Source organism: Lycium ferocissimum, chromosome 4 (genome assembly GCF_029784015.1).
Source record: "Lycium ferocissimum isolate CSIRO_LF1 chromosome 4, AGI_CSIRO_Lferr_CH_V1, whole genome shotgun sequence".
Lineage (NCBI taxonomy): Eukaryota > Viridiplantae > Streptophyta > Magnoliopsida > Solanales > Solanaceae > Lycium > Lycium ferocissimum.
This window is the reverse complement of record NC_081345.1, coordinates 2,092,586-2,164,674: the sequence shown is the minus strand read 5'-3', so window position 1 is coordinate 2,164,674 and position 72,089 is coordinate 2,092,586. Positions and strand designations below refer to the sequence as shown.

Sequence of the window (72,089 nt, the reverse complement as noted above, 5' to 3'; positions counted from 1 at the left end):
TTTTGACCGGATTTCATTCTTGTAGCACGGAAATTACTTCATAACTCATTCCATTGTTTTGCTTTCTTCTTCTTCTTCTTCGTCCGCCATTGTTGCTCAAGAAAGAAAAAAGCTCGTGACCACCCGATTTTGCAATTTTTTGACCGAATTTTGTTGGTGTAGCACTGGCAATTACTTCATAAGTGTTTTCCGCTCATTTGGTAAGTACAACAACGTTGTTTTATTTCAATTTTTCACCTGGGTATAAATCTACTGATTTTTCAACAACTTACGATGTTGTTGTAGTTGTTGCAACATATAATATGGTTGTTGCAACTTCTACAACAGATTATGAAGTTGTTGTAATTGTTAAATAAATAACCTCCAACAATCGAGTGAGTTGTTGCAACGGGTATTCCACTTGTTGCAACAACTCAACGATGTAGTCGACTTCGATTTTGTCCAAAACTTATAGCCGCTTCTCAACTCGATTATTGACTTGTTGCAAGTTGTATAGTTGTTGCAACGGTATACCACTTGTTGCAACAACTCAACTATATGTTGGAGTCGCTTCGATTTTGTGCGAAACAGAACCCAAAAGCGAAGCTTAAATTATTGACTTCTTGCAACAAGTTGTATAGTTGTTGCAACGGGTGTTCCACTTGTTGCAACAACTCAACGATCTGTTGGAGTCAGCTTCAGTTTTTGTACGAAACGAACCCAAAAAACTGAAGCCGCTTCCAACAAATTATTGACTTGTTTGCAACAAGTTGTATAGTTGTTGCAACAGGTGTTCCACTTGTTGCAACAACTCAACTATCTGTTGGAGTCGGCTTGATTTTTGTCCGAAACTCGAGAACCCAAAAAATCAAGTCGCTTCCAACAGTTATTGACTTTTGCAACAATTTGTATAGTTGTTGCAACAGGTGTTCCACTTGTTGCAACAACTCAACTATCTGTTGGAGTCAGCTTCAGTTTTTGTCTGAAACAGAACCCAAAAAACTGAAGCTGCTTCCAACAGATTATTGACTTGCTTTACTGCAACAAGTTGTATAGTTGTTGCAACGGGTGTTCCACTTGTTGCAACAACTCAACTATCTGTTGAGTCGGCTTCGATTTTTGTGCAAACGCGAACCCAAAAAGCTGAAGCTTTCCAACAAATTATTGACTTCTTGCAACAAGTTGTATAGTTGTTGCACAAGGTGTTCCACTTGTTGCAACAACTCAACTATATCTGTTGGAGTCGGCTTCAATTTTTGTTTGAAACGAAACCCAAAAAGCTCAAGCGACTCCAACATTAGTGACTTGTTGCAACAATTTTATTACTTGTTGCAACAAGTAGTCCACTTGTTCCAACAAGTCAATAATGCTGTTGGAACAAGCTACTTTGTACTTGTTTCATTTTGTTATAGATTGATATGTACTCTCATGACCAATTTTTTGTTAAAAAAAAATATCTTCGGTACCTCGAACACCACTAATGGGGGACTCGATAACAATAGGGGTTGATTGCCATGGTGAATGGATCGAGAAGAACAATCGATATATTTGGCGATGGAAGGGTAGTGACACATTAGAGACGATAGCGATGGCTTGTCCAAAGAGATGTTATGTTCGATGATTTTGTGAACCTAATCATCACCTATTGCGAATTAACTTGTGAACCAAAAGATCTTGCCATCACTTACATGCACAGCTTTTTTGAAAATCAGAGGGTCTTGCCATTTAAGATAACTGATCAGGTTCGTTTGCGTGCTTATTTGAATGATGTAGCTAGGCCCATTTTAAGGGTATACGTTGTTGGAAGCCCGATAGAGAACCACAATTTATCTCAAGACCAACAAGATGTGTTAAATGATGAATTAGATGGGGTGGATGTGCATATCCCAGATAATGGAAGTGGGGCTGACCCGATTCCTATACCCGAAGTTGCGAGCAATACATTGGGCACTACACAATCAATACAATCTAGCCATGTTCAAGATGATGAAACAGGTTTTTATAAAGGAATGTCATTCAAGAACAAGGAAGAACTAGCCACTTGGTTGAAACTTGCTTGCTTGAAGAAAGATTTTAGAATCAAGAAGGTGATTAATTCGCGTACTGTGTATTGCTTCAGATGTGTACATCCGGAGTGCAAGTGGTGGCTTAGGGCTGTGAAGCTTTTAAGTTCTGACAGATTTTGTATCAGAACTTACATAAAGCATCACACATGTGGTTCTGAGCACATTACGAGCCATAATCCACACGCTACTGCGAAAGTCATTGGTGAATACTTCAAAGATAAGTTTCCTTACGGTAAAGGCCCATCTACAAAAGATATGAGTCAATCAATCCGTACAGATTTGGGTTGTAAGGTAAGTTATTGGAAGGTCTGGAAGGGCATGGAGATTGCAAAGGCTTTGACAAGGGGGACACATGAGCACGGGTATGCAGTGCTTGATGCGTACCGTTATATGCTTCGTTCTGCAAATCCAGGAAGTAAGACGGCATTGAAAGTTGATGAAAATGGGAAGTTCAAGTACTTTTTTGTAGCCTATAAGGCTTGGATGCTTGGTTTTGCGCAAATGAAAAAAGTCATAGGCATCGATGGGACATTCTTGAGGAGCAAGTACGAAGGAGTGTTGTTGTCAGCAGTTGCACAAGATGCGGAGAATCATATTTTTCCAGTGGCATTTTGTGTGGTGGACAAGGAGTGTGATGCTTCGTACAAATATTTTTTTGAACAAATGAGAAGCTATATAGAGGATACCCCTGAGTTGTGCATAATTTCTGATAGACATCCAAGTATCAAAAAGGCGGTTTCAATTGTCTTCCCTACATGTCATTATGGTTTTTGCATGAGGCACCTAGGGGAAAATCTGAGAACCACCTTTCACAATGGGGCGGTCGTATCTCAATTTTATAAAGCTGCAAAAGCGTACAATATTGATGTCTTCAATGACCATTTCAATCAAATGTAGAGATTTGGTTCTGGGGCCGCCGAACATCTTGAACGTCTTTGGATTCCACGGATGGAGCGGGGCATTACGCCGGAAATAGGTATTTTCACATTTCGTTTCCAACAAGTAACGTATCTGCTTTGCCAACTAATAGGTAACTTGTTGCGGCGGATATTGTACTTGTTGTGATTTTTGACACGGTGAGCCTCGACCACATGTTCTAACACTAATATGTTTGTTTTGTCGGTATGATTTTATGACGACAAACGGCTAGCCGAGTCGATAAACTCAATGTTCAATGTTGAAAGAGAATTTCCCATTCTTTTGCTCTATTTGATTCCATAAACGGGAGGTTTGCGAGAAATTTCATGAGAGGCGTATGGAGTTCATCGACTCACCAACCATCTTTGTTCCCTTAATGGAAAAAAAAATATCAAAATTTATCAACTTGGGTAATAAGTTATTGGCCCATCAAATTGCTAACTACAAGTTCGGCGTCATCGGCCACGGTTCGGTTGCAACGGTCGATCGCAAAGAAGATCTTGTACTTGTAGAGTTTTTGACACAGGACAAAATACCTTGCCCACATGCTATGGCGCGCTTCGAGTCCAATATGGTGAAGATTTTGGAAGGCGGATTTATGACTACTCATCTCCATATTATAGGGTGGAGAATTACATAATTGCATACCGTGAGGAAATGAATCTGTGCCTTCTGAAGAATCTTGGGAAGTTCCTATGGAGATTTTAGAGAGAGAAATACCTCCTCCACATGTTGATCCGAGCAAACCGGGAAGAAGACGGACAAAGAGGAGGCGTGGAATCGGGGAATCACTTGCAACGAGGAAAAACAAATGCTCCATATGTAAAACAACTGGCCATAAAAAAACTACATGCCCGAACCGAATTGTTCCCTAGTTGTTAAATTTGCAATGTCTTGTAATAATAATTACTATTTTTTGTGTTTGTGAAATTAGACTTTATGACATTTTTATGTCGTTTCTGTTAGTAAAATTGGTTTAAATGATATGTTGATCTTGCTCAAATCACCAATGTATGTTACGTGGTTTTGAAATTTACGAGCAGTTTTCACCAAGTAAAAATTACATTTGCAACGCAATTTGTGTAACTTGTTGGGATTTTGCTAACCAGATTATGTACTTGTTGCAGCAACTAACTTAATTTGGTTTTCCAACAAGTGACATGACTTGTTCCAACAAGTGACATGACTTGTTACAGTAGAATGAGTTGTTTCATCCAACAAGTGATATGACTTGTTCAACAGCTATGTTTTCTGCTTTACGCGGATTATATACTTGTTGCAACGGGTTAAATAATTCTTTACTGCACAGATTATGTACTTGTTGCAACGGGTTATGCAAGCTGTACTTTAGACAGATTATGCAATTGCTGCAGCAGATTATGTACTTGTTGCAACAGATTATGCAATTGCTGCAACAGATTATGTAATTGCTGCAACAGATCATGAAATTGCTGCAACAACTAGGATATAAGTCACATATGTTTAGTGATTAACAGAGGGAACCAATGATATTTAGTGTTAAACAAAGGGATTCAATGATATTTAGTGATCAATATATTTATCTACTAACATCCTTAATGGATTAGACGGTAATTTCATTGATTTGATGGGAAATTCTAAGCGTATACTTCCCAAATCGAGCGATCGTTGGTGTAATTTGATAAGAACTACTTGATTCACCCATATTTAGGTGTAAACAACGAAAACCAATGATATTGATTGTTTACTAAATGTTCCTAACCAATTTGATGGTATCTGAGTCAGGACATATGATCAACTAAGCGTATACTTCCCAAATCGAGCGATCGTTGGTGTAATTTGATGAGAACTACTTGATTCACCCATATTTAGGTGTAAACAACGAAAACCAATGATATTGATTGTTTACTAAATGTTCCTAACCAATTTGATGGTATCTGAGTCGGGACATATGATCAACTAAGCGTATATTCCCAAATCGAGCGATCGTTGGTGTAATTTGATGAGAACTAATTGATTCACTCATATTTAGGTGTAAACATCGAAAATCCAATGATATTTATTATTTATTAAATGTTCCTAACCAATTTGATGGTATTCGAGTCAGGACATATGATCAACTAAGCGTATACTTCCCAAATCGAGCGATCGTTGGTGTAATTTGATGAGAACTACTTGATTCACCCATATTTAGGTGTAAACAACGAAAACCAATGATACTTATTGTTTACTAAATGTGAAACTTTTAAACAGGTTACTCATCCGTTACAACAGATAATGCACTTGTTGCAACATATTAGTAACTTGTTGCAACAACTAACCAATCTGTTGCAACATATTAGTAACTTGTTGCAACAACTAACCAATGCATGTTGCAACGATTAAAAACTTGTTGCAACGGATGGGTTAGTTGTTGCAATTTCTTCAACAATTGATAGATTTATTGCAACAATCGACTCATCTGGTTGTAACGACTCATCTTCAACATCGGTTAGATTTGTCAACATATTAGTAACCCATATGTTGCAACAACTCTTGACATTGTTGTAACAACTTACTAACCAATAGATTTGTCGCAAGGATTATCAAACTTGTTGCACCCAACATATGTTGCAACAATGAACCATCTTTGCAACAATTTACAAACTTGTTGCAACAACTTACTCATCTGTTGCAACGGATGACAAACTTGTTGCAACAGTTATCAACTTGTTGCAACTTCTTCAACATCGATTAGATTTGTCGCAACGATCGACCCGTATGTTGCAACAAGCTTACAACCATCTGTTGCAACAATTTACAAACTTGTTGCAACAACTTACTCATCTGTTGCAACGGATGACAAACTTGTTGCACAGACATCAACTTGTTGCAACTTATCAACTTGTTGATTTGTCAACTTATGTCAACATCCATCTTTGCAACAATTTACAAACTTGTTGCAACAACTTTCATCTTTGCAACGGATGACAAACTTGTCGATCAACTTGTTGCAACTTCTTCAACATCAGTTAGATCTGTTGCAACAGATGGGTCAGTCGTTGCAGCTTCTTCAACAGCTGTTAGATTTTGTGACTTGTTTAAAACTACTGAAACCACTGAACATAATGTATTGAACACAACTTAAATAATGAACACCTAATATATACTTAACAAAATGTCTTAGAAAAGTACGACCACCTAATATATACTTAAATTACATAATGTCATAAAAAAACTCCTAATATATACTTAAATTGTTCAACAGGCCACATTTTGGCTCCAAAAAATGCAAAATCAATGAACTGTTTATCAACCCATCTTAGGGCTCCAACACCTTTTCAATGACACCTAATGCCCATCTCCATTGCATCCTCCCTACAGAGTTGTCGCTGATTAGACTTTCGGGTTTTGTCACAGTTGTGCCGGTAAGCAAAGCCTCCATAAAAGCAATTGACCACGAACCACATGCCTTACCAGTGACATTGCGGGGGAGATTCTGTAGCCTATTGAATTCCCAAGATTCATTGAGTAACTTTGCAGGCAAGTGTGCGAACATTCCACTCTGTTGCAATAACTTGGGCCACAATTCCATTACCGGCTCCATGAAACAAAAGAAATTAGATTCTTCATCAGACGGGAACGTTGCAGTCATACACATTTACCACTCCTCTTCAATCATGAACTCGAGAGTGACAAAATGTGTGGCATTAATATTCATCCTTTGTTAAAACCCTCTTTGCACCAGCCCAAGCGACCTCCGGGTAGGGTCGACACCCCTACAATAATCGACCATATCATCATCCCACTTGAATTCACAAGTCTAACCTTCGAGAGACACGGCATTTGGGCTGTATGCTCTCTTTTGTCAATTCTGCGTACCTCTTGGACATGTTGTTATAAAAGTTGAGGTCCGGGATTATGTCGGTAGAATCATAGTACTCGGGGAAATTGATTTGCCTCATACGCATTAGAAGCGAGGACTTCATCTACATACTAAAGTAAAAGTAGTAAAACGATTAGTTACTTGGTGCAACGATTCAATAAAATAAAGGAAGGCTATTTTGCAAATGCTAGTTAACTTGTTGCAACGATTATCTACTTGTTGCAACACTAGTTAACTTGTTGCAACGGATTATCTACTTGTTGCAACGGCTAATTAACTTGTTGCAACAGATTATCTACTTGTTGCACCAACTAGTTAACTTGGTGTATCGGATTGACAAAATAAAGGAGCAGTTATCTACTTTTTGCAACAACATACTTGAATTAGATAGATATATACAAGTGTTGAAACTTACCCAATCCTCCCACCATATTTCCATGCTTGTCGAGCCTTGAAGTCTCTTTTTGCTCCAAATTCATGCATTGAGTACATGGTTCTCCCACTCTTTTTGGACTTGATTGCAGTCTCAACCTTTTTCTTTCTTTGGGCATGTACAGGCTTGAAAATGTCCACCTTTTTTAGCACTTTTGGCCCAACATCAAGAAGAGGAGTCTCAATTGACTTACTAGGAGTAGCAACGATCTTCTTGATCTAAGCGATGCAAGTGCCTTGGCAATTGCTTTGCCCTCCTCCGAGCATGAACAGGAGTATAAGGTGAGGAAAGATTCTTTGATGGTTTGATACCCTCTTGGATATCAACCTGCGTATAGAAGTGTTTGTGGCTTCTTGGGCTGCACGAATTCCTCCACCTTTCTAATCAAATTATCCATTGTGTCCTTGCAAGTGGTGCACTCACAAGCACATGAAGGGACCTTAGAAGTACCGACACCAACATCAACAAATCTTCTACCACTCAATCCACCACTACTAAAATTACCACCAAGGAAAAATCACTCAATCCGGGGTAAAATCCACCAATATTAGCATCATCATCTCTTAATTTTTCCCCGTGAATACTTGCTGGGACATCATCACCACCACCACCACCAACAACATCAACAACACCACCACCAACAAATCAACACCACAACAAGATCAACAAGAACATCACCACCAAGCGCCAACAACAACATCACCACCGGCACAACATCACCACCACCACCGGTATAACATTATCAACCCTAGTGATGGCTGTCACTCCGGCCAATTCCCTTTGAACCCATTAATCAATGCATCGAGGTTGCACTGGTGCTGTGGGCACAAAGGTGACAAGGCATGGCATCTCCAACTCTCTTATTGTTGGAACAAGCCATGGGTTCACAACCTACAACAAAAAAGTAGATATATCATAATGGTTCTAAATCATAAAAAGCAAAACCTATTTAAAACAAGTTAACGAGGTTGTTGCAAAAGGTTACACATACGTTGGACAATGTCCAACAAATAGGTAACTTGTTGCGACGGTATCTCATCTACATGAAAAATTTCCAACGGATGGGTAACTTGTTTTTCCAACGATAGGTAACTTGTTGCGACGAGTTTCTCATATGTTGGATATTATACAATCTATTAGTAATTTGTTGCAACGGATTATTGTATTGTTGTAAAAACTTGGGTAACTTGTTCGAAGTTATCAAATTAGTAAATAAAGTGATATGTTGCAACAAGCTTAATTATACGTGGTACTTGTTGGAAATTGTCCAAAAAACTAGTTGTCAACTTGTTGCGTAACTTGTTGGTTTATCATCACATTGGACATTTTCCAACGGATGGGTAACTTGTTTCGGCGGAGTTATTCATGCATTTGTAAAAAAACTAGTTTCATGTTATAACGAGATTCATGCGTTGGGTAACTTGTTGCAACGGAGTTAATTATCTGTTGGACATTTCCAACGGATCTTGTTGCGAATGATAACTTTGTAAAAAATTAGTTGCATGTTATAACGGATAAATGTGTTGTTGTTTTTCAACGGATAGGTAACTTCTTTTGCGGAGCATTATAAAAGTTGTTGCAACACCTAGTCATCTTTGTGTTCTAATGCTTACGACTTCCTTAGGGGGGTTGAAAAGGTCAACACTCAATTTTGTGTTGTTCTGGCGGTGAGCCATCTAACAATTCTTGGATAGGTAACTTCTTTGGAGTATTCCTTGACTTGATGCACGAGGTGAGGAATGGCTTCAAATGCCCAAGCCTAGAAAAAAAGATGCCATCAAAAATCAAAATAGTGATTGAAATAAATAAAAAAAAAAGGTAAAACATTAAAGAAAATTTACCATGAAAGCCCAAGGGAAGCCATATAGGTTTTGTGTCTTCACCGTTGGCTTCAAATCCTTTATCAAATATTCAATAGTCAAGCTAAAGCTTTTAAAACCCCAGGCATAGTTGTTGAAGGCATCATAGTCCTCAGCAAGTTTAATCAATCCAAGCGGTATGTTGTAGTTTACGTCTCTTGCCCAAAGAACATTATGCACAAACCAAACTAAGCACGGTGCCTCCTTGTGCTTTTTTGAGAATGTTTTGGACTCCAAGTCTTGCAATAATTTCTTTTGAAGTGTAGCTCTTTCCCACTAAGTTTACCAAAGAGACATTATTCTTAGCTTTGGAACCTTTCGCTTTCTTGTTTGCCTTGGGTGTCCATTGCTTGGTTAATACAACGGAGGAAGAGGCTCGCAAGGATAACATCTCAATCCGGTAACTATGGCAAACTCCTTCATGCCAAAGCAAACCGGCATGCCACAGTAATTGATCCAAATCTCATCCTTTCTATCACAAATAATCTTACGCTTCAAAAGCTCAGAAACCATTGTCATTTGAAATCGAGCACTAGTATCTTCGAGCAAATCTAAATAGAGCCCAAAGCAGCTAGCGCTAAAGAAATTCTCCAACCCCTGTGCTTAGAATGCCCCGAAGGTGTCAAAGCCCTTGCCCATGGTTGATCTAACCACAAAATCACCAGACAAATCCTTTTTTTCATTCGGCGGCATCGTCACGCCGTACTTTTCAATCTTTGAAACTCTTGACGACCTCCTCAATCGAAGGTCTATTGGGATCTATGGCAATAATAGAAGACTCGACAAGATTGGCATCCACATTATGTTTCCTTTTCTTCTTAACTCGGCCAAGATCGATCATTGATTCTTCTTCTTCTTCTTCATTACCATTTCGGTTTCTACTTCTTCTTCACCTCCTTCATCCCTTCATCTCCTTCTTCTTCACTTACTTCTTTTTTTCGTCTCCTTTTTCTTCATCTCCTTCAGCATTTTCTTCATTTTCTTCATCTCCTTCAACGAGATTTTTCATCATCTTTTTCACTTTCTTCTCTAGTTTCTTCACTTTGTTCATTTTTACCACTTTCTTCTTCATGCCCAACGAGAGGTTTCGTGGGTTTCCTCTCTTTTACGAAGCCCGGTTTCACTAAATCTTTCCTCATTTGTTGATTGACAAATAGCGATCACAAGTTTATCTAATGGTGTTTGCACCTTAGCTCTTTTACTACTTTCTCCCTCGGTTGGTTTCTCTCTTTTTCTTTTAGCTGGAGACATTTTATCTACACACGAGATAGAAAAAAGTTTTAATTGGTTAGTGCAACATTCAAAGTAAAAAGGAAAAGGAATATGTTGCAACAAGTAATCAGTTGTTGCAACAGATTAATAATATGTTGCAACAAAATACGAAGTTGTTGCAACAACTTATTACTTGTTGCAGCAGAATCTTAATCTGTTGGAAATAGAAAAACAGTTGCAATAGCTTAGCAACTGTTTTGATTTTTTACAACAGCTTGTTAATATGCTACAACAACTGCTTCAGTTGCTGCAAAAACCTCAACAATTGTTTTGATTTTATCCGGCTGACATTTGTTGGATAAAATCAAACCTTTTCCTAAACCATAGCATGACGGCAACAACAACAACGGCAAAAACATCTAAATTTAACTACAAAACATCTATATTTCACTACAAACACACAACCATCACAAATCTCACTCACAACTTAAACAAAATACACCAAAACCATACAACCTCGGCGAGATGTTTGCAAATCCAAACAAGTCTTTGAATTTGTCGCAACAGGTAACCTCGAGTTGTTGGAAAATATCAACAAAATTGCAAGCCTTTTTTTTTTCGAAATAACAAGGAGAAAAAGAACAAAAAACGACACCAAATACCATAATTTCACAACTACAACCACTATTTACAAACTCACAAACCCCAACAAGTGCAACAAATACACGAAACTACAACAAAACAAACAACATTCAAGAAAAATCCATGCTCTTCTTCATCTTCTCTAACCAAAATCATCATTTTCATACTCTGATTTCAAAACCCTAACTTTTGAACCAAGTGAAAAAAAAAAAGTTTACCTGAGAATGAATAGACAAGCAACAACAATGGAGAGAGAGAAAAATGAGCAGCGCAGCAATGGAGAGAGAGGAACGAGCAACAACAATGGTGATCACCGGTTTTGAACAGCAGCAACGGAGAGAGAGAGAGATGAGATGAACTGAAGAATGAACTGCTCTTTTTTTTTTTTTTGAAATAAAACGAAGTGGGTCGTGGGGGAAGTGGGTTGGGGTTGGAAAGAGTTTTTGTATAATGTGTGTGGGTTGGAAGAAGTTTTTGTATAATGTGTATGGGTTTTTGTGTATTTTGTAAAAGATTATAAGTTTTAAAAATTGTAATTGAGTCCCAATTTAAGTTAATCACATTTTTAAGACAAGTTTGACCTTGGCTGGTCAAACTTGTCACCATTTCTAATTATCACACTTTTTTGTCACCACAACTTAAATCTTTCCAAGTTACATGGATTATGGAAGATGGTTGTTGGTAAGCTTCATGGCCAAGAATTGACCACGTTAAAGTTGAAATTACTAGTACTTCATTGTGATGCTTTTCGAGTTCTAGAAGAAGTGGGACCCGAATATTATCCTATCAGAAGAGGCTCAAATATGACATCGAATTATCAGAAATGTCTCATCTATGCCACTCGTAAATAGTTTGGCTCATTTATACCATCGTCGTTACCAAAATGGCTCATTCATCTCATTTTTCATTAATTTGATTTGAATTTTTTTATTAATTTGGGATTTAAAATTGGGCTGGTTTAATTAAATAACGTGAACCTCTAATTGAAGGCCATGTGGCATATTTGATATTGTAAAACCGGTGTTAATGAAAAATAGCATGAATGAGCCATTTTGGTGACAACGATGGCATAAATGAGCCAAAATATTAACGAGTGGCATAAATGAGCCATGTCGGATAGTTCAATGGCATATTTGAGCCTTTTCCATTATCCTCCTTTAGTTAACTTCTTCTTTTCTTAAAAACATTTTTAAAATATGTTATTTCTTGAATATATTTATCTTAATTTGACAGGGCATGAAGCTTAAGAAAGTAATTTTTTTCTTTTTTCTATTTTGTGGTGTTAAATTAGAGAAATATAGAATGTAATAAAATGTCTATTAATTTTGTGATCTTAAATATGACATGTGAAAAATTAAAATTAAAGAGTTATTAAAAAAAGAAAGAGACTTTTTTTTTTCAAACGTACTAAAAAAAAAAAAAGTAAGAAAAACATTTTGAAACAGAGGGAGTAGTTCTCTGCAAAATAAATATTCCAATCCCATTTTGTTCAAAAGAATAGTTAAAACTCAAAAAGTCGGATTCAGCTCAATTAAATTGAAGAAATTGATACAAGGAACAGTGAGTTTATTTGGGAAATAGGGAACAGTGAAAGTCTAGGGCCAAAAATTAAAGACCAGTCCGTATGAATGACAACTTTTTTTTGCGTGGATTGTCCTTCATTTGGGGTGATCTTTAATTTTTGCCCTTCAAATTAGTGGTCTTTAAGTTTTGTCGTTCGCCTAATACCCCGAGATTGTGTGTTCGAACCCCAGCTCAGTAAATAAAAAAATAAAAAAAATTTGCACGGCAGAATTTCGCGAGACAGAATTTTGCAAATCATTTAAGGCAGAATTTCTGCCTGAAGGACAAAATTTAAAGACCACCATTTTGAGGGGTAAAAATTAAAGACCACCCCCAGCGAAGGATAATCCTGCAAATTGCCCGAATGACAATACGCACAATTTTTTGAAAATCTAGTGTTCATGGGCCAGTTTACGTCAACTTAGACCATCTGGGAGGTAGCCCAGTTCATTTATATTGGGCCGTCCAATACAATGGGATTATTTACTCAGTATAGCCACTTTCTTATCATGTATTTACAAGTTAGTTACGGTTTAAAATGTTCTGTAAACATTCCACTCTTCACTCCTTAATAAATAATTGCTGGTTTCATCGAGATATTCCATGACAATGCAAAGACCTTATTGACACAGTAATTGGCCTTCCCTTTCTCATTAAAAATACGAGTAAATTGAAGGTGGATCGGAGCGTGTAGAAGACATGGAAGATAATGAAGAAGAAGGATTAGTGTTGGGATTCATATTTGCGTATGTAGAAAATTGTAGACTCTCGAACATGAATACATGATCATCACTAAGAAAGATGGAACAACTACTAGTTGTTGTCAAAGAAGATAATGGTAAGTTTGGGAGGAATAGTAAGATCTAACTAGTAGAAAATTCAGTGGTGAGGATTTAAGGGGCGTGTTAATGGAGGTGCGTATCTAAGGAGGGTTATAACCTCAAAAAAATTTAAAAAATAAATCCTAAGCCTAACAAAACTGCAAAAAGTAGCTCATGAGGAGAGTATTGTCCAAGACCTCCTATCTCACCTATGTGATACTCCAACAAAAATTATCTTGGTTGTTACTAATAGTTAATTAGTAGTGCAAACTTCAGATATTGGTCTGAAATTTACTTTGAGCTGTTCAAACATCATACTACTGATCTAAAATTTTATTTGAACCATTAAAATAAATTTAGAGTGAGGGGATGGTGGCTATGAGTGATGTCCTGGTCTGACGGGTTTGCTAATGGTGTTCAAGGGACACATTTGTACAAAAATTGTAAACTAAAATGGATATAGTTGCACTAATCCCATGTTTTAAAGGCATCCTTAAAAGTGATTACTTGTGCAAATGGCACTTGTACCAACATTTTTATATAACTAGATAAGATTGGCCAGTGCAAAGCACGGGCCCAACATTTTACATTTTTAGTAGCTCGTTTATATCTGCTCCAAGTGCATAGGCGCCAAAAACTAAAGAAGTCTAAACTGTAGAGAACAAAAGAATGCAACATTTTACTTGGTAGTGATCCAAATGAACCACTTAACCACACCACATATCATTGAAATCAGGAAAAGTGTCATCGTAAAACTCCAAATGATGACATTAGATTCCCTAGGTCAAAACAAAAAGGAATGGCAACACACTATAGAAAACACTATAAAAAATTTGATAGTTTTTGACAAATTATAAAGCTCGAAGGGAATTGGACTGTTGAATTGGTTAGCATCCATGTCAAAAAGCTTCAGGTTTCTCAGCAAGACGGTCTCATCAACGATACATTTTAGAGACACTGTCCCAGTCTCTGTTGGCTCCTTATTTAAAAGCAGAAGTTTTGAGCACCTCATGCGGAAGTTCCAACGTTATGATGCATCAAGCAAACCCTAAAAGAGAATACCATATTTATTACTCTTTGGTTCATCTGTCATTTTACACACAAGCTAAAATGTTTCTCCTATATAGCCACTGGGAGTAGAAGATGAGTCAGAGAACTATGATGTTTTATTCAAAAATAGCACTATAAACCTTCCTCACAGAATCCATTAACTCCTTTGTCCAACCTGCCTGCATGACAGCCCAAGTTGCCAATCAGTGTCTACTTAATCAGCCATAAATCCTTCTTGCTTCATCATAGAGAAAAGCTCAGGTATTGGCATGGGGCCAACATTTTACATTTTTAGTAGCTCGTTTATATCTGCTCCAAGTGCATAGGCGCCATAAACTAAATAAGTCTAAACTGTAGAGATTAAAAGAATGCAACATTTTACTTGGCAGTGATCCAAATGAACCATTTAACCACACCACATATCATTGAAATCAGGAAAAGTGTTATCGTAAAACTCAAAATGATGACATATTAGATTCCCTAGGTGAAAACAAAAAGGAATGGCAACATACTATAGACAACACTATAAAAAATTTGATAGTTTTTGACAAATTATAAAGCTCGAAGGGAATTGGACTGTTGAATTGGTTAGCATCCATGTCAAAAAGCTTCAAGTTTCTCAGCAAGACAGTCTTATCAACGATACATTTGATTAGAGACACTGTCCTAGTCTCTGTTGGCTCCTTATTTAAAAGCGGAAGTTTTGAGCTCCTCATCCGGAAGTTCCAACATCATGATGCATCAAGCAAACCCTAAAAGAGAATACCACATTTAGTACTCTTTGGTTCATATGTCATTTTACACACAAGCTAAAATGTTTCTCCTATATAGCCACTGGGAGTAGAACATGAGTCAGAGAACTATGATGTTTTATTCAAAAATAGCAATATAAACCTTCCTCATAAAATCCATTAACTCCTTTGTCCAACATGCCTGCATGACAACCCAAGTTGCCAATCAATGTCAACTTAATCAGTCATAAATCCTTCTTGCTTCATCATAGAGAAAAGCTCAGGTATTGGCATGGGGCCAACATTTTACATTTTTAGTAGCTCGTTTATATCTGCTCCAAGTGCATAGGCGCCATAAACTAAATAAGTCTAAACTGTAGAGATTAAAAGAATGCAACATTTTACTTGGCAGTGATCCAAATGAACCATTTAACCACACAAATATCATTGAAATCAGGAAAAGTGTCATCGTGAAACTCCAAATCATGACATATTAGATTCCCTAGGTGAAAACAAAAAGGAATGGCAACATACTATAGAAAACACTATAAAAAATTTGATAGTTTTTGACAAATTATAAAGCTCGAAAGGGAATTAGACTGTGGAATTGGTTAGCATCCATATAAAAAAGCTTCAGGTTTCTGAGCAAGATTGTCTCATCAACATACATTTGATTAGAGACACTATCTTAGTCTCTGTTGGTTCCTTATTTAAAAGCGGAAGTTTTGAGCACCTCATCCGGAAGTTCCAACATCATGATGCATCAAGCAACCCTTAAAAGAGAATACCATATTTAGTACTCTTTGGTTCATCTGTCATTTTACACACAAGCTGAAATGTTTCTCCTATACAGCCACTGGGAGTAGAAGATGAGTCAGAGAACTATGATGTTTTATTCAAAATAGCAGTATAAACCTTCCTCACAGAATCCATTAACTCCTTTGTCCATTATGCCTGCATGACAGCCCGAGTTGCCAATCAGTTTCTACTTAATCAGTCATAAATCCTTCTTGCTTCATCATAGAGAAAAGCTCAGGTGTCCGATTTCCACATATATATCCATGCATACCCGACCCTCGTATGCATGACAGTCCGAGTTGCGAATCAGTCATAAATCCTTCTTGCTTCATCATAGAGAAAAGCTCAGGTGTCCGGTTTCCACATATATATCCATGCATACCCGAACCTCCTATCATAACATACAAAGCAACCAAAAAGTCTCTTCCTTCCCCATTTTAGATAGTGTAAATCTTAATCAGGTTCCCTCACTTAGCATATATATATTGATCAAGGTGTTGCAAAATAAATATACACTTGGACATACTACTTTTTTCTTTTCTTTTTGATAAGTATATCATGATAGAATCGTTCACTTTTTATGCAATCCTGTAGATAGCTTGAATAATAAAGAAGCACCAAACATAAAGGTTCAGATGATCCTACTCCACAGGAATGTACAATGCAGTTGCCTCTATTGCAAGCTCCTTCTCAGCATATCCAGATGTCATTTCACGAGACCGTATTATCTTTTTAAACGATAGCTGAGTAACTCCATATCTCCTGATTTGAAATAACTCGAGACATCAAAATTTTGATCTTAAATGCACGTTCATTAAGATATAAACCAGCCCCTTAAAATACTAAAGCTTTGGCAGAAAATAAAATTCAATAGGCAATAAATATGGGTTTTGTAATACTAAGAGCCATTGCATTTTGAGTTAGTGTCTAACTATAGTCTAGCACTCACATGAAAGGAACGAAAAACTGAAATATATACTCAAAATATATCTCCAAAAAGAAATTTAAAAAATGATAGTTAGACTTAAAAATTGATTTTTTCACTAACTTTAAACAATAACAGCATCACTGATGTAAATATCTAAATCAAAGGTGACATAAAAAAAAAAGTTATCAATGTTTTATGAAGGAAAAGGCCAAATTCCTTCTTTGTTTGATAAAAAGGTAAAGTAAGGCCAAGCAGTTCAAGGTTGTTCGTATTTGTGGTAGAAACACTTCTAAAGGGCAAGGACAAGCTCTCTGGCAATAAATGACCGTGCGAATAGTTCTAGTTGTATCCATTTCCCTGCTATGAACTTCTCAAACTTTTTTTACATTGTTCCTTTATCTATTCTTTCTTCTTCCCTAATTTTCATATTCTTTCTAAGGTGTACACTCTTGAATAGTCAAATGAGAGAAAACAAAGATTAAAAGTTGTACTTAATTCTAGCTAAGAAATTTTCAAGGCTCAAACCAGTCTCTTAAGCTTCGAAATAGGTTAAAAATCACATAAAAAAGGCATACCACCCAATAAAGCCGATATCAAGACCATGCTTTAGAAAATGCTCAAAATATTGTTAAAGATTATGCTTGTAACTGACATACCTTATCCGAACGATATTTATGCTCTCACCACATTACGAAGCGAATTCAGGGTTATTCAACTGACCAACCACGCTGTCAAGTATACATGAGCTCCATATGTCATATTTACTCCAAATTCAGTATAATTGTTGCTATCCATCATTACCCTATAATGGTAATTGAATTCAATATGAAATAAGTATAGATCCTGCCACTGTCTTTTTTAACAATTACAATCATAGCCATGCCAAAATGTTCAGAATAGAACACAAAGAGATATGAAACACGTGATCAAGATGGAGGAATATGAAGAATTTCATATAATATACAACTTAGCTATAGATGTTCAGTCAAGAAATTGGATATAATTTCTCAAGAATAATTGTAAGGTACCCGAGCTTTGAGGTCTAATTTCTAAATCTATTCAAAGTAAACGTTCAGGTGCTGTTTAATCTGTTTCATAATACTTGATTTCCTTTTGTTGTCATCTTTATCTCACAGCCAAGAAAATAAAGTAGTGGATGTTGTATAAATATCTATACTACTTAGATTTCTCAAAATCCAATGCAGTGTGAATCCTACAAGCTAATCAAATGCCGACATGTTTAGACACATAAACTGACTATGAACATACATTCAGTTTTAATAACACAGATATCACAATTGAAATACGTCAAAATTCTCATAATGAGAACATTACAACTTTCATGAAAAGAAAAAAAAAAATCCATTGTTAAGCAAATATCAATTTTTTGTTTGGAATAGTGATCCATACTTTGATAATCAGCTTATAAACATATCTTTGATATAGCCAATGCCAAACACTTCTCACGAGTTGGAGACTAAAAACTTGCTAAAGAAGCATTTTCTGAAGTTTTTTGCAACTAATACAATCCTACCAGACTATATAGAACTAAAACCATTCACCCCGCCACGTTTAGTTGGATATTCAAAATTTCTTTTCCTTCTTAATTTCTGTTAAGCTAACAGATAGAAGAATATAAAAGTTAACGAATAGAACAATATAGGTTTTTTTTATAGAAATTTCAATAAAATATGTAGGTGCAGGAATTATTTCCTAAAGCACTAAAGAGAAAATTGTCTTTTTGCTCACCTCTCTCTTTGTGCCTTTGAAAGAAAACACTTAAAAAAATTACTATAGTAAGTTGACTATTACACGACATTAATTGAGCCTTTCTCCTCCTCAATTCATCTACTTAAGTTAGATGTGCTTACATTCTAGTATGAGAATTAATTTAAGCTTTGAATGGAGATTTTAAAGTCCTGAACTCTCTCAATGTGTATAGTTCACTGATCAACAAAGCCTTCACAAAGCAAATCTCAATCTTTGGTAGGAAAATGTCACGATCTCCACTCAATATCAAGTAGATGTAGTATATTATAAGCTGCTGTAAAGTTTTAAAACACTATAAGGTTAATTTTGGGATTTTATGGGTGATTGGTAGCTAAATCTGACTTGATGATAACCGTTTCAGATTAAACTTGTCAATACGCAGATGAAGCTGGTGATAACAGTTCGACGCTATTGGTTTGTTTCAGATCTAAAAATGGTTGATGATAATCGATTGGGTGTTAATGTGAAGGACACGACTAAGAAAGAAATGTGAAGAATGATCCAGAAGCCGACACATTTATCATTTACCCTTGCATAATCAGCTTAATTACAGGTTTTCCATTGGTCGTCCATGCTATGGCAGCCAGGGGTATTCATGGTTCGATTTGGGTCGGTTATTGATTAAAATCATAATCAAATCAATTTAGTCAGTTTTTAAATGTCTAAAACCATAATCCAACCAAATAAAATAATAACCACCGGCTTGATTTTTGTCGGTTTAGTTCGGTTTGGTTTGATTTTTCGATTTATGACTAGCAGCCATGAAACTTATAGTAAAACATTAAAAAGTTGAAAAAGACATGTCTTTTTTTTTTTGTTCAAATGATAACTTTTATTTATAGTTTAAGGTGGAACTTCGAACATACATCATAGAAACATTTTCACTATTAGTGATAATGTAGTACTCAAGTTACCCAAAGTTGCTAAACTATTACATATAGAGCTAAAAACTAACTTAGTAGTGGCTACACCATTTTTGTCATCTTAATACACATACCTAGAAATAAAATAGAGCATAGGAGCTTTTAGTTGTTGTTACAAATATACCTATTAATTAAACACAAAGACTACCTATAATTAAAATGAAAATATATGAAATAAAAAAACTTTGTGTAATGATCCCAAACTTTGGGGTAGCACTTCCATTTTGCCCTCAATTCTCCCATTTTATTAAAAAAACTTTGTGTAATGATCCCAAACTTCAAATGTTTTTCTATCATTATCCCCAAGGCTAGGGTCTCGACTATAAAGAGTTGTTTTTTCTGCTTTTTAGGAGGATTACCCATGGAAGAAGTATTAGGGCATTATCATATGCATGAGTTGCAGCAAATGCTGATGTTATAGGAACCTCTGTCATTTTCATATGAAAGATATTAGAAGTTTAGGACCCATTCAAACAAGAAAAAAGAAAGCTATAAATTCGGAAAAAAGAAAATAAGAAATAACCTAAAATCAAATGGCTGACAAAGAAAGGCAAAGGCTAAAAATTTAAGTTAAAAGATATTAGCCTCTAATGTGAGCTTCTGTTAGTAGGTTTACACTTAAAGAGTTAAAAGACTTAAAGATATAGGTTTGGACATATTCTTAAAAACATGGGCCTTAAACAATCATGTGAAATAAGTAGACTAAAAATCAAATTAATGATTAAAAGATATAAAATATTTATAATTATTTATGAAAAACTAATATTATACATATAAATAATTATAAAATTTATGTATATAATTTATCGGTTTGGTTCGGTTATTTATTCGGTTATTTTTTAATAGAATCATAACCAAACCAAATATTATCGATTTTTAAAATTTAAAACCAAATCAAACCAAATGTCAGTTTTTTTATTCGGTTTGGTTAAATTTTCGGTTTGGTTTTGGTTTTAACCAAAACCATGAACAGCCCTAATGGCAGCATATAAAAAGCAAGAAAAATTACTGGAGTAAAAGACAAAAGTCTGACAAAAGATAAACAAAAGGTTTCATTCATCTTTTGGAGTAAAAACTTAAGCATATTTAACATAAAATAAAGAGACTTTAATGAGTGAATTTAAGTCTTTTTACATAGCACATAAATGGGAAAAAAATAGGGAAAAGGCCAAAAAAAGGAGAAAAAAGATAAATAGGAATGATGGCCATGGAGAGGTGCCACATCACCTTGTCTATGCCTAGCTTTATATTATACTAGGTAAATCACCCGCGCTTCGCGCGGTCTTGCACGGCCTCATTAAGCTTACGTATGTGCATTCTCTATTAAGTTGATCAATACAGATAAATTAATGGTATTTCATTGATTAAAGTTTCGGCAAATGTCTTAAGAAGCTCTAATGAATACCTGTAATAGTTTTATTGTCCTTTTTTTTGTATACAAAATATAGCAAACCGATGTTACCTCGTGCATACCAATTTATCTCAATCATTCAATTGTATTTTCTTTTTTGTTTTGTGTTTAGTGCTTCGCACGTACGTATGGCGTGGCGCCGCACTGTCATTACATCCTTCATATAGCCCGATTGAATGGCGACATTAATTAATTTAAATAATTACACACTTATTGTCGGGTATAGCCTTTTCTCGTTAGCGTGTCAAAGTCATTGCACATTAGCTCATTAGTTGTATCTAGTGTAGATGGTGTACCCCAAAAATGTATTGTAAATGAATAGCGACCTCCAAATATAAACATTTGTATGTTGTATTGGCAATGTAACCCAAAGGGAATAAAATTGTATTACACCCTTAGCACTTTATCGTAGAACGTATTAGATATTGCACATCAATTATCTTTTTGCCTTCACTCCCACGTCTATTGTCTAATTCATTTCAACAGTTGTAGTGTAATGTATAGGAATAATCTATTATGAACCACATAAATTCTGACTTGTATAGAGTGAATCGACATATGTATGCCTAGTTATCTGCTAACACGTCATTGTAAAGTGATTATAATTAATTAAGCACTTGTTATAAGATTATATAGTAATGAATATTGGTAATTGCCTACAAGTAGTCGCAAGGTTTGAAGGAGAGCACAGGATGTGAGAAACTGACCAGACAACGTTTTTGGAAGGTTTATATACAAACCACTGGTTGAATTTTTTGAAACAGTGGCAACGGTTTGGAGTGGTTGCAACTTCTTCTGAAAGAAAGATTAACAGTCGTTAGACGTTATGTGTCTACGGTTGCTTACGAAGACAAAAGTAACATTTGAATCTATGGGGGCTTGTCACTACAGTTTAATTAGGGCTTGAATATGCAAACTGCTGGGCCTTGTTTGTTTTTGTTCTTTAATAATTGTTCGTTATTAAATACTAATAATATTAATAATAAGTTTAATCTGAATTAATTCTAATAATAGTAATAGTAATAATAATTAGGGAGGAAGATGGCATTAAAAATTGCACTACGTAATAATAATTAAAAGTTGCACTATGAACCACATAGCTGAAAACTCCGCAAAGTTGGGCTCTCAGCTCTTCCTCTTTTTTATAAAATATTGAATCTGCAATTTGGAATTAGTCGTGCAAGTCGAAACTCTGGGTATAGGAGGTAGCACAATAACTGTATGAAAAGATAGATGCGATATTAATTGGGATAAACAACAAATTAGTAAAGTTACTAAAGCTAGAGGGAAAGTTACCTGGACACTTCTTTGGAGGCAGTTGTTGTGTGGGATCTGTGTTCTTTGTATACATCGACGAAACTTGTGTGGTTACAGATGGTAGGTGAGCGGGATCTACCTAAGGGAGTAGTAGAAGAGGCTGGAAAGATGTCTCATTGCTGATCAAAACTATGGGCGAAGAGCGTGATGTGCAAATTAATATTTGCACACAAAAATGGTAATGAAGTAAAAACCAAACTCACATGGAGGCAAAACTCGAAATGTCTAAGCTTTTTTAGTATTTTATGGTTTCAATTCTTAATCTGTTTGTAGTAGTTTTTGGTGAATATACTATGAAGGACGTACTGGCGTAAGTTGGATATCGCGGTTAGGAGACAACAAATCCACCCCTGGTTAGGTTTTTTTAGTGGAAAAACACCACTAATAGATTACATAATTGAAAGTAGAAATACAAATGAAACCAATACTTAGTCTTGTATCATGGGCGGGAAAATGAGAAGCTACTAATTTTACAATAACACCGATACTGGAAAGGCTTATTTCGGGTTAAATCCTGGGCGGCTTAAATACTGCGAGTTAAATCTTGTATACAGCGGACGAACCTTGTGCGGTTAAACAAGGTTACTGAGCGGAATATACCTAAGGAAGTTGTTGAAAAGACTGGAAGGATGTTTGATTGCTAACCAAAGTTGACCAAGAAGCGTGCAATGTGGGAAATAATATTTGCAAACAAAAAGGGTACCGTATATAAATCAAATTCACACGGAGATTTTGTGATGAGAAAAATTAACTGTAAAACTGAAAGCGTTAGTTGTATTTTTTGGTTTAAGTTATTAATATGTTTGTAGTATGATTATTTGCAAAATTCTATTCTATGAAGGATACAATGACGGATGTTGGATATCGAGTTTGGGAGGCAAGAAATCCACCACCGGATAGTATTTTTTGGTGGCAAACACTCAAGTAACCGTGTACATAACTGGAATTAGGGAAAAGAAGGAAAGCAATACTTAGTGACAAAAAGTAGAATTTGCAGCGTGGTTAACTGGCAATCACAATAAGCTGCTTTTGCGTCTGTTTGACAACCAAAAATTAGTTCCTATCGGCAACGGGATTAAGAAATTGGAACTCATGCTTACCATCGTGGATGACCTGAAAATTTTGGCTGCGTACAGCCCCATGTTGTCGGTAAGTTTTTGCGCAGTCTTACTTGAGATTCTGTGGATTTAATCTTGTATACAGCAGACGAATCTTGTGTGGTTAAAGAAGGTAACTGAGCGGAATATACATAAGGAAGTCGTTGAAAAGACTGGAAGGATGTGTGATTGCTGAACAAAGTTGACCAAGAAGCATGCAATGTGGAAAATAATATTTGCAAACAAAAATGGTACCGTATATAAATCAAATTCACATAGAGATTTTGTGAAGACAACTATTACCTCTAAAACTGTAAGCGTTAGTTGTATTTTTTGGTTTAAGTTATTAATATGTTTGTAGTATGATTATTTGCAAAATTCTATTCCATGAAGGATACAATGACGGATGTTGGATATCGAGTTTGGGAGGCAAGAATTCCACCACCGGATAGTATTTTTTAGTGGCAAACACTGCTAACCGTGGACATAACTGGAATAAGGGAAACGAAGGAAACCAATACTTAGTGACAAAGAGTAGAATTTGCTGCGTGGTTAACTGGCAATCACAGCAAGCTAAAGCTTTGAGCAGGAATTTGTTTAACCGCTGCACTGCCATGGAGGCACTCACATATATCACGCACAACAAACGCTTATATAAAATAACCAAAAGGTTTAAAAGAGCGATTTGGTGTTAATGCATAATGATCTAATGTAGAAACCAGGTAGACATCTATTGATACGTAAAATACATAAAGTCAACAGAATTCCCTTTATTAGATCATGTTTATTCATACATAAATAGATTGGAAATCCAAAAAAATAAGTAAAAGGCTGTAGGAATGATTAATTAGATATCTTCGCTACGGGAGCTTTGTACATATTGTTGTCTAATAAGCTACTACAGTTGAATTATGGTCGGCCATCGGAGGACATAATACATGTGATAATATAAGTTTTAATTAGTACGGTAACAAATATATGCGGAGTCATTCGGTGTTTGCGGGATGACAAAGAACTCCTCCATAAAGTTGGGCTCTCAAGTGTTCCTGCTTTTTCCTCAGATATTGAATCCGCAATTGTGAGATCAGGCACGTCAGATCTCTGGGGCTTCGAGGTAGCACAATAACTGTATGAAAAGATCAAGGGGATTTAAATTGGGATAAGCAACAAAGTAGTAAAGTTACTAAAGCAAACAGGGGGATTTACCTGGACACTTCTTTGGTGGAAGCTGTTGTGCGGGATCTGTTGTTGAGGTATCCATCGCAGGAATAATGTGTGGTTGAAGATGGTAACTATGCAGTATCCACCTAAGGAAGTCGTACAAGGGGGTGGGAAGATGTTAGGCTGCTGAAGAAAATTAAGCAAGAAGTATGTGGTGTGAAAATTAATATTTGAAAGCTAAAATGATACTGTATCTAAACAAAATTTGCATGTTATTGGTGGAAATCAAAAATAGCTCTAAATCTCGATGCGTTTGTTAATCTGTTTCTACTATTTTAAGTGGGAAAATAGTACTTACAGAGTACATAACTGTAATTAGGGGGAAAACGAAAGCAATACCTAGTCTTGTATCATGGGCATGAAAATTCGGAGCCACTAATTTAACAATAAGACCAAGACCGGAAAGGCATATTGTGAGTCTAACCTTCCAAGAAAACTTCAGAGTACATAATATTGAAGGGATGCAAGGGAAAAAAGTAGAAGCAATGCTAAGCAAAAGAGGGAAAATCAATTTGGTAGAGCCAAATAGATTATCAAGAGCAAAAGCCTTCCACTTGAAATTAGTAGTAACACATCCAACAAAAGGTGTATCCACATTAGAGTCGGTTTAGTAGCTGGAAGTTAAGTATGAGAAATTGATAAGAGTTCCAAGTAATAGGAATTTTCAAAATCCTTCCGCTTGAAATTAGTTGTAAAAGATCCTACAAAAGGGGTATCCACATTAGAAGTTGGTTTTGTTAATGGAAGTTAAGTATAAGAGCTCGATAACAGTTCCAAGTAATGGGAATTTTCGAAAGGTTAACACTTGAAATTAGTAGTAACAGATCCTACAAAAGGTGTATCCACATTAGAAGTCGGTTTTGTTAAAGAAAGTTAAGTGTAAGAGTTCGAAAAGAGTTCCAACTAATGGGAATATTCGAAAGCCTATCACTTGAAATTAGTAGTAACAGATCCTACAAAAGGTGTATCCACATTAGAAGGCGGCTTTCATACTCGAATCCCACCGGTGAGATCTTTAACCGAAGGGACCCTACGCGGTAGAAGATGGTAATTGAGCGGAATCTGACTAACTTAAGTCGAGGAAGAGACTGCAAAGATATCTGATTACTGTACAAAATTATTTAAGAAGTGTGTGTGTGAAAATTAATGTGTGCCCCGGGAAAATGGTATCGTGCATAAACTAAATTCACATGGTCTATGGGCAAAGGAAAATAAACTGTAAATCTCTAACCGGAAGGTGACAATGTGTGTGGGGGAGGGGGGGGGGGGGTAGGTATTGTATATAAACCAAATACACATGAGATATGCGGAAAGTAAAGTAAACTCTAAATGTCACAGATTCTACGGAAACAAAGACAACTATAAATGTCACGAATATTGCGGGGCATCAAACGGTGTTTCAATTTGAAACGAACCTAAAGCAATAACAAAGCCTTAAATGTATACATATTAAAGGGGGGAAGTACAATATAAACCAAATACACATGGGTTATGCGGAAAGTAAAGTAAACTATAAATGTCACAGAATCTGCGGAAACTTAAATAACTATAAATGTCACGGATATTGCGGGTCAAAAAAAGGTGTTTCAATTTGAAACGAACATAAAGCAATAACAAAGCCTTAAATGTATACATATTAAAGGGGGGAAGTACAATATAAACCAAATACACATGGGATATGCGGAAAGCAAAGTAAACTCTAAATGTCACGAATCTGTGAAACTAAAACAACTATAAATGTCACGGATATTGCGGGTCAAAAATCGGCGTTTCAATTTTAAACAAACCCAAAGCAATAACAAAGCCTTAAATGTATACATATTAAAGGGAATTTTTTTTAAATGCGACTGAAATATCCTGTCATCTAACTTTTCGAGGAAGCCAAGTTACTGAAACGAAGACGCCTTGGGGCACAATTTTATCTACGGATCTGCAGGTTATTAGTAGTTTTTTTTCAGTGACCATATTTGCTGTTGAGTTCTATTCAACCAGAATGATATTTAATAGTATGTAAAATAATGCAGAGACCAAGAGTAAAAGGATGTACGGCAAAAATTTCTTCTTCCATTCGAGCGAATAGGATTGTGCAGTATTTTAAACGCAAAAAAAGGGAAGATGTGCAGTATAAAATAAACAAAAAGTGGTTTAGAAAGGGTGGAGAACCATACCTGGGACGGTTGCACTGTGCTGTGCAGGGCGTTGGGGATGGGGGAAGAAAAGTTTGTAAGTTGTGGTGAGAATGACGGTAGAGAAGCAGAGGCAGAATAGGAAGAAGAGAAGGGGGAGTGACGGTGGAAGCAGGGAGGGCTGTGTGCTTCTTTAAAAGACTAGCCGTAGTTTGTGGGGGTGCTTAGGGCGAAGAGGTGTTTCTGAAGTGGGGTTTTTAATTTTAAAACTGCAAAATAATTTTCTCCACTCAAAATTCTGCAAAAAAAAGAAAAATGCCAATCCTGCATTTGTGTGATGCCACATCAGCGGGCCTTTGGCCTGCTTTTATATATATATATGATTATATATAGATTGGATTGAGTTCTACAGTAGAAAATGTGATTACATGGATTTAAAATGAAGTGAAGAAAGCAAGCTTACATATTGTTGTTGTACATTATTAGGATAAGTGAAATCAAGCAGCTAATTTAAAGAATTAGATTCGCACTATTAGGAAGCTTTGCTTAATAATTAAGAGGTATGATGATAATTAAGAGGATTGAAGATACCTTAGTCTTGGAATTTGCTAAATTTTCGTTTAAACTACATGCACAATTTCAAGGAAGTAACTTTCAAAGAGCTCAAAACATAACATAATTCAAAACCAACCTGATTTGACCATATGAGAAGGTTGTCCGTTGCATAAGGATAGCCTTCAAAGACAAGTTTCACTCTGGAAGGCATCAATGGATCTTCTACAACCATTCCTCAACAAAGCAGTTAACATTGTGTTTATTAGTTGACAGAGTATCCATGGCGCATAGTTATTGTTTATGGTTTTAAAGTATCTCAACAACAACAACAACAATATACCCAATGTGATCTCACAAATAGGGTTTGGAGAGGGTAGGGTGTATGCAAACTTTATGTCACACCCCGATCTCACTAGGGTGTGATGGGCACCCGACCCCGTAACCGGAGCCGAGCGAACCCACTGGCTCTTACTACGTACTAAAATTTTTTTTTTGAATCTCTACGTTAAGTATACATAATAGGATTGCTGAAAAATTTCTTTGCCGCTTTTAAATCAAATAAAATATGTAACTATACAAAACTTGTATCATAGCACAGATTGACTCCCGAACCCACGACTATGTCTGCAAAGTCTCTAACTTCGGACAAGACATCATAGCATAGCACGCTGACTCGGCGACACCCCAGAATGATTGGAGTTGCCAACTTTGGCCGGGACATCATCGCCTCTTCTATCCGTCCGGGCGTACTGCGCGGCATGAAACGCAGCCCCCCGAAGAAGAGGGGTCGATCAGACGAGCAATGTGCGAGTATGTAAGGCATGAACGATAACATGGTATGAAAAGTAGATCATGTCATGTAAGAGAGTATCTTGTACATATGGAGCATGTCATGTATGAAGTCAGAACCTGTAGATGTGAGTGCCTCTTAAGGCGGAATCATGCATGCTTAATGCTTGCGGAACGTGCAGCCCGATCCATATACTATGCTTTGGAACGTGCGGCCCGATCCATATACATTATATACATTTGTATATACGTACGTATTCTTTCTTTGAAAACATCTCATTTTCATATATAAAGAAAATAGAACATACCATATTGCCGAGGCGTCGGTTCCGATCCATTTAACCACTTATCCCGCGTCCGGCATCCCGCGTCCGGACGATATCATATCATTCTCCAACCGATCGTGGGCGCGCGCCTATAGCGCACGCCCTTTTTCCCCATCTTCCCCATATACATATACATATACGTATACTTATACATATATCATGTCATAGCATGCGGGGAGCCCGAAGAAAAGGCTATAACTCTATCGGAGTGACGTAAGGTCGGTAACCTCCGATTATATTATGGAATAATCATGGGCGCTTTATCTCACCTTGAAAGAACTAATAATAAGGCGAGACTATCAACGAAGGATAACATTAAGAGAACATAGAACATGTCATAACATATCATTTCATATACTTTGAAACCTTTAAAATAGTCATTATCCAAAAATAGCTTAACATTTCATATCGTCATATTCATGGTAAGAACATATCCTTGACATATTCGTTCTAGTCATTTCTCATATCTAGCATCATCATGGTCATCATAAAATCATAGTCGTTGTTTTGGTCATAAAACTTTCAAAAATCATAAAACTTAGATTTTGGAGAAAATGGATATTTTTGAAATCATTTATAACTTTTAAGAAGAAATCATGTTTTGAAATCATAACTTCTAACTTTTGAAAATAAGGACGTTATGGGAGCATTTGTAATATTTCATTATGTGATTCATGCCATAGAAAGAAAAGGGACGAGCCTTAACATACCGCGCGCCGCGCCTTACTAGCTATGCTTATTCATCCAAGCTTGGTTCCGTAGTCTACATTTAAGAAAGATTTACACAAACATTAGATTCTTTATACTTGTCGTACCATATTCCAAATTACACTATTTTATATTCGACAAAATCGGGCGCATCTCCCCTATAAATATACCGTCCCGAATTCTTAATTCAGAACCAACAACAACAACAACAACACCAACATCAATTATAATATTTCCAGCCCCAAAATATCTCATAAAACAGCCCACACGCTGTTTTTCAACTTTTATAACTAATTAACTCAGTATACAATTATTTAATCGCGTCTTCTTCGTAAATAAACCAATATTCATACAAATAGAAAGAGATTCATACCTTCCTCCCTTTAATATTGCTGTATCTTCACCTTTTCACACTAATTTTTGGTCACCACGCGTCCACTATATGATTCTACAAAGAAAAACTATACGCTATCCGACCGGAATTGAGAAATTATACCTGGTTTGGGCAAAAATTTGGTTTGGGGAGTTGGGGAGAACTCTCCGATTTTTGGAGAGTTTTTGGGGGTGTTTTTCGTGGCTTTCAGCTGAAAATGAGGGGGGTTTCCCCCTTTTATAACGTTTTAGAAGCTGCCGTAACCGACCGAACCATTCCTTCCTTCGAGCGCGTTCGCGCTAGCCCTGTTTTTCTGCCTGGACCTTCGTTCCGTAAAACGATCATAACTTTTGATCCCGATATCGTATGAGGGACCACGACCTATGGTTGGAAATATAATTCAATTATCTACAACTTCTATTTCTGGGGATTTTCCCAAATTCCAAACTTATAATGCCGTTTTTGCCCCTCCAAGTCGGATCACCCAAAAACATTTTCTTAAATCGTCTTTTTGGAGGGTCTACACTCATTTTTAGCTTATGGGTCCTTCTTAGGACTTACTCAACTTTCCATATACTACTCACATGTCCCTTCTCACGTCTTTCATAAAACTCCGACATGTGGGCCCCACTTTGCTTGCAGAACGAGGGCTTTTCGTCAAATAACATATGAACTAATTCACACCATATGGTCTCCAAATGTTATATATATGTTATTATTACCTTCTTATAACACAACCTTCATTCCGAACTTGATTTTCAGATTTTTGTTCAGTGCGTTCGCGCCACGTGGGGACGCGTTCGCGCTGTTTTTGGCCCTTGGCCTCTCGCGCGTTCACGCCACTCCCGACGCGTTCGCGCGGACCAATTTCCTGGTCCGCGTCCAGCTTGTTTCGTCCATATCTCCTTACCTCGATGTCCGATTGAGGAGCTGTTTATTGCGTTGGAAACTAGACTCATGGAACTTCATTTTAGGCTCTTGCTTCACCTTAAAATGATTCATATGCTAAGAAGTATTCATCCCCCAACTTGGACCAAAATAGCTTCTCACATTTGCCCCAACATCCAACAAACTTAATTCTTTTGTCGGATCGCTTGTCCTTCAATCATTTCATAGCTTAATATATGAACTTAAATCCTCATAACCATAAGTTAAACACAGATAAGCTCGAATTTCAATATACGAAATTACGGGGCGTAACATCCTTCCCCCCTTTAGAACATTCGTCCTCGAATGTTCAACTGATCTCTTGGGGTGTTATAATACTTCGGGAGGGTTCCCCTTGTCCTTTTCTTTCCATGCTCATACTTACTCCATTTTGTAATTAATCCCTTATTCCTCGCACAAGGAAACCTATTCTTAACCCAGTACCGCTTGTCCTTCAAAATATATTACTTCATTTTTTTTTTTTTCAAATAGACCCGTCGTATTTCACTTGTGATTATCCTTCCCAATCGATATTTTAGTATCACACTCCATCAGCGGTAACCCTTCTCTTTTTAAATCATATTCTATTGCTACCAATCTTCCCAATTTTCTCTGGTATTTCTCTTTACCGTAAGTACCATTCTGTATAATCATCCTTACCTTCCTCTTTCCCTTTAAGCCTAGTATGTTCTTCCCCCTTATTAAGGGTGTCCCCTTACGCTCATAGCCTTCGAGTAACCTCGATAATAATCTGCCGCCCTTCGCGATCCTCTTGAGCCGTGGTTCCGTCATCGTATGGCCTAGCTTATCTATCTTCTTTCTAGTTACGATCTTGTATCTAATTGGAATACTTACAAGGGCCAAATCTAGTCCCGGTGCCTTCTTTTCCATCTTTCCACCCCTCTGTCTTTTATGACTAACGATTTTTTTTTTTTTCGGACCCACAAGTTAATAGAGACATCGAGATTCACCACGTCCTTTGTGAAGTCTTCAACTATACCTTACTCTTCATTTTTCTTCTCGACCTTGCTTATAATATATCTAAAACTGCTTTCCCTGAGTTCTTCTTCCATTTGTGCCTATAACATACTTCCAAACGCTGTTCAAGCCTATCCTAATTTTCGAGCTGTGCCGCACTTCCTATCTCTTCACCAGCCTAGTCTACCTCGTCCTACACGTCTTCTTATAGTTTCCAACCATTCCATACACTCTAGTTTCCCTTAGGTTACTCTAACCTCTTCTTTTGTCTCTTATGTCCGAATATGTAGAATTTCTTGTAACCTTCCCAGAGGGTCACCCATCCTGAAATTGCTCCCACCTGAGCACGCTTAACCCCAAAACTTTGCTGGAATTCGATGCCTTAATGCCGGTATTTTCGCGTCTGCTTCCTCGTATGCCCTTTATTACCTAATCTAGAGCAAGTCGAGGTTTCTCAGACTCCGAGGCATTTCCGTAACACGTCCTTTCTTTTGCAATTACCATTTCGCCCTTTTTCAGTTTCCAGTGTTCACTTTTCACTCCTGTACATAATTATCTCTCATCCTGGATTTCCAAGTTCCCGAGGGTAGCGATCGTACCTTCCTCGCCACGCCAAATCCATAACCCTTCCGAAACAACATGTCTCACGTTTTACTTATTCGCACTATTCCCTTTCCTCGCTTCTACCGTCGTATATAAGACTTATATAGGAATCTCTTTTTCCTATGACTTGGCTCTATCGCACGATCTAAGACAGAAAGAAGGTCAACAATCCCTAGATGCCCCGCAGCCTCCTGTTTATAAATGTGGCCGGCTTCACACCCATAAACAGGCTCTACCGGACACGACTTTGCGACAACCCTTGGACCGACCTGCTGCGATACCACTTTGTCACACCCTAATCTTGATCAGGGTGTGATGGGCACCCGACCCCGTAACCGGAGCCGAGCGAACCCGTACTCTTACCCCGTACTGAGTACTTTTTTTTTTTTTGAACCTTTAAAGCAAACATGCTTAATAAGATTACTCACACATAATAAGACCTTTTTTTGCCTTTAAATCAAATAAAATATATAGCTATACAAAACTCATATCATAATACAAACTAGCTCCCAAACCCATGACTCTGTCTGCAAAGTCTCTAACTTCGGATGAAACATCATGGCAAAGTATGCTGACTCGGCGACACCCCGTAATGATTGGGAGTTTGCCAACTTTGCCGGAATCATCTTCTATCCGTCAGGGTGTACCGCGCGGCATGAAACGCGGCCCCGAAGAAGAGGGGTCGGTACGAGCATTGTACCGAGTATGTAAGGCATGAACAAGAACGACATGGTATGAAAGAGTAGATCATATCATGTAAAGAGAGTATTCGTATATGGAGCATATCATGGGAAGTCAGTAACCCGTAAGATATGAGTGCCTCTTAAGGCGGAATCATGCATGCTTAATGCTTTGCGAACGTGCGGCCGATCCATATACTATCTTTGCGGAACGTGCGGCCCGATCCATATACATTCTTTGCGGAACGTGCGGCCCGATCCATTTGTATATACATGTACGTATTCTTTCTTGAAAACATCTCATTTTCATATATAAAGAAAATAGAACATACCATATTGCCGAGGCGTCGGTTCCGATCCATTTAACCACTTATCCCGCGTCCGGGCATCCCGCGTCCGGGCATCCCGCGTCCGGGACGATATCATATCATTCTCCAACTGATCAGGTGGCTGTGCGCCTATAGCGCCGCCCTTTTTCCCATCTTCCCCATATACATATACATATACGTATACTTATACATATATCATGTCATAGCATGCGGGAGCCCGAAGAAAGGCTATAACTCTATCGGAGTGACGTAAGGTCGGTAACCTCCGATTGTACTATGGAATAATCATGGGCGTTTATCTCACCTTGAGGAACTAATAATAAGGCGAGACTATCAACGAAGGATAACATTAAGAGAAATCATAGAACATGTCATATCATATCATTTCATATACTTTGAAACCTTTAAAATAGTCATTATCCAAAATAGCTTAACATTTCATATCGTCATATTCATGGTAAGAACATATCCTTGACATATTCATCTAGTCATTTCCTATATCTAGCATCATCCTGGTCATCATAAAATCATAGTCGTTGTTTTGGTCATGAAAACTATCAAAAATCATAAAACTTAGATTTTGGAGAAAAATGAATATTTTGAAAATCATTTATAACTTTTAAGAAGAAATCATGTTTTGAAATCATAAATTCTAACTTTTGAAAATAAGGTCGTTATGGGAGCATTTATAAAATCGCAACGTATGTGATTCATGCCGTAGAAAGAAAAGGGCTTAGCCTTAACATACCGCGCCGCGCCTTACTAGCTATGCTTATTCATCCAAGCTTGGTTCCGTAAATCTACATTTAAGAAAGTTGACACAAACATTAGATTCTTTGATCATATATTGTCCATATTCCAAATTACACTATTTTATATTCGACAAAAATTTGGCAAAAGACTCCCCTATAAATATACCGTCCCGAATTCTTAATTCAGCAACCAACAACAACAACAACAACACCAACATCAATTATAATATTTCCAGCCCCAAAATATCTCATAAAACAGCCCACACGCTGTTTTTCAACTTTTATAACTAATTAACTCAGTATACAATTATTTAATCGCGTCTTCTTCGTAAATAAACCAATATTCATACAAATAGAAAGAGATTCATACCTTCCTCCCTTTAATATTGCTGTATCTTCACCTTTTCACACTAATTTTTGGTCACCACGCGTCCACTATATGATTCTACAAAGAAAAACTATACGCTATCCGGACTGGAATTGAGAAATTATACCTGGTTTGGGCAAAAATTTGGTTTGGGGAGTTGGGGAGAACTCTCCAGATTTTTGGAGAGTTTTTGGGGGTGTTTTTCGTGGCTTTCAGCTGAAAATGAGGGGGGTTTCCCCCTTTTTATAACGTTTTAGAAGCTGCCAGAACCGACTGGAAATTCCTTCAGCGCGTTCGCGCTGCCTTCTAGCGCGTTCGCGCTAGCCCTGTTTTTCTGCCTGGACCTTCGTTCAGTAAAACGATCATAACTTTTGATCCCGATATCGTATGAGGGACCACGACCTATGGTTGGAAATATAATTCAATTATCTACAACTTCTATTTCTGGGGATTTTCCCAAATTCCAAACGTATGATGCCGTTTTTGCCCCTCCAAGTTGGATCACCCAAAAACATTTTCTTAAATCGTCTTTTTGGAGGGTCTACACTCATTTTTAGCTTATGGGTCCTTCTTAGGACTTACTCAACTTTCCATATACTACTCACATGTCCCTTCTCACGTCTTTCATAAAACTCCGACATGTGGGCCCCACTTTGCTTGCAGCAACGAGGGCTTTTCGTCAAATAACATATGAACTAATTCACACCATATGGTCTCCAAATGTTATATATATGTTATTATTACCTTCTTATAACACAACCTTCATTCCGAACTTGATTTTCAGATTTTTGTTCAGTGCGTTCGCGCCACGTGGGGACGCGTTCGCGCTGTTTTTGGCCCTTGGCCTTCTGCGCGTTCACGCCACTCCCTGACGCGTTCGCGCAGACCAATTTCCTGGTCTGCCAGTCCAGCTTGTTTCGTCCATATCTCCTTACCTCGATGTCCGATTGAGGAGCTGTTTATTGCGTTGGAAACTAGACTCATGGAACTTCATTTTAGGCTCTTGCTTCACCTTAAAATGATTCATATGCTAAGAAGTATTCATCCCCCAACTTGGACCAAAATAGCTTCTCACATTTGCCCCAACATCCAACAAACTTAATTCTTTTGTCGGATCGCTTGTCCTTCAATCATTTCATAGCTTAATATATGAACTTAAATCCTCATAACCATAAGTTAAACACAGATAAGCTCGAATTTCAATATACGAAATTACGGGGCGTAACACTTTACCCCTACCTTGTGTGAGGTAGGAAGGTTGTTTCCGATTGACCTTACCCCTATCTTGTGTGAGGTAGAGAGTTTTAAAAATATCTCATGCTTGAGAAATTTCACCTTCTTTTACCCTTACATTGTGTGAGGTAGAGAGGGTGTTTCTGATAGACCTTACCCCTATCTTGTGTTTGGTAGAGAGGTTAAAAATATCTCATGCTTGAGAAATTTCAACTTCTTATAACAATGTTGGACGGAGCCTTGTAAGTTGCAGCGCTTACTTTCATTGCATACTTGCTTGGCTAAAGCGTGCTTCAACAACTCCAGGCCATATTTATCAAACTTTAATTTGGAAGTGCATTGATTTCAAGTCTGCAGCGCATAAATTGAGTGCATTGAACTAAGATGCCTATGGACTGCAACGATATACATCTATAAAAGCATGAGTTTTTAACCTGAGAATTTAATTAATATGTAGAGTGAGGTTCCTGGCTGATAAGCTTAAAGTGAAAGCAAAATTTTATGCTATGTATTTGGTGAATTAAATTGGTGCAAAAGGACAATATTTTATATCTTATTCGGCACACATTTTCCAGAAAAAGTTCAAACCTTCATACAATTTTTTTATGGATACTGTTGTTAGTAATCTGTATTACGAAAATATATTGAAATAGTAACTTTGAAAAAATTCCAGAAAACAGTAAACTTTGTAAAACCAGAAAGTATAAACCAGAAACTGGAAAATATTAAAACAGTATCCGGAAAATAATTTTAAGGAAGAAAATCGAGCCCACTAAATGCATAATGTGTCCTTAAGGAAATTATTCCCCTCAAGTACCCAAGGTTAATGGAATATATCCTCCCAGGATAGAACGATCTTACTCACCGGTGTATCGGTACCTAAACCCACGGCGTCAGCAAACCACTCAACGGCAGTAAATCACACTGGAATTTATTTGTGCAGAAGAAGAAGAAGTTTTGAAATTCAGAAAATTCGTAAAGAAAATCTGAAGGATGAAAAAATTTATATAGCCATTGGTCTGGTTTAGTTAAAAGGTGCAACTCAAAAGTTGCACAGTTTAGTTGCATCTTTTCAGAAATATTTCCCATTCAACTTAACTAGAACCCAACAATCCCCCACATGAATGGGGAATGACTATAAGAAAAAGGAATGCACGGACGAGTGTGTGATTTACAAGCAAGGATTAATTGCATCTGGATAAGTAGGTTTCTCTTTGAACTTTCCGTAGTGAACATATGTCGGATATACTTGGTCAATTGGTAGATTTGATATCTTTGAACCGTCGAGCTTTGGTGTATACCTAGACAACCACATGTCACATAATCAACCCTCTACCGTCTATGGTTCTCATAGTTGTGTTCGTTTCAGCCATGAACACCGCCTGGTTTCATGAGTGTATAGAGAATGGGCTTTTTCTATCATTCTCTTTGAAGCGGCTTACACTTCACACTTACATAGGTGATTCCTAAAACGTGTCATCACGTAGATACCACTATTTGGTCATACCTGCCAAACTTAGAAATCATTAAACAACTTAAGCTTTATTAACTCGTTAAAAAGCCTTAATGTTGTATCCTTGTTCCTGAACATTGTCTTCATCATGAGAATGGATTGAGTTATTTGACAATGTCGAACCGTCATTCATAACTTTGTTTGATCTCTTTGAACCTAGCTCTTGGGATCTCCAGTCTGCTAGGTAGAGTTACCGCCATGATGACTTGTCCTAAGCCTTAAACCCATTCCCTTCGATGATCTTTCAACTACCTCTCTAGTTAAGCCTTTTGTAAGTAGATCCGCTATGTTATCTCTTGACTTTACATAATCAATAGTGATAACTCCACTAGAAAGTAGTTGTCTAAGGCAGAATTTACACATGGCCTTAAGGCAGATTCTGCCCATGTGCAAATTCTGCCTGCATGGGCAGGATTCTGCCTTGCGTTTTTTTTTTTTTTTTTTTTTTTTTACTGTTGGGGTTCAAACCCACAACCTCGGGGTATTAGACGAAGGCTAAAACTTAAAACCACCGATTTGAAGGGCAAACATTAAAGACGACCCCAAGTGAAGGTAATCCGCGCAAAAAAAAAAAAAAAAAAAAAAAAAAAAGAAATCTTTACAGATTTTGAAACCAAATCTTCAAATTTTGGCTCAAACCTGTTTTAGGCCAAGATCTATGCTTTGGCCTTTTCAAAAAATACCCCAAACTTTCGTATTTTATAGAAGAACTCCATCTATTTATAACCCGACTAATTTTATCTACGATGTTCCTCCATTAAAGCCGTATCTACCACGTTTCCCACAATTAAAACAATCTCTTCTATAAAGTGAATATTGTTCGTGCAAAGCGGGAAGATTACATTAAAGAATAGCTAGTTACTACCGTTGTTTTTTTTTTTCCTTGCACGGATGAATCTTTGTATTGTAATTTAAATTGTAGTAGCTAATAAGTGTGTTATTAGCTACTATTATTAAAATAGCATGTTCTGCATAATTTGAGATTAGCAAGTATGTATGTTTTGTATGATTGGGTATTCTTCATAGTTTTTAGAACTTATGGGTATGAGTAATGTTTTATGTTTTCCAAAACAAAAAGTGAAAAATATTTTGAAAAATTATGGCCAAACACATTTTCAAAACTTGAAAAACTTCACACAAATCAAATTTTTCAATTTTTTTTTGAATCTATGGCCAAACGCTAGTTTATTATCATATGAAACGGAGTATACCTTATCCAAACTAGTTTGGCAATGAAAAGTGTTAGGTATTGCATTCGGTGGTCAATTTTGATTCTGTTATTTAAGTTATATTTAATTTTCTTGAGGTATTTAATTTGTAATTAGTTTAGCAAACTACAAACAAAGCCTGCTCCTCTTCTTTTTCTTTTAGGCTTTTGATTGAATGATGATTTCAACAATAAGGAGCCGTTTGGCCATGGTTTGGACATGCAATTTGAATATCATAAGTTATATCTTCTCTTATAGACATAAAAACCTCACAAGTTGTGAAAACTATCAAAACATTCCCAATTCTTATACAATCTTACCAAATGAGCAAGTCATAGTTCATAACAAAATTAATACGCTACTAGAAGGCCTTTTTTAAAAAATACAACATCAATTGATCAAACTTTAGTTCAATAAAAACGAAAATTTAACATCAATAGTAATGAGGTTGGTAGACATAAATAAAGGTTGGTGGAAGTTAATGATGTTGGTAAATGATTGGCGGGAGTAATTGTTAAAAATATCTACCAACTTACGGGTCTCTTTTTACAAAATATAAACTTATGGGTCAAATTTTATATTTAAAATATTTGAAACCCCAAATCATGCCTTTTTGGATGATTTGGGGTTTGAAACCATGAGATGTAATGCATGTCCAAACGTTGGTTTCATCTCATGGTTTCAAACCGCATGTCCAAATGCCTACTAAAGGTATAGCACGAGTCGCTTCCTGTAATGTTGGCATTAAAGCTGTAAAAAGAAAATTGATGAATCGCACCAAACTGACTAATCGAATCAAACTGGAAAAAGAATACTCGAGTAGTTATTTGATGTTAACTAAAAAAAGTCAAACCGAGACCAAACTAACCCGATTATTTATATATATATATATATATATATATATATATATATATATATATATATATATATTGTTGACACCCAATTTTGTCCCGCCTCTCCTCCGAAATACCTATTTACGCTTCTAATATTTTTGACAAATTAAAAAAATATTTATATTTTTTACTATAATTATTAGCCTCTTATCAATATCGGCGTTTCATTAATCTATTACAGTTACTAGCTATTATTATTATTATTATTATTATTATTATTATTATTATTATTATTATTATTATTATTATTATTATTATTATTATAATTCACATTTTTATCATTTCGGTATTTTACCCAATTTTATTCACCCCAACCCATGCACACGCATCGCATTTATCTTCGCGTAATTTAATAATAACATTTACTTACTGTTGAATTTCAAATATATTATCGCACGGCTATTACGGCGTCATTTTATTTTCATCTAAATACTAATAAATACATACTTTATATTAGGGGATATTTTAGCACACTCAGTATTTGATTAATTTAAAAGGGGTCTCTTATGTAAATTTAGAAGCCAAACTACTTCTTCCATCCAGCCCAATATTTTAAAACAACCAGCCCAAATCAGTTAACCCATTGTTTTCATCCGCCCAGCCAACATCTTCAGACCACCAGCCCATTATTTTGACCCAATACCCAGCCCACTACCCGAAATTCATCCGACCCGGCCCGTTTATTTTCTTGAAAACCTACCCTAATCCCTACCTCTCTTTCTCTCTCATCCGCTCCCCCCGCTCCTCCACTCACCGCCGCACCCCACTCTCCCCACTCCCTTCTTTCTCTTCTTCATCATCATCTCTCGCCGCCCCCACCACGCCGTTCCCACTTCCCTCTGTTCCCCACCTTCGCCTTGTCCCCCCGCTCCTCTCTTTCTTCTACACAAAAAAAAAACCTATAAATAGTTGGGAGTGGAAACGTGTTAAGGGACGAGATTTTTGAACGAGAAATCCCTTGGAACGAATCAAAGTTTTAGTCACAAAAAATCCCCTAGAAAATATAAGTTTGCAGCAAATCGCAATATTCTCAACATTGAGTTATCATACTAAATCAGCTTCTATTTTATTTCGCCCCCTTGGTATTGCATTGAATCCGAGGAACACAAGCTCAGATTCGAATAAGTTCGAGTGTAGATCGGAGACATAAGCCTCGACACTTTCGCTGCACCCGTGTTAAGGTAATTCCCCTTTCCTTTTACTTTTACGCTTTAATCTATGCTTTCTTAACCGTTGTTAGTTTTAAAATAGGTGATTAATTAGATTAGCTTGATAAGCTTTGTTCGTACGTTGTTATTGATTCGGACCTCATTATCTTAAGTTTGTGATGATTTAAGTATCGAGTTTGGCTCTGCTTACGTAGTTACGTATGTTATGTGTGATAGATTGATTTCAGTTAATTCAAAGGCAAGAGTTAATCGTGTTAGTTGGTTTAAGGCAAGAGTTAATCGTGTTAGTTGGTTTAAGTTGCATATCATTTCTATAAATCTGGACAATTAGTTAGTAGGATATTTGATCTTGCTTAAGTGTTTGTTGTTAAGTTGGTTTATGGCTAATAGCTAAGTCTGGGATTGATTCCTGTTTGTTTCTTATTATCACACAAGATCGTTAATGCAATTCAGTAATGATATAGTAATAAGGAGGGTTGAAATTGCAATAAGGAGAAAGCATATCCAGTGTGTACTATGATAAGATTGATGGTTTGTGGATGAGATAAATAAATCTGATTTAAAATTAGCATAAGGTAAAATTGATATATGATTTGGAGCTATGAACATGCATCAAATTTCGCCTCTTAGGTAGTTTTTCATATTGTCTTAAGGGGGATTAGATGTTTGTAAAGATGTCTTTTGAAACATACTTGAGTGTTTGGCGACTTGGTGATACATGTATGTTTAGTTCAAATTGTTTGGGAATAATCCACTTATATCCTTGCACATCTTTGTTTGGTATGTCCGTAGCATGCTTTATTTGTTGCTTTAGCTGGAGCATGTTGCTAGCCGATAAGAAGTGGGCTATTTAAATCAGTTGTCAATGAATAATAAGTCCAATATAGCATATGTGGAACTATTTAAATCATGTTGTCGATTGGACATGTTAGTTCATTAGATTTGTGTATCTTGAATCGTAGATTAGTTGCACCTAGACATGTATCATGCCCGGTTCAAAGCTAGCATATTTGATATTAACATGTCCTCCATCATGTTTAGCTCAAACATGACTTAATCAATCGGATTAGCATTGTGTCACTTTCCAATATAATTTGACTTTGTTTTAAGATTAGCTTGTCTTGTGTTTAAATAATCCCACACTCTTGACATGTTTTGTTTCAATTTAAACTTTCCCATGTTTGCTTAGTTTGCACCTTTCAAGTTTTGGGTTTAGCTAGTTTGAATATGGTTGGATATGATCTAATCAAAGAAATATGAATCATATTAGCTAACTATGTGGTGAGGAATAGGATGACTTGCTTATTAATCATGTGTGTTGGTGAACTTCATGAACCTAAAAAGATAAATACAAGCGTGTTATATATTTGAAAAGACTAGAATTAAAGGCTTGTTTACTGACTCTTGGACCGGTTGGTGCAAATGTGTTATATCTCTGTATAATTTGGGTTTTAAAAAAAACTGAAAGTTATCAAGTTGTAGTGACATATGATATGCTAAACTATAATCTGATCCTTCTTTTCTTTCTCTCCCATGTTTGAGTCACTATCCTTCAGGTGGTTTGAAGGATTCGTTTACCATACATTAATTTGTCAAATTCATGTATGTAGCTTCTCGATCTTTTAGTATTCGGCCATGAGTGACTGTTAGTTTGATAAGGATCAAATAAGATGCTATCTCTCTCGTTTGGTAGCTAACTACGAATAGCTACCTACTTATGTTGCTGTGTGATGTTATGCCGATCTAGTTTGAACTTAATATTTTTAGCTATGGTTTTTCTGGTCACCTATCTAATGGAACTCTAAAATATGTCTAATATGGTGAATATCAAATTGTGTGTCTCTGCCATCACAATGGATACCTGTTGTGCTAGTTTGTTTTAATGTTACCATGTTGTCAATTTGCTGAACACTGAATCTATGTCCTACAGGTTTATTAAATTTACCTATTGCAAATGCATTTTAACTAAGCCTTGATTGTACAATAAGATTGTCAAGAAATATTTATGTGAGGTCCTCCGTATATGTGTAAAGCCCACTAGGAAGTCTATAGATCTCTAAACATGCCTGTTTCCTCTCATTGTGATTCTGTGCAAAGGTGGTTGGTATAAGTCGTTATGGGCTAGAGTCCTTGTGCCTCTATGTGCAGTTATTCCTTTTCTGTCCAAGTTTGAAGGGTATATGCTTATATATTTTATGTATGCATGAGATATATTTAAAACATACACAATATATAATCTACATAATATATGTTTTAAGTTTACATTACATATGTTTAGTCTTATTCGTTGATTATATACTAATCCCTTTCCTCTCATTGTTTGCATGACCATTGCATACGAGTCCGAGGGACTCGTCTTCTTCCGCATTCAACGATGGGCTAAAGCCCAACGCAATCTCTCCCCGTGTCAACCCATCCACAACAAAATAAAAGGAATTTCTGGGCTAAGCCCAATAGCGGCAGCAGATCTACAGTGACCGGTCAAAATGGACCAATTCATTTAATTTCCTATTCTTTGGACCAAGGCCCAAATAGACGAGCAAATAAAATTGTTTTAGCCGAATCCAACAGCAAATAGGTCCAGCAGTCCCCAAGAAAATGGCCCATTCGATACTTATTACCCTTTTTATTTTATTTTGTGCATTTAACTTGTATTATGCAACTAACCTTTTATTTTGCTTTATTTTTCTTAATTTAGATGAACCTTAGCAAACTAATAGTGTTTAGTTTAGTAATGGGTAGTTAAACTGATAATTAATGCCATAAGCTTCACTCTCTTCCATTTTACGTTAAAATTATTTATAATACTTATAGTATTTATCTTCATTAGATTAATTGATTTTCAAAAGAGCATGACTACATATTTGAGCTAAGGGAATCATGACTTATCCTTACTACTTTAAAATTTCAAACGTCACTAATATGCAAATATAAACTCTAGTATATTTTATAAATAACTCTTCAAGATTGAATTAATCACACATATTTTTAGCTAAGTATATTTAATAAGGAATGATAAAAGGGATAAAGAAAACTCACATTAGCTATTTTGATATATTCTCAAATCGCAAAATCAATTAATATCTCATCATTCGAGTTGTTTTAAATATTGCACAAATAGCATTACTTGCATTTTTTGACACAACTTATATACAAATTATTATATTTCACAAATCTCATTTTTATAGCATTATTATATATTCTCATTTAAAATCTTAACAGTATTTATAAATCTTACTTTAAATAGTATTTAAAGACATCTTTCATGCAACTTATTATTTTTGTAAATCCTATTTTTTAACAACCTTATTACATTTTTTCTTCAAACTTTAGCAATATTTGTAAGTCATTTTAGCTTTAATTAATTAACCTAAGTTTGGCCGGATAACCGTAAGTTAACGGATCCTAAAGGATGCCTAACCCCTTCCCTTTAGGATAATATAGAACCCTTACCTAGAATCACACCTTTGGTTAAACGGACTATTAACGGAGGTTAGTTTTACCTTAAGTTAATAATTAGGTGCCCTAATTCACCTTAAAATCAATTAGGTGGCGACTCCTTAAAATAAATAAATAGGAATCACCAATACGTCATACTCCTAATTTAACCCAGTTAAAATGGGGTGTGACAGCTTGGCGACTCCGCTGGGGATCACTTAGGTTCTAACCATAACGGACTTAGGTTAATAAATAATTTGTCGCTTTTGTGTGCTTTATTTTTGCTTTATTATTGTTTTAAATGATTATATGCTTTAAGTGTTTTATTGTTTTATTCCTTATGTGAAATTTTCTATATATGTATGTGTATCACTTTCTTTATAAAATTGTCATTCCGTTCATATTTCTCCATTTCGGAAAATTCACACAATCACACGTACACGCGAGGTGTGTTTTGCGCACCCGCAAATTTCTTTCAAAAATCCCAAATTTTAGGAGAGTTGGCATATGCGCGGGGTGTCCGAATACGGTGACCGCGTAGCCTTCTCACTCGAGTAGTCCGCTCGGGAACCTTGCGTCTAGTAAACCAATTCTTAGTCAACCTAGCGTAGAGCGAAACCAAAACCTTGTAAGGACATGCATCATTTTAAGCCTAGGAAGCTTAATACCCTTGGTGTATTAAGTTCATTAGTCAACCTTACCAAATGTTCAAATGAGTCTATGACTCTAAGTGACACTATTCACTATGTATGTGCATTATTTGAAGGACAAATGTGAGGAATATGTGGACCTAGTACTCTATAGATAAATATTTCTGGAAAACTAATGCTTTTGTTGCGAGTTGTCGTGGAGCACCCAATTAATGCCGAGGTTTGAAGACAACCAAAGAAAATTAGTGGAGATGAATTATTAGATATCTTAGATTAACTTTGAATTGTATTATTAATTGGCATGTAATAAATTTTTTATTTTCTTGTAAATTAGTTTTAGGAAGAGTTATGGAATGATACATAAAAGACATATTTGTCCTTCAAATATTCGTTAGGCCTACCTCTGGCATAAAGAGGTCCCTTGCATTATAGAACACGATGTATTATGTGCAATAATGTGTTTATGTGCAATATTATGTCCTTGCCGTATACTAACTCGTTTTCTTTTTCTTTTCTTTTCTATCTTTTTTTATTTATTTTAAACTTATTTTCAAAACAAAAGGTTGACTTGTGCTAAAGGGGAACTGGCGGAGCATCCATATTTCACACGGTCTAAAGCGAAGAAATCAGACTCTGACTCATCATTAATCACCTGGTTAACCAAAAAGACTCGTTCTAAAATGGAGCAAAGTTTGATCAATGCAACCACTTCATCTGAGCCATCTCTTAGTTTACCTATCACAAGTGATCCCACATCCTCTAATGAACCAGAAACACATTTGGAGGTCATTGCTCGTCTGGAGCAACGAGTAGCTGAACTAAGTCACATGGTACTGCAAAATCGGTCATTTTCTCAAACTCCGCCACATATGACTCCATCTCAGGGGGTTCGTCAGACTTTGCCTATGCCACCTCCATTCCCAAACTTAGACGAACTTAACCAAGTGAACTATTTTACCACTTCTCAACCAGCTACTTCTGAACCTCTCACCCACCTAGTCACTCAAAATGCTCCTCTCTTGTTTACAGCTACTTCTTCAAAGACTCAGTACATACCGCCGGCACCTCATCAAGTTCCGCCGGTATATACTTATGCCACAGCTCCGCCATTGACACAAACCCAAGGACTATGTCACGCAGATGTTGATCATTATGTCGAAGTCGAAAAGGAGACAAGAGAAATTAATGATGAAATGATAAATAGAAAGCTCAAAAGTTTGGAGGAGGCTATGAGAAGTTTGCGTGGACTCGGTAGTAACCAAAGCGTGAGATATGAAGAATTGTGTGCATTTCCTGAGGTAGAATTGCCACCAGGTTACAAGATTCCAAAATTTGAGAAGTTTGATGGGTCGGGAAATCCTTTCTTCCATTTGAAAGTCTATTGCGAAAAGTTGATTGGCGTAGGGAAAAATGAAGGGATAAGAGTCAAACTATTTAATCAAAGTTTAAGTGGGAAAGCTTTGGAATGGTATTCCAAGCAAGATACAACCAAATGGCGTACTTGGGATGACTTGGCAAATGCTTTTGTGGATCATTACAAGTTTCATGTTGAGATCGCTCCTGACAGAATTTCAATTACAAAATTAAAGAAGAAGTCAGTTGAATCATTCCGAGAATATGCTATACGGTGGAGGGAAGAAGCATCCAGGGTACACCCTCCGATGGAGGAAGCAGAAATGGTCACTTTCTTCATTCAGGCGCTAGAGCCAGAGTATTATGAACGTTTGGTGACAATGGGTGGAAAAGCTTTTGCAGAAGTGATCAAAGCTGGGGACATGATCGAAGATGGCATTAAGACAGGGAGAATAACAAGTCTAGCAGCATTGCAGTCTACTAGTAAGGCCATACAAACTGGCGCTCTCGGAAATGGAAAGAAAAAAGAAAAAGAAGCGACAGCGGTAATGGCTCTAGGAAACACCTCATACCACCATCAACAACCTCCACGATACCAGTCTAACGCTCTCCACCCACAATATTTTCAATATTCATCACAGCCATACAACCAAGCTTTGTTATCTTACCAACCTCAATCACCACAAATTTCCTATCCCGTCTACCACACACAACCAACATACCGACCTCCGCGACCGCCAACATACCAAGCTCCACCATCACAATCTCATCATCCAAACAATGCATCCGCACCTCGCCCAAATAGACCTTTCCGTAATTTTACACCGCTAGGGGAGCCGTTAAGCGTTGTTTTTGAAAGACTGCAAGCTTCAGGCTTATTATATCCTGTGGAAGGTAGAATTCCAGATCCACTGCCCAGAAGTTTTGATCCCACTAAAACGTGTGCATATCATTCGGGGGTAAAAGGCCATGCTACTGATCGTTGTTACGCATTGAAACATAAGGTTGAAGATCTTATTGAAGCAAAACAGATCATGGTCAAACAGCCGACACCAAATGTTGATAACAACCCACTCCCGACACATGATGAGGCCTCGATAAATATGATCGGAACAAATGAAAATGATGACGATCCGGTCAAATTTATAGTGCCTGTGAATAGCGTGGAAGATCACGATCTTATAGCCGTTGCTTCTCCGGCTATAGTGGTAAGAGGTTGTGTGCCTGTCGAGATATTAGGAGCTTCATCAACACCTGTGGAGATAGCTCAAGCGCCAAATCAGTTGCCAGTACTCGATACCAAAGCCGTACCATGGAATTATCAACAAGCTGTGATGGAATGTCGAGGGAAAGAAACGATCACTGACAAGATTAAGACGTCAGGAATGACAAGGTCCGGAAGGTGTTATACCCCAAGAGCTAGCTAGGTTGAGGCAAACCAAAGAAAGTGATATGCTCCAAAAAGGGCTGTGACGAAGCCGAGGCCGAAGAATTTTTAGGAAGATTAAGGCCAGTGAATACTCAGTTGTGGATCAGTTGAAAAAGACCAATGCCCAGATTCCTATCCTTTCTTTGCTTTTGAGTTCGGATGTACACAGAAATGCACTCTTGAAGATTTTGAGTGAAGCATGCGTTCCGACTGAAACAACTAGTGAGACATTAGCTGGAATGATTGAGCGCGTGCTTGACAGTCATCGAATCAGCTTCGATAATGAGAATCGCCACCGAGGGATGTAGTCACAACAAAGCACTCCATATAAGCGTTAAGTGTCGTAACATGTTTGTGTCTAAAGTGTTGATTGATGGAGGCTCTGGACTTAACATTTGCCCGCTAGCGAGTCTGAAGAAGATCGGATATAATACTAGCGAGCTTAAGACAAGTGATATGAATATTCGAGCATTTGATGGGGCTCAAAGGCGTCCTATTGGAGAAATAGAGTTAAACGTGCTGATTGGACCTGTTGAGTTCATTATGAATTTTCAAGTACTTGATATCTCCACGACATACAACATGTTGCTAGGAAGACCGTGGATCCATTTGGCTGGAGCTGTGCCATCTACTTTGCATCAGACTGTCAAATTTGAGTGGAATCAACAACAAATATGCATACAAGGAGAATGTGACACGTCCATCTATCGAGAGCAATCTATCCCATTCATTGAGGCAACAGGAGGGTTTGATGGAACAACTTACCATGCTTGGGAAGTTGTGAATGTTACTAGAGTGGGTGACGAGAGTCAAATTCAAGAATCGAAAATGTCATGCGCCGCAATCATGGTTGCAAAGGAAATGCTGAAAAATGGGTACCAACCTGGATTTGGGTTAGGGAAGACATTAAATGGGCGGGTTGAGCCTGTAGTCCTCCCTGCACAACAGTTTACATTTGGTTTGGGATATGAACCAACTGAGGAAGAAGTGAAGAAAGCACGAAAGAATAAAGGAAAGGAGATTTTCTTGCCGAAACCCATTCCTGATATTGATCAAACTTTCTCAAAACTTGCCATCTCCAAAACTTCAGATTCGGCTGTTGAAGTTGCCTATGATGATATTGTGGAAGGGATCAAGAATTTGTTCGTGGAAGATGAAGATGATCATACTCCGTGGTAATTGAAGACATTACCGAAACACCGACCTTACGGGGCTGCCGAACCAGGACCTGAGTTGAAGAATTGGATTTGCATCTCAGCCCCGGTTCGCCGGGAGTTTCAGTAGTTTAAGTTTAAATTTTCTTTTGTAATAGGCCGGAGGCATAATTTGGAACCTTTTTGTTTTTGTCGTGTCGCCTCTATGTTTTGTAACGGCCTTTCTAAATTAAGATTTTGTCATTTGTTGTGATGAACTACGTTTGACCTGACTTCCTTTTGGATACGTAGGCAGCCCATATCGGGTTCGGTCACTCTTTTCAAAATTTTCGTGTCTTTGTTTTGTAGGATTTGAACTACGTGTGGCCTGATTTCCTTGTGGATACGTAGGCAACCCATATCGGGTTAGGCCCTCCTCTTTTTATTAAAAAAAAAAAAAAAAAAAAAAAAAAAAAACCTCAAAAGTTCTTATTCACGAACTACGCCTGGCCTGATTCCTTTGGGATACGTAGGCAACCCAAGGCGGGTTCGGCCCTTCTATTTTAAAATTTCAAAATCTTTGGTTTGTCCAACCGTTTTAGTCCCTATAAGATACATAAGGGTTTTTGTATAAATTTTTGGTCTTCCCATCGTTTAAATTCATGTGTCCTAATGTCTTGAAACTGGGACAAATTTTTGAAATCGGTCAAGTCGCTTTCAAAAATTTTCATTACAACTTTCTCACTTTTCAATTGTTTAGAACTGTGCGCCTCCAGGACTGGAAACTGAGGCAATTTTCGTAGAAATAGCACAAAAGTGGTCTTAAATGTTCAACAACTTTAAATAAAGTTCATCCATGTCTTTCTAAAATGTTGATAAGTTCGAATTCGAGTCTTCACAATCATTTTTAGAGCCACTAAGTATTTCTCTTCGAAGTCATCCAAGTCTCGTTACTCTTACTTTCAAAATACACTTTTATTACTTATAACTGAAACTCCTCGGCAAAGCAAAATATGTGGTGAAGCCTCGAAGAACGTGGACGCGACCGAGACAAGAATCAATTCAAGGACCAAGTTCCCCAACAAGCACAAGTCAACCAATTTTATTTAAACTCACAATTTTTCTTTGATGAGACAGGTTTCAATTAACATAGATGTGGCGCATATTTGACTCTTCTTCAAATTTTAATTATGGACGTGAACAAAGAGTTAGCTTTCTGCAAAAGGCAAATATTCTTCAATGTGGATGTAAATTTAGCTTGCGCTAAACGGTGGATGTTGTTCCATTCTTCATGAAATTTTGATCGCAACAGTGGACATGAATTTATCTTCTCAACCAAGGGTTGTAAGCGTAATTCTTTCAAACCCAGCTATTTACATATTCTTACCACTAACAGTTGTTTTAGCTCGTGGCATTTATCGATGGATCAAGGACGCATAATCGTGGATTTAACCTTCTTCGAAGTGGATACGAACATGGTCACCTGATTATCGGTTTAAATTCCTTAACTTTATCATCACTTCATACATATTTATTTATTTCAAGTCGCTAACAAGTTCTTTTTTTAGAATGTGGTATTTAATGAGATGACAGGATCGAAATCTTGCATCATATGTTAAATCGTGGGGACAATTGTAGATTTAACTTACGTCACAACAGGATGTGAATTTGGATGTGGAATTATATCTCTTCACGAATAGTTTTGTGGATGTGGACAGAAACGTGGATATACATTTCTACATTACAAATTGTGAGAGCGGACATGGATTTATATCTCAATTATAAACATTGTGGATATTGTGGACGTCGAAGTGGATTTATCTTTTTACATTATAAATGTTGTGGACGTGGACGTGGACGTGGGTTTATCTTTCTCGCATTATACAATTTGTGAAAGTGGATGTGGATTTAAATTTCCATGCTATGAATCTTGTGGACATGGACATGAAGTTCTACATTATAAAATTTGTAGAAGTGGATGTGGATTTATATTTTTTACCGTGGATGTGGACGTGGAAGTGGATTTATATTTTTACATTATAAAATTTGTGGAAGTGGACGTGGATTTATTTTCTGCATTGTGGATATTGTGGACGTGGAAGTGGATTTATCTTTTACATTATGAACATTGTGGACGTGGACGTGGACGTGGATTTATCTTGCATTATAAATTTTGTGAAAGTAGACGTGGATTTATCATTTTTCACACGAATGACTTCGTGGATGTGGATGTGGACGTGGATGTGGATTTATATTTTTACATTATAAAATTTGTGGAAGTGGACGTGGATTTATTTTCTGCATTGTGGATATTGTGGACGTAGAAGTGGATTTATCTTTTTACATTATAAACATTGTGGACGTGGACGTGGACGTGGATTTATCTTTTTTGCATTACAAAATTTGTGGAAGTGGATGTGGATTTACATTTTGTACCGTGGAAGTGGATGTGGATTTATATTTTTGTACTGTGGAAGTGGATGTGGATTTATATTTTTACATTATAAAATTTGGAAGTGGATGTGGATTTATATTTTGTGGATATTGTGGACGTGGGATGTGGATTTATATTTTTTGTACATTGGATGTGGATTTATATTTTTGTACCGTGGAAGTGGATGTGGATTTAATTTTTTTTTTTTACACCGTGGAAGTGGATGTGGATTTACATTTTGTACCGTGGAAGTGGATGTGGATTTATATTTTTGTATCGTGGAAGTGGATGTGGATTTATATTTTTTACACCGTGGAAGTGGATGTGGATTTATATTTTTGTACAGTGGATGTGGATTTATATTTTTGTACAGTGGAAATGGATGTGGATTTATATTTTTGTACAGTGGAAGTGGATGTGGATTTGTATTTTTGTACAGTGGATGTGGATTTATATTTTTGTACCGTGGAAGTGGATGTGGATTTATATTTTTGTACTGTGGAAGTGGATATGGATTTATATTTCTGTACCGTGGAAGTGGATGTGGATTTATATTTTTGCACCGTGAAAGCGGAGGTGGATTTACATTTTGTACCGTGGAAGCGGATGTGGATTTACATTTTGTACCGTGGAAGTGGACGTGAATTTATATTTTTGTACCATGGAAGTGGATGTGGATTTAGATTTTTAGATTTCCTTAAAATAAACGTGGATGTGGATTTAGATTTCGTTAAAGTGGATATCAATGTCGACTTAATTCTTCTTCAAGTGGAAGCCATAAAGTTAATTCATCTCCAAAGTATGTTGTGAATTCAACTTTCGAAACAGGGGTTACAAGAGTAAACTTCTCCAACCCTGTCTTATTTACACATATATTTCTTTATTGCTAACAATTGTCTTTAGCTTGTGGCTTTTTGACAATATTAAAGTTGGCGTCACACATCAACTCGTGGAACTATTTCTTCGGCAGCGAACTGGGGCAATTTGGTTGGGAAGGATAATCAGACTTCCCGACAAGGGTCAAGGATCTACCTCGAACACTCGTCTCCAACCCCAAATATTCCTCTTGCATTCCAGCAATTCAATTGTCAGCATTCTCAAGTTCTATCATCATACCCAGTGTCATCATAATTCGACACTAGGACGATATTTTGCAAAGATTCGCGCCAATCGGAATTCGTCAGGTGTCGTAGTTATCCCAGAACTACACTCGGCCTGATTCTCGTGCAGCCCGAGATATGTAGGCAACTCGGAGACCGGAGTTCGGCCATAATCCTCTCAAATTTCCTTTAGCCGGGACAAAATAGGCTACCGAGTCAACGTCTTTGCCCGAAAATTCTTTTCATCATTACCGGGCAAAGAGGGACAAGTTGTTGACACCCAATTTTGTCCCGCCTCTCCTCCGAAATACCTATTTACGCTTCTAATATTTTTGACAAATTAAAAAAATATTTATATTTTTTACTATAATTATTAGCCTCTTATCAATATCGGCGTTTCATTAATCTATTACAGTTACTATTATTATTATTATTATTATTATTATTATTATTATTATTATTATTATTATTATTATTATTATTATTATAATTCACAATTTTTATCATTTCGGTATTTTACCAGCTTATGCACACGCATCGCATTTATCTTCGCGTAATTTAATAATAACATTTACTTACTGTTGAATTTCAAATATATTATCGCACGGCTATTACAATTCATTTTATTTTCATCTAAATACTAATAAATACATACTTTATATTAGGGGATATTTTAGCACACTCGTATTTGATTAATTTAAAAGGGTCTCTTATGTAAATTTAGAAGCCAAACTACTTCTTCCATCCATCTCAATATTTTAAAACAACCAGCCCAAATCAGTTAACCCATTATTTTCATCCGCCCAGCCAACATCTTCAGACCACCAGCCCATTATTTTGACCCAATACCCAGCCCACTACCCGAAATTCACCCGACCCGGCCCGTTTATTTTCTTGAAAACCTACCTCTCTCTCTCTCTCCTCTCTTTCTCTCTCATCCGCTCCCCCCGCTCCTCCACTCACCGCCGCACCCCACTCTCCCCACTCCCTTCTTTCTCTTCTTCATCATCATCTCCTTCGCCCCACCACGCCGTTCCCACTTCCCTCTGTTCCCCACCTTCATCTTGTCCCCCCGCTCCTCTCTTTCTTCTACACAAAAAAAAAAACCTATAAATAGTTGGGAGTGGAAACGTGTTAAGGGACGAGATTTTTGAACGAGAAATCCCTTGGAACGAATAGCCGGAACACAAAAAATCCCCTAGAAAATATAAGTTTTTCGCAATATTCTCAACATTGAGTTATCATACTAAATCAAAAAATCCTTAAATTTTATTTCGCCCCACATTGGTATTGCATTGAATCCGAGGAACACAAGCTTTTTTCGAATAAGTTCGAGTGTAGATCGGAGACTCGAAGCCTCACTTCGCCGCACCCGAAGAAGGTAATTCCTTTCCCTTTACTTTCTGCTTAATCTATGCTTTCTTAACCGTTGTTAGTTTTAAAATAGGCTGATTAATTAGATTAGCTTGATAAGCCTTTCGTACGTTGTTATTGATTCGGACCTCATCATCCTTCCGTGATGATTTAAGTATCGAGTTTATGTTTTTAGCTTACGTAGTTACGTATGTTATGTGTGATAGATTGATTTCAGTTAATTCAAAGGCAAGAGTTAATCGTGTTAGTTGGTTTAAGTTGCATATCATTTCTATAAATCTGGACAATTAGTTAGTAGGATATTTGATCTTGCTTAAGTGTTTGTTGTTAAGTCAGGCATGGCTAATAGCTAAGTCTGGGATTGATTCCTGTTTGCTTCTTATTATCACACAAGATCGTTAATGCAATTCAGTAATGATATAGTAATAAGGAGGGTTGAAATTGCAATAAGGAGAAAGCATATCCAAAGGTGTATATATTAGATTGATGGTTTGTGGATGAGATAAATAATGATTTAAAATTAGCATAAGGTAAAATTGATATGTTGTTTGAAGCTATGAACATGCATCAGTTTGATATTTCTTAGTAGTTCATATTGTCTTAAGGGGATTAGATATTGTCTAAAGATGTCTTTTGAAACATACTTGAGTGTTTTTGGCGATCTTGGTGATACATGTATGTTTAGTTCTTTGTTTGGGAATAATTACTTACCGATCCTAGCACATGTTTGGTATGACCGTAGCATGCTTTATTTGTTGCTTTGTTAATGTTGCTATATGATAAGAAGTGGGCTATTTAAATCAGGTTGTCAATGAATAATAAGTCCAATATAGCATATGCTATTTAAATCATGTTGTCGTACATGTTAGTTCATTAGATTTGTGTATCTTGAAATCATTAGTTGCACCTAGACATGTATCATGCCCAACTTGTGTTTAGCATATTTGATATTAACATGTCCTCCATCATGTTTAGCTTAAAAATTGACTCAATCATCGATTAGCATTGTGTCACTTTCCAATATAATCAAATTGTTTTAATTATGTGATGTTGTATAGATTTAAAACTTGTCTTGTGTTTAAATAATCCCACACTCTTGACATGTTTTGTTTCAATTTAAACTTGCCCATGATTCGCTTAGTTTGCCTAATTTCAAGTTTTGGGTTTAGCTGTTTGAATATGGTTGGATATGATCTAATCAAAGAAATATGAATCTCTTCAAGATTTGGCTAACTTTGTGGTGAGGAATAGGATGACTTGCTTATTAATCATGTGTGTTGTGAACTTCATGAACCTAAAAAGATTAAATGTCGTATATATTTGAAAAGACTAGAATTAAAGGCTTGTTTACTTCCGACCTCGATTTCATCTTTGACGAAATGTGTTATATCTCTCTTTGGGTTTTAAAAAAAAATTTCTTTATCAAGTGGTAGTGACATATGATATGCTAAACTATAATCTTTCTTTTCTTTCTCTCCCATGTTGAGTCACTTGCTTCTAGGTGGTTTAAAGTTTTTCGTTACATTAATTTGTCATTTTATGTTGATGGTAGTTGTCTTTTTCAGTATTCAACCATGAGTCAAAAAATTAGTTTGATAAGGATCAAAGGATGCTTCTGTTTGGTATCTAACTACGAATAGCTACCTACTTATGTGGTTTATGTGTGCCCTAACTTAATATTTTTAGCTATGGTTTTTCTGGTCACCTATCTAATGGAACTCTAAAATATGTCTAATATGGTGAATATCAAATTGTGTGTCTTCTTTCACAATGGATACCTTTGTGCTAGTTTGTTTTAACATGTTACCATGTTGTCAATTTGTTAACAGGTTTTTTGTCCTAGTGGAGTTTATTAAATTTACCTATTGCAAATGCATTTTAACTAAGCCTTGATTGTACAATAAGATTGTCAAGAAATATTTATGTGAGGTCCTCCGTATATGTGTAAAGCCCACTTCTTGGAAGTCTATAGTCTCTAAACAATGTACATTTTCATTGTGTTAAACCATGCCATTAAACTTTGAGTAAAGGGGGATTGTCGTCAACTTTGTTATAAGTTTTCGTGTTGCCGTCCTTGTGCCTCTATGTATATTTATGTTATTCCTTTTCTTTTCCAAGTTTGAAGGGTATATGCTTATATATATATTATGTATGCATGAGATATATTTAAATTATACACAATATATAATCTACCGATCTGTTTTAAGTTTACATTTATATGTTTAGTCTTATTCCATGATTATATACTAATCCTTTCCTCTCATTGTTATGCATGACCATTGCATACGAGTCCGAGGGACTCGTCTTCTTCCGCATTCAACGTTGGGCTAAAGCCCAACGAATCTCTCTCCGTGTCAACCCATCCACAACAAAATAAAAGGAATTTCGGGCTAAGCCCAATAGAAAACAAAACCGGTCAAATGGACCAATTCATTTAATTTCCTATTGATCCCAAGGCCCAATAGACAAGAATAGAAAAAAATTTCAATCCAACAAAATAGGTCCAAAAAATCCCCAAGTGGGCTGGCCCATTCGATACTTATTCCCCTTTTATTTTATTTTGTGCATTTAACTTGTATTATGCCATTAACCCCTTATCTTGCTTTTATTTTCTTAATTTAGATGAACCTTAGCAAACTAATGGGGTTTAGTTCAGTAGTGGGTAGTTAAACTGATAATTAATGCTATAAGCTTCACTCTCTTCCATTTTACGTTAAAATTATTTATAATACTTATAGTATTTATCTTCATTAGATTAATTGATTTTCAAAAGAGCATGACTACATATGTTGAGCTAAGGAATCATGACTTATCCTTACTACTTTAAAATTTCAAACGTCACTAATATGCAAATATAAACTCTAGTATATTTTATAAATAACTCTTCAAGATTGAATTAATCACACATATTTTTAGCTAAGTATATTTAATAAGGAATGATAAAAGGGATAAAGAAAACTCACATTAGCTATTTTGATATATTCTCAAATCGCAAAATCAATTAATATCTCATCATTTTTAGTTGTTTTAAATATTTCACAAACCGGCATTTTATGCTTATATACAAATTATTATATTTCAAAAATATCATTTTTATAGCATTATTATATATTCTCATTTAAAATCTTAACAGTATTTATAAATCTTACTTTAAATAGTATTTAAAGACATCTTTCATGCAACTTATTATTTTTGTAAATCCTATTTTTTAACAACCTTATTACATTTTTTCTTCAAACTTTAGCAATATTTGTAAGTCATTTTAGCTTTAATTAATTAACCTAAGTTTGGCCGGATAACCGTAAGTTAACGGATCCTAAAGGATGCCTAACCCCTTCCCTTTAGGATAATATAGAACCCTTACCTAGAATCACACTTTGGTTAATATGCATACTATTAACGGAGGTTAGTATATATATATATATATATTAATAATTAGGTGCCCTAATTCACCTTAAAATCAATTAGGTGGCGACTCCTTAAAATAAAACAAAAATAGGAATCCCCAATATGTCATACTCCTAATTATATATGGGTGTGACATATATATATATATATATATATTTAATATTTAAATTATTTCAAATATACTGAGATGGTATTATGGATGATCATATATATATATATATATATATCTTATATACATATATTGTAATGGTATCATAGAGGACTGTCAGCTTTTCAATGAGACACTCCCTCAGACTATTACCATCATGGTATATAAATATAAGAAATATGGACCTATTTCTTAGTCCTCCATGATACCATCATGATATATAAATATACAATGATATTATAGAGGAAGGGTTTAGGGGGTATTTTTAGTTTTTGGGCGAGGGGGTACGTCGGGTAATTAGTTTAGGAGGGCATAGGGCGGTTAATTATTTTGTATTTTTAGGGGTATTTGGGTTAGGCGGGTAATTATGTTGTATTTTAGGGGTATTTGGGTTAGTTTTCCTATAACTAATTCATAAAAGGCCCAATCAGAAACTAAATCAATATAGATCGGGAAATTTGCATGATTACCTTATTCGGGGCTAGTCTTTACTTTTTGCCCTTCGCCTAATACTCCAAGGTTCTGAGTTCGAACCCCGGTTCAGAAAAAAAATCGGAAGGCAGAGTTTCATAGCAAAATTAGCCTACTCGGGAAAAAATTAGGCCTTATGGCGAAGGTTTGTCTTAAGGCAAACATTTGCCCAAAATTAGGCCTATTCAGGCAAAAATTAGGCCTTAAGGCAAACTTTTGCCCAAAATTAGGCCTTAAGGCAAACCTCTGCCTTAAGGCCTAACTTTTGCCCGAATAGGCCTAATTTTGGGCAAATGTTAGGCCTTAAGGCAGAGGTTTTGCGAAAGCCTTGCCTTGCGAAATTCTTTTTTATGCTGAGCGGGGGTTCGAACCCAGAACCTCGGGATATTTTCATCCACTTTTTTAAGCGAAAGACAAAAATTAAAGACCAGCAATTTACAGGACAAAAATTATAGACCAGCGCCTTTGAAGGGCAATCCACGCAAAAAAAAAATGAAATACATCTACCAAAGAAATTGAATCTACTTCTTCTAATTGGATAAACAATGAAACCCTCCAAAGGCTCCAACTCTCCAATGGGAGATATGACAATCAAGTGTGATATTTACTTCGTATTTAAAAATTAAGCAAATATTGTTGTAAGGTGCTTTTCATTAAACTACAATTAAAAAAAAAAATTGAAAAACCCAAGAAACTGTCACACCCCTACCAGGAGTATGACGGGCTCCGACCCATAGGCCGGGAACCTCCTGACTTATCCGTTACTTTGAATATTATAAACCATAACTCAAAGAACACCTGCACGCAGAAAAGGCCCAAAATAGGAATATCCGCTCATTCAGCACATATTTACATATGCGGATCGACAAGGTCGCCACAACATAACGTATATCATAAAGCCGGGAAGGCTAACAATAAATTATCAAGAGCTCAAAATAAGCCCGAAAAAGCCACCAATATTATACAATAATATGAACCGGTGGAGCTATAAAACATCTAACTGTACACACACGTCTACGAGCCTCTACATAGAATACAAATGATCATAAGGACAATACCAAATAGACTACAGCTCCGAAGTAAGTGGAGTGCTCCTGAGAATTCGCTGATAGAACACCTACGGGTCTGATCCGTCTCCCTGCCTACCTGTGGGCATGAGCGCAGCGTCTACAAGAAGGGACGTCAGTATGAAAAATGTACTGAGTATGTAAGGCATGAATAACAACATAATATAGATATGGAAGGTAACATGGAATAAGAGAGATAACCTGTACATCTGGATGCCTCATCAGGTGGATGTCATGCGCATGCTCGCCTTAAAAAAAAACTTTTTCTTACATACATATATATATAATATCATCATCATAATGTACCCGTCCTTTTCAGGACTCGGTGTATAACGTACCCGGCCCTTTCGGGACTCGGTATGTAACGTACCCGGCCCTTTCGAGGCTCGGTGTGTAATACCAACTGATCAGTGATTGCACAATAGGTGGCGTACCCGTCCGACTATAGCGCGGCTCGGTGTAGTAATATACATACATACATACATACATACATATATATATATATATATACATACATACATACATACATATATATATATATACATACATACATATATATATATATATACATACATACATATATATATATATATATATATATATATATACATATACATATATATACATATATGTATATATATGTATATGTATACATATGTATATATATATATATATATATATATATATATGCAGGATCGTGTCTTAACATGATGCCATCTAGGTAGCAAGTTGCTTTACTAGGCTATTGACCCTGGCGTTGGGGTGTTCTTCCCAGAACAATGCCCAAAACATGCCCTTAAATGCCATCCCTTCGGCTAGACGGGCGGAAAACAGGACCACCGTCTGGTTCTAAACAGTCCGCCTGGGTCAATCTCACCTAACCTTGGTCATCATGGTTTGACATGATCATGATGCATTAAAGCATTATTACCATGATCTCAGTAGTCTAGTGTGACGTAATTCAACGGAGTATTTAGCCTATGAGACTGTAACACCCCGTAAACTTGAACTAAGTGTGAGTATGTAAATATCTAGTGTTAAGAAGATATTTTATCTATATGAATCCATTCTTGATGAATTCGGGTGGAAAATGGTCGTTTTGAAGTCAAACCAACAATCGAAGTTCTTAAGGGCTCTTAAATTTCGCCTAAGTTTTGATAGGTCTGTCTTCTGGGCGATTTTCACGAAAATCTATTAAGAATTTTGAAAACCTTCCTTGATGAAAGTTGTAGATAATTGAAATACCTTTCCAACCATAGGTCGTGGGCCTCCACGTGACATCGGGATAAAGAGATATGAACGTTTTAAGACAAAAAGGTCAAGCTGTTGGCCCAACCCAATTCAAAACCGGGTCAGGCCCATTTCCCTTGGTATTTAAGGGAAATGTTCAGCCCTAGCAGCCACATTTCCCCTACCAAACATTCAGAATTTTAGAGAGAGAGAGAGAGGAGATTTAGAGAGAGAAAGTGGAGAATAGATCAAGTTCAAGGCCCCGAATCCCGAGGCTCGTGAAGGGTAAAGTGTAGAACAAGTTGTTGCCGTTATTCTAAGCTAAAAATTGAACTTGGGGGATGTTGTTTTCGTGGTATCTGCCCATATAAGGTATGTCTAAGATTTTAATGATGTTTTTATCCTTATCATTGATAGATTTGACGAGTTAGAATAGAGAAAATGGCATTGAAAGTTCGGTTATAATTTTTGGATATCAAATGATTTGTGGACTGTTTTGGTATGATTAAATGGATAGTATTGGTTGGATATTGATATAAAATAATTGTGGATGTTGTTGGTAAGTTGTTGTTCTTGAAATTGGGAGAATAAGGTGTATGAAGATATTGTATACAAGGTGTATACCGGGCTGTTTTGTGATGATATTTTGGGGCTGTTTTGTGATAAAATTCGTGGCTGTTTTGGGGCTGTTTTGTGATAAAATTCGTGGCTGTTTTGGAGCTGTTTTGTGATAAAATTCGTGGCTGTTTTGGAGCTGTTTTGTGATAAAATTTGTGGCTGTTTTGGTAATAAATTTCGTGGCTGTTTTGTGATAAATTTCGTGGTTGTTTTGGTGATAAAATTCGTGGCTGTTTTGGGGCTGTTTTGTGATAAAATTCGTGGCTGTTTTGGTATGATTTAATGGATATGATTAGTTGGATATTGATATGAAATAATTATTGATATTGTTGTTGACGATGTTGATAAGTTGTTATCTTGAATTTGGAAGCATAAATATTATTCAAGATTCTTTAAATGAATGAAAGAAAAAGCAATATTTTCATGTTTCTTGAACTCTAATTTATGTCTAAATGGTGGTTGATGTGTGTGAGGGGACAAACCCACATTAAACCTAGATTGTAACAAACCCTATATATGTATGTGATGTTATGAATGTTTTCCTCTATGAGATATGTTTAATAATGATGGTTAAGGGTTGGTAATGATATTCTCATTGATGATTTAAGACATGGAAATCCTTCGTAAATAAGTTATACATTTTCAAACATTGGTTGGAATGACTTATCCTTTTAAAATGGCATAATGGTCCGTAACGATAATTTGACTACAAAGATGATTTATTTTAGACAAGGTCATGCGTGTGTAGGGTCAAGCCCGCATCGAACCTTACACGAACTATACCACTTTGTGAAACTCATTTTTTTCCATTATTGGATGATTGAACTTAATCTTTTAAAGGTTGAACCTTCAACTTGTTTTGTTGTTAAATAGGTTTCTTAAACTTGAAATTGAATAAGATATTTGAATAAAATTCTCAATCGGTTGTAACTTGAAATGCCTCTATTTGAGATAATGACTTGAGAAATGATATTCGGCTCTAAGCCATGATTGATAATTTGGTAATATGAAATGAATTGTATTTTATTTGTGTTTGGGCCTGTATGGGCAAGTCGTGCTCGTCCGTAAGACGATTAGCCTCCGTATCTTCCTAGACCGGAGTATCTATTCTTTGTGCTAGTCCAGAGGACGATTAGCCTCCGTGGTTTTCTAACCCGGAGTATCAATTGATTGATTAGTTTGCCTATGAGTGGCTTGCTTTGTATCTTGTTTCCTGTGAGTGGTTTGTGGTGATATTGGATTCGTAAGTGAAATGCTTGGCATGGTAAATGGTAAAGAGTTAAGTTGATATGTCTTTCGTTGATCGATATGCGTAATGAACTTTAATGTTATTGACGGTATGACTGCTTTGAGACAATTGGTGAATCGGCTTCTATGCCATGGACTTTATTGTTATGTTTATGCCTAGCCATTCGGGAGGATGAGTGGTCACCGAGGTTTTTATATTCCGGTGAGTTTGCCTTGCTATTCGGGAGGAAGAGTAGCCACTATGGATCCTAGTGTATTAATTGCCTTGCCATTCGGGAGGAAGAGTGGCCACTTCGGGTTCGCTACCTGGAGTGCATTAATGGCCTTGCTATTCGGGAGGAAGAGTAGCCACCGTGAATCCATACTCCGGTGTATTGCGCAGTGTGCCTTGCTATTCGGGAGGAAGAGTAGCCACCGTGAATTCATATTCCGGTGTATTACGTAGTGTTGTTGATATTGAGTTGGTCTTATACGGGCGGTTATGATATCCATCCTTATTATCGAACTAAGCATAATTGCAATCGGGATTTTGAAATGACTTGATAAACTCGTTAAACAAATGATATTGAGAACAAATGATATATGTTCATGTGTGGTGCGCTATGCGCGATAGATTGATTCTTGGGCCCGTGTTGGCATGTGTAATATTCGTAATCTCTCATGGAACTCGTTGTTGACAATCATGATCACTCGAAAGGCATAATTAAAAGTTCTAACTTAACAAAAGACTTCATAATCGGTTTTGATAATTCTTATGGAGATACATATGTTGAATACTTGTTTATATATTGATTAATGGATTTGTAAACTTGTTTAATAAATGATATTGAGAATCACAAAGTGGAATGATCGTTTTTATGCTATCTTTTCGAACGATTTCTTTATATATTATTATATTTTATTTTCATAACACTTGTTGTCCCCGAGGCACTCACCGAGTACGAAAGTACTCGGGCATACCATTGTTGTTTTTGATGGTATGTTAGGTAACGAAGAAGAAAGTTCGTGATACTTTCGACGCTTAAGAGGACTTGCTCACACTGTGGATTTGGTGATCCCACATTCTTGTTCGTGGGACACTTCTGTTTCGTTTATTATTCTCGATTTCCGGCTGCGTCCCGAAGTTTGACGATTTTTATGTCTCTTAGAAGCTCCATAGATAGTTGTCAGAATTGTGGGTAGATTGTCAAAGTCTCGTACGACTTAATGGGTGTTTGCCACGTTTATGACTATGACTTATAAAGACTTCCGTTGATTTAATTCATGTGTTCATGATGTGTTGCATTTAATTTATAAATTGTTGGAGGCGAATGTTGAACCTGGCGGGTTCAAGTATCATTATTGTGTTGTTTAGGTTCTTCCGATGTTGTTCGTGACGTCGGATGCCGGTCACGTCTAGGGTGGGTTTTGGGGCGTGACAGAGACTAAACATGAATTGAAATATAAAATAAAAGAAATAAAAAGAAAAATAAAAATTATACCTTAAATATGAAGGTTGTGCTCAATAGAAGGAGATTTGTATGAACAAACTTTATTTATTAGAGAAAGATTTTTACAGAGGGGAGTAGTAGAGAGCTTGTGCTTGGGGGATCCAAGACTTGCCTCTCAACTGAGAAGTTCGATCCTTATATAACGGATCAGAAGTACAAAACAACAAAATTAAAAAGCAATTGGCCGACAACATGATGGCCAGATAAAAAGTAAAAGTAAAGAAAAAGCAAAGTCGGCCAAAAAGTAGCCGAAAGTAAAAGCAAATCCTAATAATTACAACTTTAATTATTAAAGCTGCTTTTATAAAAGCAGATTCCTACTTTATGAAAGTAGCCGCCTAGTGGCGGGCCCCACCAATCACTTCATCTGTGACTTGCCCTTGTCTTTTGCTGAGCTGGAAGATGCTTCCTCTTGGCCAAGGAATTGGGCTGCAAATTTTTCATAGTCCTCTGTATTAGCCGGACTCTGAGATTCTCCTGCTAAGACCTGATTATTATAGTCTTCTTCATCTTCTTCTTCATTATCAGTGGTATGACCGACAGACGCCATTGATGTGTCTCAAATAGCTTCCATATTAAGATGCTGCATTATATTAGACTTAAATTCCTCCATGTATTGGGCTATGAGCTGTTCTGGTGGAATTAGTCCTTTTTTCAATTGGATTTTTCGAGCAATTTGCTCAAATGCACTGGGTACTTCCTTTGTCCTTGAGCTGAGGGAGTCCTTATATTGTGCAATGGTTGTTTTAATTTGATTTATTAAATCCTGTCCTGGAATAGTTCCATCTTTTGATTTTTGTAATAATTTTTTCCGAATTTTGTATAAAAAATCCCGTTTAAGCAAGGCATATTTTGCGGGTATAACCCACTTCAACTGTCCATTTCATAATCCATGGAATAGAGAATTCAATGAAGAAATACATATTAGAAATTTCCTCATAGAAAAGTAATATTATTTTCCAAATCTATTATTTTTGGAGAAACATCAACCCATTCGGTATATAAACCTTTAAAGGGTTCTGGTAAAGATTTCACTGTTGGACCATAATGAATCCACCATTGATAAAACCAATTTGGTATGCCCTGTTTATAAACATTGGCACAAATTTTTATAAACCATGAATGTTTCCTATTAGGATTTTCATATATAAAAGAGCTTTATTAAAGCTTTCAACATAATCCCAATAATTAAATTTAATCGGACTTTTTGTTCGGGTGATATAATCCCTATCCTTTAACGGACTTATTCCCCATTCATTTGGAGAAAATACTTTTTTGATGATAATTTTTGAAAAATTATAAATTTTCTTGCTATTAGCAGATAAAAATGCTTTGAATTCCGCGACCCTGTATATGATAGGATCATTTCATAATTCATCCGATATTTATAAGTCGGAGTGGCGTATGACGTTGTATCAAAATACCTTTGCATTATTTGCCAAGGTTCATCTTTCCATTGGAGATCATCATTCTCAAGGAGAATTATTAACTCTCTTTGAGTATTTTCTTCATATGAATCAATGTCCTCATTATCATCAATTACGAGGGCACTGGAGTATGATGGAGGCATATTATTCCCCTTTTTCTGTGCTTCTATAAAAGCAATATAATCAGCAAAAGTGATTTGTTTCTGGGTATTACCAAAGTTTTACGCAAAGATCGTTTTTGTCGGCTATTAGCCTTTTGTTGCCCATTTGAGCAAGAACAAGGCCTCTGCCCGTTCCTTTTTGTCCTCTTCCCCTTCCTCTATTAGAGGGAGGTGTCAATGTGGGTCTCATCCTGCAAATGAGAAGATGACAGTTATGAACTTAAATATTCTCTAGTGAGAAAATCAGGGAGACTATTATCAATTCCCTTTTTATAATGAATTTCAAAATCAAATGGTGCTAAAAGAGCTTGCCATCTGGCAAACATTTGTTTAGAAACATCATGTTTGCAATCTTTATTAAACATAAATTTTGCTGCTTGACAATCAGTTTTTATTAAAAACTTTTGATTATATAAATCACCTTGAAATTTAAGAACACTCTTAACTATAGCAAGGATTTCTTTTGCTACAGTGGCGTAGTTCTTCTGGCTATTATTCCATTTGCCAGAATAAAACTGGACTAAATATTCTTGTTTATCATTTGGAGAAAGCTGTTTAAGAATTCCTCCATAGCCAATATCGAGGCATCAGTTTCAATAATTTTTTGCCAACTAGGATTGGCTAAAGTAAGACAAGGAAGATTATTAACTTTTCCCTTGATTTTTGAACTTTGCGTATGAGCATCGGGTCCAAGGTTTTGAAATCTTTTTTAATCTATCATATAAAATAGATGTATCTTTTGCCAAGTCTTTATAAAATGGCGAAATATAATTTAAACTTCCAAGAAATCTTTGAAGTTGAGTTTTATCAGTAATAATATCAGGAAATTTAGAAGCAAATTCTATACTTCTATTGATAGGAACAATTTTTCCTTTTTCAATATTATGTCCAAGAAATCTGACTTTTGTTTGAAAAAGTGACATTTTTGGTTTAGATATAACTAAACCATTTTGAATAATAATTTTCTTGAATATATCAAGATGTTTAAAATGCATTTCAATAGTATTTGAAAATACTAAAATATCATCGATATAAACAATGATAAAATTGCTATAAGCCATAAAAATATCATTCATAATCTTTTGGAATTCTGAAGGGGCATTCTTCAGAAAGGCATAACATTCCATTCAAATTGTCCTATTGGAACATTAAAAGCGAGCTTTATATTTATCGCTTTCACTATTTGGATTTGCCAATATCCCGATTTTAAATCAAATTTAGAAAATATAATCGCATTATGAAGGCGATCTAATAAATCTTTTTATTAGGAATGGGATATCTAATCCATTTTAAAACCTTATTAAGGGGTTTATAATTTATAACTAATCTTGGAACTCCTCGTTCTCGTTCGATGTTTATTAACATAAAAAGCTGTGCATGACCATGGAGATTTTGAAGATCGTATAAGACCTTTTTGTAAAAGAGAAGAAATCTCATTTTTGCATAATTCCAAATATTCGGAATTCATTTGACATGGTCTTGCTTTAGTAGGAATATTATTTTCAGAAAAAGATTCTTCATATGGAAGAGTGACAATATGTCTTTTCCTATCCCAAAAAGCATTAGGATGATCACTACAAATTTGTAGAGAAAATTGATTTTTTATAAACTCAATTTTATCCCTTCAATTTGAAGAGTATAAATTTCTTGTTTAAGAAAATTGATTTGCTGATATTTATTCATTAGCTTATCTTTGATTTCATTTAAAATCCTTGAAAAAGGTTCAGTTATAAACTCGAATTTGATAGGTTTATTATCATAGGTTCCTATAAAACCTTTATCATCCATCCATTGAATAGGAAATAATTTATGGATGAATGGAGTACCCAAAATAACTTGGTTTGAAATATTTTTTACCAATACAAAGGTTTCGGAATACAAACCTTGTCTTGGCAAATATAAGCTTTGGGTAATTTATAAGTAATACCCATTTTTTGGCCACTAAATGACCTTAAACTATGAGTAGTTTTTTCAAAATATTTTGAAGGTATTAATCCTTCTTGAATACAACTTAAATGTCATCCACTATCAACTAGAGCAAGAAACTTTTTTGAAATTATAATCAATTAAAAGAGTAACCTTTATAAAAAATTTAAAAGAAGTAATGGCTTCTAATCTAGGACCACTACCTTCTCCTTCTTCCGTAGTGCTTTCTACGGTGTTATTAATCGGTGGATTCTTCTTCAACATAAAAGTTTCTATGATTTGTTTTCCTTTTCCCTCAAGTCGCGAGACTCTATGATCTAATGTGGCCTGATATCTCCTAAGGGTGGAAATTTCTTGCTTAAGGTTATGAACCTCTCTTTCTAAATCTTGGGTGGTGGCCGGTGTAATAAATTCCGGACGTTCTTGGAGGAGTTTTTTGACTCCAAATAGTATAAGGTCCCGTAATTCCCTCTAATTTCTACGGCGATGGTTCTTCTTTGGGGCCAACCTATTTGGTCTATAATTTGGGACCTAAGATTTGAATCCTTAATATATTTAAGGAGGTCTAAGGTTATTGACCATCTAAAACCTAAATTTTGTTTTCACTAAACCTAAACAAGTTTATAAAACTCATCGTCTTCCTTGGTTTTGATACAAGGTTGCCCTATTTGGCATGGTTGACATTCATAATCAGATATAACTCTCTTCGTCTAACACCCTAATATCTTCTTCGTAAGAGGGGTTGGAAGAACTATCACTTTCCTTACCGTAGGTAATTACATCCGAGTTTAAAAAATCTTATAAAGACTCTCTAAGGTCATCATCTATGTTAAGGGCCTTAATCTTTTCCTTAACCTTACAATTTTTGTAAAAATGACCTACTCCTTATAAAGCAAGATTTTAACATGGATTTGATAAAATCCTTTCTTTTATAAATCGTTTTTGCGCTATTCTTCTTTTTCATGTAAAAACTTTTAAAGAAAGAGGAATATGATACTCCTCAAGAATTTACTCTTTAATAAGTGGACGATTCCTAAAATTGAACCCAGAACTATTTACCAAATGGGTGTTTTTGAGAAAATAGGTCTCAAGCAAGTAGTTAAAACTACTGAAGAAACTATGACTGTAGATAATGATCATGCTACATTTAGACTATTATCTGACTATAAGGATCTATTTCAAGTTTAACCCATAGATTTATGCATATTGGGTTAATACAAGTTGCATTTAAACCTTTAACTTTAAGAGGTTTACCGAGAGCTTTTAGTATGAGATGGAAGAAATCGAACTTAAAAAAGAAATCCCTCATAGGGACCAAACAAGTTTAGCTTATGGACCGAGTTTATTTTAATGCTTATCCTAACTTGCAGTATCTTTGCAAGATGATAATTCTTTAGATGCTTTAATATTAAGTATCAAATTACATGGTTATGATTATATGCCAGACAGAGGTAATATGTATTTGTTATAGAATTTATTATAAACCATTATATACCATGAATCCTATGTGTAAGATCATGGATTTTAAAAATGAAACTATTTTAATAGAAACTAATTTTGGTAAATCCAAAATTATGACTAGAAGACCTATCAAGTGGGATGAAATAAATTTCCCTAAAGAGTGGGTCATTGAAGGAGCAACACCTCCTCAAAATGTTTTTACTGAAATTTCAGAAATTGAACATCCCGGATGGGACAAGAAATTAAGATTTCATGAACCTACACTTGCATTAGAAGAGGATGAACATAATAGTGTTCGTTCTAGTATACCTAGATCTTTATCTTCTAACAGATCTTATATATCTCCTGTGGATTATATTGTGCAGACCCCATCAAGGGCATCTACTTCACAGGTAAGAGATGATGATTCTAATAGAATTGATAGATTAAATATTAACCGTGATAATATTGTAACCGTATTAAAGACCCGTAATTGACCGAGTCGACATGGATTTTCCTATATTTAATGGATCCAAGTCAAAAAATTGATTTTAGTCGGGGATCACCCGCAAGACTAGAAATCAGTAAAGAGTTTTATACTCCTAAATGGATAACATTTAGAAAATGGTTTTTTGATAATTTTAAACCAGAAGAAACAACTGTTTTCCAGGAAGAATTTTATAAAGATCTTTCTGCAGAGAAATCAGATTATATCTTTTGTTCCTTGGTTTATGGCCAAATACTTTGCTAATTATATTTCTGTTATAGAAAGAGATTTTACTTTAACAAGTGGAGAAAAAGTCCAAAGCATTTATCCTCCACAAGCAAATTTTCGTATGGGAAAAGATTTACATTTCTCAGCTTTTTCAAAATTAATTGAAAATGGTGCCTTGACTGTCATGACTAGTCATATTAATAATATGATAAGGCAACAAAATTATACTAATGTTTATATGAATATTTTGGGTGAACAAATATTTTCACTTCATGAAAAAGTTGATAAACTTTTAAACAGTCTTAACAAGACTCCTACTTCTGATCAGGGAAAACAGAAAGAAGTTGTTGCTACTCCAAGTATACAGCCTCCTCCTGAAATTCATGATTTTAAATTAAAGTCTTTATCGATTTAGAAAACTTTTAGATGAAAAGTTTAAAGGTTTAAAACTTAGTCCTTTAATAGCGGAGGATGATAAATATTTGTCTAATATTGATTATAAGGCTCGCATAGCATCGCTATATTAATAAAATTGATGAATATTATGTCATTGTCAAACCTACCCGGAGGATGTACTACTATCCTCGACCAACTCCTCAAGATGTTTTATTAGAGGAACATGAACATGTTATTTCCAACAGTTATAGTGGTAAAGAAATATATGAATGGAATATTGACGGTTATAGTGAACGTCAAATTTATTGCACTATTCATAGAATGTTAATGTACAGCACTATCTGCAAGGTTCATAAAAATAGTGAAAGAGTTATTGCAGATATGATCATAGTTGGTTTCACCGGCCAATTAAAAGGTTGGTGGGATAATTATTTGACTAATGTGCAACGACATGCAATTCTAAGCGCTGTTAAGCAAGAAGGTGAAGATGAAGCACCTGTTGCTAATATAGTTTATACACTTGTTATTAATATTGTCGAACATTTTTCGGAAGATGGACGGATAACAATGAGTCTATTCGCACCATGCTTCAAAACCTTAGATGCAAGACCCTAACCTCATTTAGGTGGTATAAAGATGTTTTTCTTTGCGGTCATGGAATTACCGAGAGTAATGACTCTCATTGGAAGTCCAAATTCATAGATGGACTCCTCCTCTTTTTGCAGAAAGAGTTAGAAAAGCTCTTAGGAAAGGGGAAAGAAGTATAGATTATAATAATTATACTTATGGTAAACTAATTGGTACTTGTATGCGGAGAAGGATTAGCATTATGTAATGAAATTCAGGCTAAACCAAATAGATCAAGCGCCATGGTCTTAATGAAAGACAACAATTAGGAGAATTTTGTGGACAATTTGGTATGGATATTCCACAATCTTCTAAGAAGCCTCATAGGCATAAAAAGAAGCATAAAGACTTCCAACAATGGAAGGAAAAGCGTCTACAAAAGAAGAATAGGCGCAAAAAGACCTTTAAGGAAAGAAAGGATTTTATCAAATCCAAAAACCCAAAAGCCTGTTATAAGTGTGGCAGAGTAGGTCATTTTTACAAAAATTGTAAGGTTAAGGAAAAGATTAAAGCCCTTAACATAGATGATGACCTTAGAGAATCTTTATATAAGATTTTATTAAATTCAGATCCAGAACCCGAGGATGATTCTGGTAAGGAAAGTGATAGTTCTTCCAACCCCTCTTCTGATGAAGATATTAGGGTGTTAGACGAAGAGAGTTATATCTCAACCAGTTCAGATGATGAATGTCAACCATGCCAAATAGGGCAACCTTGTATCAAAACCAAGGAAGACGATGAGTTTTATAAACTTGTTTCCCAGTTTAGTGAAAACAAAATTCAGGTATTAGATGGTAATAGCCTTGTTGACCTCTTTAAAGATATTAAGGATCCAAATCTTAGGTCCCAGATTATAGACCAAATAGGTTCAAAACAGCAGCCCCAAGAAGAACCAACTGCTGTAGAAATTACAGAACCTACAGGACCTTATACTATGACTGGAGTCAAACAACTCCTCCAAGAACGCCGAAATATTATAAGTTCACCGGCCACCACCCAAGATTTAGAAAGAGAGGTTTATAACCTTAAGCAAGAAATTTCCACCCTTAGGAGACACCAAGTTACATTAGATCATAGAGTCTCGCAACTTGAGGAAAAAGGAAAACAAATCATAGAAACACCAGTTTATAATACTATAGAAGACCTACCAGTTAATAACACCGTAGAAACTGTTACTACGGAAGAAGGTGAAAGTAGTGGTCCCAGTTCCAATTTTTTAATAAAATTAGAAGCCATTACTTCTTTTAAATTTTTTATAAAAGTTACTCTTTTAATTGATTATAATTTCAAAAAAGAGTTTACTGCTTTAGTTGATAGTGGAGCAGATTTAAGTTGTATACAAGAAGGATTAATACCTTCAAAATATTTTGAAAAAACTACTCATAGTTTAAGGTCTGCTAGTGGCCAAAAAATGGGTATTACTTATAAATTACCCAAAGCTTATATTTGCCAAGACAAAGTTTGTATTCCTGAAACTTTCGTGTTGGTAAAAAATATTTCAAACCAAGTTATTTTGGGTACTCCATTCATCCATAAATTATTTCCTATTCAATGGATGGATGATAAAGGTTTTATAGGAACCTATGATAATAAACCTATTAAATTCGAGTTTATAACTGAACCTTTTTCAAGGATTTTAAATGAAATCAAAGATAAGCTGATGAATAAACATCAGCAAATCAATTTTCTTAAACAAGAAATTTATACGCTTCAAATTGAAGATATTTTACAAAATCCTAAATTACAGGATAAGATTGAGTTTATAAAAAATCAATTTTCTCTACAAATTTGTAGTGATCATCCTAATGCTTTTTGGGATAGGAAAAGACATATTGTCACTCTTCCATATGAAGAATCTTTTTCTGAAAATAATATTCCTACCAAAGCAAGACCATGTCAAATGAATTCCGAATATTTGGAATTATGTAAAAATGAGATTTCTTCTCTATTGCACAAAGGTCTTATCAGATCTTCGAAATCTCCATGGTCATGCACAGCTTTTTATGTTAATAAACATGCTGAACAGGAACGAGGAGTTCCAAGATTAGTTATAAATTATAAACCCCTTAATAAGGTTTTAAAATGGATTAGATATCCCATTCCTAATAAAAAAGATTTATTAGATCGCCTTCATAATGCGATTATATTTTCTAAATTTGATTTAAAATCAGGTTATTGGCAAATCCAAATAGCCGAAGCAGATAAATATAAAACTGCTTTTAATGTTCCAATAGGACAATTTGAATGGAATGTTATGCCTTTTGGACTGAAGAATGCCCCTTCAGAATTCCAAAAGATTATGAATGATATTTTTATGGCTTATAGCAATTTTATCATTGTTTATATCGATGATATTTTAGTATTTTCAAATACTATTGAAATGCATTTTAAACATCTTGATATATTCAAGAAAATTATTATTCAAAATGGTTTAGTTATATCTAAACCAAAAATGTCACTTTTTCAGACAAAAGTCGATTTCTTGGTCATAATATTGAAAAAGGAAAAATTGTTCCTATCAATAGAAGTATAGAATTTGCTTCTAAATTTCCTGATATTATTACTGATAAAACCCAACTTCAAAGATTTCTTGGAAGTTTAAATTATATTTCGCCATTTTATAAAGATTTGGCAAAAGATACATCTATTTTATATGATAGATTAAAAAAGATTCCAAAACCTTGGACTAATGCT

At 35.9% G+C, this 72,089-nt stretch overlaps 2 protein-coding genes and 2 long non-coding RNA genes across 5 annotated transcripts; 2 read left to right on the top strand and 2 right to left on the bottom strand.

Annotated features, from left to right (window-relative positions):
- The first annotated feature begins 1,988 nt into the window (after positions 1-1,988).
- LOC132053668 (uncharacterized) lies at positions 1,989-2,942 on the top strand. The gene has a single exon (XM_059445780.1). It carries the CDS (start codon positions 1,989-1,991, stop codon positions 2,940-2,942), a length of 954 nt encoding a protein of 317 aa, XP_059301763.1.
- A 12,688-nt stretch (positions 2,943-15,630) lies between these two features.
- On the bottom strand, positions 15,631-19,198 carry LOC132054334 (uncharacterized). The gene is made up of 3 exons (XR_009414249.1): positions 19,089-19,198; positions 17,501-19,022; positions 15,631-16,678 (listed from the first exon to the last, which is right to left on the bottom strand). It is a non-coding gene; the product is annotated as an uncharacterized LOC132054334 (long non-coding RNA).
- A 4,910-nt stretch (positions 19,199-24,108) lies between these two features.
- LOC132054333 (uncharacterized) lies at positions 24,109-26,940 on the bottom strand. Of its 2 annotated transcripts, none has more exons than XR_009414248.1 (3): positions 26,752-26,940; positions 24,569-24,709; positions 24,109-24,488 (listed from the first exon to the last, which is right to left on the bottom strand). It is a non-coding gene; the product is annotated as an uncharacterized LOC132054333 (long non-coding RNA). The 2 variants fall into 2 exon arrangements; XR_009414247.1 differs by having other exon boundaries at positions 24,569-24,706.
- A 17,940-nt stretch (positions 26,941-44,880) lies between these two features.
- Positions 44,881-47,290, top strand: LOC132053667 (uncharacterized). The gene is made up of 2 exons (XM_059445779.1): positions 44,881-46,955; positions 47,152-47,290. Exons 1-2 carry the CDS (start codon positions 44,881-44,883, stop codon positions 47,288-47,290), a joined length of 2,214 nt encoding a protein of 737 aa, XP_059301762.1.
- Positions 47,291-72,089: the final 24,799 nt, after the last annotated feature.

Coding starts and splice junctions, on each gene's coding strand:
- LOC132053667 (XM_059445779.1), top strand. CDS start 44,881: ATGGAGCAAAGTTTGATCAATGCAACCACTTCATCTGAGCCATCTCTT. Junction 46,956..47,151: donor GGAATGACAAGGTCCGGAAG/GTGTTATACCCC, acceptor GGATGTACACAG/AAATGCACTCTTGAAGATTT.
- LOC132053668 (XM_059445780.1), top strand. CDS start 1,989: ATGTCATTCAAGAACAAGGAAGAACTAGCCACTTGGTTGAAACTTGCT.